Source organism: Pristiophorus japonicus, unplaced genomic scaffold (genome assembly GCF_044704955.1).
Source record: "Pristiophorus japonicus isolate sPriJap1 unplaced genomic scaffold, sPriJap1.hap1 HAP1_SCAFFOLD_94, whole genome shotgun sequence".
NCBI lineage: Eukaryota > Metazoa > Chordata > Chondrichthyes > Pristiophoridae > Pristiophorus > Pristiophorus japonicus.
In genome coordinates, this window is record NW_027254868.1 from 1689239 (window position 1) to 1761327 (window position 72089).

Sequence of the window (72089 nt, forward strand, 5' to 3'; positions counted from 1 at the left end):
AATGGATGTGCTTGCAGTCCTGGATCATTCGGTGTCTGCTTAAACGAAATCGTTGTCAGTTCCGGTTCATAATCTGCCCCTTGAAGATAGATTTTCTCATAAACCCAGATCATCCTGTATAGTTTTAAAAGGAGTGTTATTTCAACTGCGATGACCGAATTGTTAAACTGTTGTCTTCCAAGCTGCATTGTGGTTGCCTGAGCCGCTGCTGAGGTCGCAGCGCATCTGTGAAATTACTCAAGACATGCTCATCTTTTCCTAAATCCAATCATTGAAATAGCAGTTGCCCCGAATTTGCTCCCAATATAAACAAAAATAACTACCCCGTTGGCGCGTGGCCTAATGGATAAGGCGCCTGCCTTCGATTGTAAGATCGATGTTATCAAACGATTGCAGATTCGTGTCCTGCCGCTGTAAATTATCTCACTGCGTGAAATTTTAACTTCTTCGTTGTTAGTCTGCCGTAAAACCAGCCATCTCGTACAGTCACTCATCTGAAATAAAGGGAGGCTGTTTGCTTTAAGAAGCTAATGGCACATTTTCATCATTGACGATCTGGCTGCACGTGGACAACAAGCGATGAAGTAGATTTTTTGCACATTATGTCTGTTTGGATGCAAAAAGTAGAGGACTGTATGGCTGACGTTGCTGTAAATAGGAGACAAGGTGGCAGAGAGGTTCAGGCGATGGACTGTTAACCCATTGTGCTCCCAACCTCGTCGTTATTGTGTTAAACATTTGAACGCTCTGATTGTTTTGTCAATCACATTTAACCTCATGGCCAAATTCACCTTTTACTGACAAGGATGCTGCACTTTGGTCATGTCATGTCTCAAATTAATAATATATTCATCAAAGGGAAAACATTAGCAGGACAATGGATAGGGTGACTAATTACGTAGGTCACTGAGAGACACCACAGACACGATGGTCCGCATAATAAACTAACGTTAGAATCGGAGAGCTTCGCTTCTCGAGGTTCGCGGCGCGTTGCTTGAGGGCTGTGAGTCTTGCTTAGGGATTATCGCAATTTAAATGCGAGAAATCACGTGTTCAAATCCCACACGAGCCTCGACATCTTTTATTCAAAGATCCACTTCTCGCAGCAGGTCGACATGTGAGAAAACAGCAATATTTCAAATTAAGTGTGTTATTTCACGCCGTTGTTCCCACAGCGTCCAAATCCCAGAGTTTCACAGGAGCAAAGTGAAATTACCCAACTGAGTAAAGTTAAAATATTTCAGATGTACTCGCGTCTGTGTCTCATTGGACAACCTAAACCCGTGTTTGGTTCCAGAAAATACTTGATCAGCATATATTCCTTTCTGCCGTATGAGCTCACCTCAATTGGGATAAGCAAACATTCAGCATCAATCTCCGCCTCTGCCCTGAATATGAGTGCGTCCTGTTTCTCGAGAGCCGAAAATATGTGCGAAGCTGGCCTTTGAATTAGTCCCTTCGATGCCGAATTCAAACCGGACAGGAATCAATCCGGGGTGGCCAAGCTGGCTGGTCTGATTAAAAGGCGTTGACACCCTATATTTCGATTAGGCATTTTATAGTCGTCCGGCCTCAACAATACGTTCAACAAATCGGATCATAAGCCTCGCTCCCATTGTCTGGTAATGGTTCTGCTATTCCCACTAACACCTCCTCTGGACCATCCTGTGTTTCTTTATTGCCCGATTGCCACCCACCTTGCCTTTTCCCATTGTGCCATTTATTATTTAATCACTCCTGCACACCACTGTATCACAGGACCTTTTGTCCTTTCTCTTTGCCTATTTTTTCCAGCTGCTAGATTTTTTGAACAAATCTGTAATCTTTAACTTTTTCCTAAAATATCGGAATGATTATCTGACAGAACGTGAAACCGGGTTCTTCACCCACAGAATCTGCATGACCTGCTGAGTTTTGCATAATTATCTGTCTTTTATGCATTCTTTTTCCGTATTCCTTTTACGCGACTGTGCTCTCAGTCCCGGATCATTCTATGCCTGTTTAAAAGGGATGTGCTCTCTGTACCGGATTTCAACTTTGAAATTTCAAAAACTGCCTTTGGAGGAAGCAGGAATTTTAGTTTGGTTGTGTGTTTGCGTAAGCCAGGGTGTGTGCAAACGTGCTGTGCGATCTTACTGTCATGTGAGAAAAATGCATTACATGCAACTTGAAGCCATACTGATTTGATTGAACACTCCTTCGTGGACTCTCTGACGGTGCAAGAATCTGCTGTTGGATTTTGCTATTCCACATCTGAAAGAAGGGAAAATAAGGAAGTTAGAAATAAAGCGATTTTAGCCAGGGCTTGCGTGTGGGCTGAGTACATGATGACATCTTCGACCCTTATTTTCCAATGCAAATCAAATAAAATCAAGACATGATAAGACATGACTGACTGACTGACTTTGTGTATACAGATATATAGATATGTGTGTGTTTATTTATATACAATCCCAACTTTTTAACTTTCAAGATAAATGTGCTTTTTCTGTTTCCTGAACTGAGCTCTTTCACACCAGAAACAGCAGCTGTCAGATGTAGCAGAAAGACACTCGCAAGTTTAAAAGATCGCCTTTATAGCCCACCTCTTCCCGCCTGGCTTGCCTTCCACCAAGGGCTTACGGTGTTTGGATATTTGCTGACAGCATCTGCTCATTTCCAATGGAATTCTTCCAGCCACGCAGCCTTCGATCAATCAAAACATATCTTGATAATGAATCAATTATTTATTTGTTTAAAAGAAACCAAATTCAATTTTTTTCAATACATTTCTTTTTTCTTAAAATGTTAACTGTATATATATTTGTAAATTGGCTTTTTGACTGGCTTGGTTTTACGTCCCTCACCCTTTCCTGACTGTCTCTCACCTGTGGTTTCAATCAGCATCCCAGCCCCGCGAGTTCCTGACCCCCACGCACACTCACTGCACAATTGCATTCAGGGATAATAGAAATATCACTTTATTTTTTTAAAAGGGAACTGCTGTCAGTCAAGGGTCATTCTGCATCTGTGAAAAATGGGTTGTGTTTGCAGTCGCGGATCATTCTGTGTCTGTTTGAATGGGATGGTTGTCAGTTACGGTTCATAATCTGTCCCTTTAAAACGAATTTTCTCATAATCTCAGATCATCCTGTATAGTTTGAGAAGGAGTATGATTTCAACTGCAATGACCGAATTGTTAAACTATTGTGTTCCAAGCTACATTGGGGTTGCCTGCGCCGGTGCGAACCCAGATCTCAGTGCATTTGTTAATTAACTCGAAATATGCTCATCTTTTCCAAAATACATTCCTTCATATCGCAGTTGCCCCGAATTTGGTCCCAATATAAACAACAGCAAATTTTGGACTGATGGGAGAGGTCGTGTAGCCGAACGGATAAGGTGGTTGACTTCCATTACGACCGTGGCGTTATGAGAAAATTGCACGTTCCGTTCGACTCCTGCCGTGGTCAATTAGTACGCTGAATGAAATTTTATATTCTTTGTTGTGATGCTGCCGAAAAACCAACCATCTCTTGCAGTCACTCACCTGAAGTGAAGGAAGGCTGTTTGCTTTAAGAATCTAATGGCACATTTTCATCATTGTCGAACTGTTTGCACAGGCAGAACAAGCTGTGAAGTGGACTTTCTTGCACATTATTTCTCTTTGGATACAAAAAGCAGCAGATTGAATGTGTGACTTCTCAGTAAATAAAAGACGAGGTGGCCGAGTGGTTAATGCGATGAACTGCTAATCCATTGTTCTCTGCACGCATTTGTTCCAATCCCATTCTCGTCGTTATTGTGTGACAGTTTTGATCCCCCCTCGTCGATTGTCAATCACATTCAACCTCATCGCCAAATTCCCCTTTTGCTAACAAGAATGTTGCACTTTGCAAATGTCATGTCTCAAATTAATAATATATTCGTCAAAGGGATAACATTTGTAGGACTATGGAGAGGAGGACTAATTGCGAGGTCTGGAGGGACAGCACACGCACGATGCGCCGAATATCTTTTCTCACTACCGTCAGAATCTGAGAGCTACGCTCTTCACTGTCGGCGGCTCGTTGGTCTAGGGGTAAGATTCTCGCTTAGCAATGAACACATTTGAACTGTAAGAGGTCCCGGGTACAAATCCTGTACGAGCCCAGCCAGTTTTTAATGAACATTCCGCTTCTCACAGCCGGTCGACATGAGATAAAATTAAAATATTACACATTAAAACGTGTGATTTTGCGCCGATGATCCCACAGCGTCCAAATTCCAGAGCAAAGTGAAACTCACCCAACTGAGTAAAGTTAAAGTATCTGAGATATACGCGGCTCTGTGTCGAGTTGGATAACCTAAACCTGTGTTTAGTTCCGGCCAATAATTGATCAGTATATATTCCTGACTGTACGCATAACCGCACCTCAACTGGGATAAGCATACACTCAGTGTCAATCTCCAACTCTGCCCTGAATAGGAGTGCGTCCTGTTTCTCTCGAGCTGAAAAGATGTGAGAAGCTGGCTTTTGAATTAGTCCCTTGGCTGCCCAATTCAAACCGGACAGGAAAACAATCCGGGTTGGCCAAGCTGCCTGGTCTGATTAAAAGGCGTTGAACCATCGATTGCAGGCATGTTTTTGTCTTCTGGCCTCAACATTAGGTACATATGTATTGGATCATAAGCAGCGTTCTCATTGTCTGGTAATGGTTCTGCAGTTCCCACTAACCCCTCCTCTGGTCCATCCTTTGTTACCTTATTGCCCGATTACCACCCACTTTGCCGTTTCCCATTGTGCCATTAATTACTTAATCACTCCTGCGTTACACTGTATCACAGACGTTTCATTTAGACCTTTCTCGCTGCGTATTTTTTCCAGGTTCTATTCTTGTTGAAAAAAATTGTCATCTTTAACATTTCCTAAAATATCGGTATGATTATCCGACAGAACGTGAAACCGGGTTCTTCATCTACAGAATTTGCACGACCTGCTGAGTTTTACACAATTATCTGTTTTTATTCATTCTGTTAGTGTATCCCTTTTAAGGGAATGGGCTGCCTGTCCGGGATCTTTCTCTGTCTGTTTAAAATGGTGTGCTATCAGTCTCGGATCATTCTGTGCCTGTTTAAAAGGGATGTGCTGACTGTCCCGGATTTCACATTTCAAATTTCAAAAACTGCCTTTGGACGGTGCAAGAATTTTAGTTTTTTTGTTTGTTTCTGTAATCCAGAGTGTGTGCAAATGTGCTGTGCGATCTTACTGTGCATTTCATGTCATGTGAGATACTTGCATTACATGCAATTTGAAGCTATACTGATTTGATTGAACACTCCTTCGTGGACTCTCTGACGGTAGAAGAATCTGCTGTGGGATTTTGCTATTCTGCATCGGAAAGAAGGGAATATACACAGGGCTTGCGTGTGGGCTGTGTGATATGATGACATCCTCCACCAGTATTTTGAAATGCAATTCAAATCAAATCAAGACAAGACAAGACATGACGGACTGACTTTGTGTTTACATGTATAATTATATATATGTATAATTATATACAATTCCAACTTTTTAACTTTCACGACAAATGTGCTTTTTCTGTTCTGCCTGCACTGGGCTCGATTACATTTGACCTCTTTCACAGCACAAGCAGCTGCTGTCAGATGCAGCAGAATGACACACGCGACTTTAAAAGATCGCCTTTGTAGCCCACATCTTCCCTCGTGGCTTGCTTTCCACCTTGGGCTTACAGTGTTTTGGTATTTACTGACTGCACCCCGTCATTTCCAATAGAATTCTTCCAGTCACACAGCCTTCGTTCAATCAAAAAATGTCCAGATAATGAATCAATTTAAATAAAATTTAAATATATTTATTTTCGTTAAATGTTAAATATATATATATATTTGTAAATGGCTTTTTGTCTGAGTTGCTTTTACGTCCCTCCCTCCTTCCTGTTTGTTATCACATGTGGCTTCATTCACCATCCCAGCCCCGCATGGTCCTGACCCGCACGCTCACTCACGCACCGCACAATTGCCTTCAGGGATGATCAAAAACTCACTTTATTCTTATCAAAGGGAACAGATGTCAGTCAAGGGTCATTCTGCATCTGTGTACAAGGATTGTGCTTGCAGTCGCGGATCATTCTGTGTCTGTTTAAACAGGATGGTTGTCAGTTCTGGTTCATAATTGTCCCTTTAAAACGGATTTTCTCGTAATCCCGGATCATCCTGCAGAGTTTGAGAAGGAATATGATTTATGCTGCAATGACCGAATTGTTAAACTGTTGTGTTCCAAGTTACATTGGCGTTGCCTGCGCCAGTGCGCACCCAGATCGCAGCGCATTTGTTGATTTACTCCAAGTCTGCTCATCCAAACCAAACCCACTCCTTGATATAGCGTTTGCCCCGAATTTGCACCCTGTCATATATCTCACATTACTGTATATAACTGTATCTTACCATGCTAAACATGACTGTAACTGGATATAACCTGTAACAATAAGCATACCTTACCACCAGGGGTGCACTTGCAGGAGACACTCCATACCTGTCCCACTGAGGTACATAAAGGGAGGTCTCAGGCAAGTGCAGCACAGGAGAGCTGTGAATTAAAGGTGCAGGCACTGAGTGACCTTGACTTCAGCATGTGTCTCGTGTAAGTCAGTACATTAGACGAGGATGGGGTCACAGAATCCACAGAATGGCTACCAACAGCTCAGATGAGAAATACAATGCTGGAGACAATTGGGATGACTTTATAGAAAGGCTCCAGCAAAGCTTTGTGACCAAAGACTGGCTGGGCGACGATAAGGCAGACACGACAAGAGCCCATCTCCTGACCAGCTGCAGACCGAAAACATATGCTTTAATGAATGACCTGCTGGCACCCAAGAAAGCAGCAAGCAACTCGGTTGAGGAGTTGAGCGCACTGGTGAGAGACCACCTGAAGCCAGCGAACAGCCTGCACATGGCCAGACACATGTTCTACAACTACAAACGCTGTGTGGGCCAAAGAATACCCGACTTCGTGGCGGAACTTCGGAGGCTGGCTAGTTCATGTGAGTTCCCCCATGAAATAAGGAGGGAAATATTGAAATACTTTTTTATTGAAGGAATAGGCCACGCAGGCATATCCCGAAAGCTTACAGAGCCTAAGAACTTGAATCTAAAGGCAGCAACACTGGTCGCTCAGAAGTTCTTGGCAGGGGAAGAGGAAACGAGGCTGATCTATACTTCGGGTATGACATACAACTAGGCATCGGAACAAGGGATTCACATTGTGAAACAAACCGCTACCCCCACACACAGACAAAGGCCGGAGAGCAGGCCTTCGACGCCAGATAGTGGCGCCAGAAGCTATCAAAATCAAGGGCCACATGAACGGCCGATCACACCTCATCAACCCACAATGCGAGCAATCAACAACAGATTGAGAGAAGCTCAAGGGAGATTAGCCAGACGCAGCTCATCCTTCGGAAATAATGGAAACGCTCTGCATTGGAGATGTGGGGAAGGCACTCAACCAGGGTGTGTCGATTTCAGCATTCCATTTGCAGAAACTGCAACTACACACAGCACATAGCTCGTATGTGCAGAAAAACAGCAGCTCGGTTGGTATACGAATTGGAAGGGTCAGAAAGCGGACCAGAAGATGGTTGGAACATTGCAGGGGACGCCGGCGTACAGCGTGTTAACACGATCAATGTCCACTGTTCTTACACCAAGACGCCTCCAATTATGATGAGGGTTCTACTCAACGGGATACCCGTCAACATGGAACTGGACACGGGGGCCAGTCAATCCCTCGTGAGCGTTCAACAATTTGAACAGCTGTGGCTGCACAAAAGCAACAGACCAAAACTCACAAAGATCGGCACCGAACTACAGACCTATATGTGATGAGGGGAAAGAGACAAGATGAACTGGATCGGCATCTGCGGGAAGGCATAATTTCTGCCGTGGAATTCAGCGACTGGGCAAGCCTCATCATCGCCGTCCTGAAGCCTGATGGATCCGTACGTATCTGTGGGGATTACAAGTCTACCATAAACAGAGTCTCCCTACAGGACCAATACCCACTGCCCAGAGCAGAGGACCTATTTGCCACGTTGGCTGGAGGAAAACATTTCTGGAAACTTGAACTCACATCTGCCTATATGATGCAAGAACTGACCGAAGAGTCGAAGCTACTCACAACCATCAACACACATCGAGACCTTTTTGGGTACAATCGATGCCCATTCGGCATCAGGTCGGCGGCTGCTATTTTCCAGCGCGACATGGAGAGTCTGCTCAAGTCTATCGCGGGGTCGGTTGTGTTTCAAGATGACATACACATCACGGGCAGGGCCACCGACTCTCATCTCTGTAATCTTGAGGAAATACTCAGTTGATTGGATCGGGTAGGTCGAAGAGTTAAACTAATCCACGTGTCTTTTTCTCGCGCCTGAGATTGCATTTTTGGGCAGAAGGATTGCCGCTGATGGAATCCGCCCAACCGAATCCAAAACCGAAGTGATTCACCTTGCATTCAGGCCCAGGAATGTCTCGTAACTGCGTGCCTTTCTCGGTCGACTCAATTACTTTGGGAACTTTATTCAAAACTTGAGAACGCTGCTGGAGCCTCTCCACATACGACTCAGAAACGGGTGCGTTTGGTTTCGAGGGGATGCCAAAGAACGCGACTTCAATAAGACACGCAACCTCCGATGTTCCAAGAGTGTTTTAGCCTTTCTTGACCCAGGCAAAAAGTTAATCCTTACGTGTGATGCGTCAGCGTATGGGGTCGGTTGCGTTTTACAGCACATCAATGATGCGGGAAAATTGCAGCCCGATGCTTATGCCACCAGATCACTTTCGCGGGCAGAGCGCGGGTACGGTATGGTTGTGAAGGAGGCACTTGCATACGTGTATGGTATCAAAAATATACAGCAATATATTTCCGGGGCCAAGTTTGCGTTAGAAACTGACCACAAATCCCTCACGTCCCTCCAATCCGAGTGCAAGGCAATCAACGGCAAAGCCTCGGCGCGCATTCAGCGGTGGGTACTCATGCTGGCGGCTTACGCCTACATGATGAGGCACAAACCAGGCACAGACAGCTGTGCCGACGCGATTATCTGGCGACCACAGAAGGGTCCAACAAAAGGATTGTGACATGGTCATGGCAATCAATGCCTTTGAATCCACAGGTTCGCCAATGACGGCTCGCCAAATCAGAGCCTGGACGAGCAGCGACCCCACGTTACCTCTCGTTAAAAGATGCCTTTTAACAGGTGACTGGGCAGAGGCTCGCGATGCCTGCCCCAAGGAGGTCAAACCCTTCCATAGGTGCATGCATGAACTCTCACTATAGGCACACTGCCTGATTTGCGGCAGCCAAATAGTTATGCCCTCACCAGGAAGGGAGGCATTTGTCCGGGAGCTCCATTGCGAGCACCCGGGGATTGTCCTTATGAAGGCCATAGCCAGATCTCATATCTGATGGCCTGGCATTGACGCGGACTTGGGGCTCTGCGTCCGTCGGTGCACCATTTGTGCCCAACTCAGTAATGCCCCCAGGGAGGCCCCCCTAAGCCCCTGGCCCTGGCCCACAAAACCGTGGCCGTGGGTGCATGTAGACTATGCGGGCCCATTCATGGGCAAAATGTTCCTCGTAGTCGTTGATGCATTTTCAAAATGGATCGAGTGCACCATTTTAAACTCGAGCACCACCTCCACCACTGTGAAGAGCCTTAGAATGCACGGCATTCCTGAAATAATGGTCAGTGATAATGGTCCGTGCTTCACCAGCGCAGAATTTCACGATTTTATAGTTCGCTATGGTATAAATCTCGTTAAGACGGCACCTTTCAAGCCGGCCTCTAATGGCCAGGCGGAGCGAGCAGTGCAGGTCATTAAACAAGGCATGCTCAGAATCAAGGTCCCACGTTGCAGAGGCACATGTCGTGACTGCTGCTGGCATGCAGATCTCGTCCGCATTCGTTGACTGGGGTTCCCCCTGCGCAGCTATTGATGAAACGAACCTTAAAGACAAGGCTCTCGTTAATCCTCCCAGACATACATGAAATTGTTGAGGCTAAGCTTCGAAAGCTAATTGAATACCATGACCGACATTCGAGGGGGAGGTGGAATGAGATATGGGACAAAGTGTTTGTGCTAAACTTTGGCTGGGGTCCCAAATGACTTGCTGGGACAGTAACAGAGAATGAGGGAAACAGGCTACTGGTTGTACAAATGGACAATGGCCAAACCTACCGGAGGCATGTCGACCAAGTAAAAAGTAGACTCACTGATTACACTGAAGAACCAGAGGCAGACTACAATGTGGAATTCTCACCACACCTGGTGGATAGATAGGTGGAACAACCTGAGGAAAGGGCAGTCTCAACAGACAGCCCAGGCGAGATATCAGCAATCACACCGAACGAAACACAGGCACCAAGAAAACAACGGAACCCCTAGTTATATAGCCTAACATGCGATTAGTTGTTTCGAATATATTTGTAACATGCTACTGCATGTTAGCGGGATGGGCACCTGGACTCCAAACCACTTTGGAATTCCATCCCTCCGAGCTTTCCTCCATTTAATTCGTACTCGGATCTAAACTTTGTGATCTAAAATGGGATGACCACACAATTACCTGTTTGGAAACTATTTGCCACTGAAGCGTCGATTCATATAATCTATCAATATATCTTTATAAGTATACACCTGCCCTATTTAATAAATCACCATTATTTGCATCATCGGCAAACGTAGATATATGGCTGCCTGTTGTGCCTTCTTAATCTTTAAGAAATATAGAATGAAACAATTTTTGTAAAACTGACACTTTAAAACGTGCCATGCTTTGAAGCCCTGGTAGGGTATGTCGGAAGACGAAGGTAGGAGTAAGATTTCAGGTCGATGACCCATCTGATCCTACAAATATACATCATGCAACTGTGCGCTGTTTTCAAACAGTAACAGCACGGGCTTGCATTCCAGTAGCATCTTTCCCGAGCATAGTATGCCCAATTGCCCGCCGTTGCTCAGTTTGAGTTCGGACAGGACTCCGGGTCTCCATACATCATTACAGCGTTGGTCCAAATATGGTAACAGTGATTAATTCTAAAATGAGGTGACAGTGATTGTCCTTTAATTCAAAGCAGCAGTTGACCGAATGTTTCATCAAGGAGGCTTCGAATGTTGAAGTCATTGCGGGGTTAATCTCCACTGCTGGAGACAAACCTAGCCTAAAAGAAGATGTTTATGGTTTTTCGACGCCAATCATCTCAGCACAGGATATCACTGCAGGAGTTCATCATCACCTGCTTCATTCAGGACCTGCCCACCATCATAAGGTCAGAAGGTGGCATGATCGCTGAAGATTGATTTTTCCAACTCGAGTATCAACTCCACAGATAATGAAACAGAAAATATATCGCATTTCAATTATTGTGGCTGGGTGAAAATCTTGGAAATCCTTCCACAACAGCACATTGGTAGTACCATCACCTAAGTGACTGAATCAGAGAACCATAGAAATTTACAGCACAGAAGGAAACCATTTCGCCAATCGCGTCCTTGCTGATGGACAAAGTACTCTCCTGCCAAATCCAATTTCTAGCTCTTGGACCATAGCCATCAAGTGCATATCCAAGTACTGCAGTGGTTCACAAAGTTTGTTCCTCACTACCTTCTCAAACCCAATTAGGGTTGGGCAATGAATGTCAGCCTTGCGAGCTACGCACACATCCACTGAATTCATATTTTATTAAAACGTGCTTTACAGAAAATGAAGTAGTTCTTGAAGTGTAATCACTGGATGTACTGCAGCGCAATACGACAGCCAATTACCACACAGCAAGATCCCATCGATGGTGGGATACAGATATGTGCAGGACACAAAAGAGCATTCCCCACCTCTTAGAATCAAAGAATTGTTGATGTTTGCCGCAGAGAAGGACGGCATCCGTCCGATCCTGTCTCCGCCAATCGAAAGAGCTATCCAGCCTAAACCCACGTCCCAGCTCTTGATCTGTAGCGTTGCAGATTAGGGCCATTAAATCCCTATGCAAGTACTGCTTAATTGTGATGAGGGAAAGTGTCTCCACCAAGATTTCAGTCAGTGAGTTCAAGACTCAAATTCATTCTGGGTGAAAATAGTTCTCCTTGACTCTCGTGTAATCCTTTTATCAATTACTTTAAAACTATGCCCCCTGGTTATTGACCTCTCTGCTCAGGGGTATAGATGTTTCTTATGCACATTACCTCGGCACCGCATAATGTTAAACACCTCAATTATGTCACCCATTATCCTCATCTGTTCCGACGAAAACAACCCCAATCTTTCCCTATAACCAAATCTAACCAGTCCTGAGAACATGTAGAGCACATCAAAGGAAACAGATGTAAGTGGAGGAGAATTGTTTGTTTTTAAGCTGTGAGTTGTTGTGATCTGTAATGCACTGCCTGAAAGGCTGGTGAACCATAGAGTCATCGATTCATAGAATTGTTACAGCACGGAAGAAGAAAATTTGGCCCGTCGAGCCCGTGCTGACTCTCAGCCAGTCTCACACCCTGTCATTTCCCCGTAGCACTGCAGATTCAATTTTTACCCTCAAAATGGAATTTGATAAATGCTTGAAGAGGCACATTTTGCAGGGCGTTATGGAAAAGCTGGGTCTAATTCGATAGCTCGTTCATGAGCAAGATTGACCAAGTACTCTCCATCGGTAATGTATGATTTTATGAAATGTTTTATGTTAGTTTCATATAAATTATGCTGATCATTTGCCCGTTCCACAATCCCACTTTATTTTTTTGTATATGCTTCTGTGCTCAGACAACGGAATTGAAATGAATTGGGATTCGGTAGCAATGCGACGCAAATGACGTTGCTAATCAGGGAGCGTGTGCCAAGTGGTAAGGCGTCGGTCTCGTAAACCGACGATCATGGGTTCGACCCTCCTCGGCGCTTATTGAGATTTTATCACATTAAATGTGATATTTTCAAGCTTTTTCCTTTATAACTATCAACACACTTCATAATTTTGAACTTATATCATAAATCGCCTCTTAACGTTTTCTATTCTAAGGAGAAAAATCCCAGCTTCTCCAGTCTCTTCGTATTAGTGTGGTCCCCAACTCTGGCAGTATTCTCGTAAATCTATTCTGCACCCTCTCCAAGTGCTTGAATTCTTCCCGAAAGCATTTTGCCCCGAACTGAACGCAATATTCCAGCTAAGACCACATCAGTGTTTTATAATTGTTTGGCATAACTTCCTTGTTTTTATACTCTATTCGTCTATTAACAAAGAAAAAGTTCCCACGTCTTCCAGATCCTCCCCCCTCTTTAAAATTGTACGATTTAGAGCTGGTTAATACAAAACAGGGAGGGTAATCTGACCGGTTTCGGGATCATTGATCTCCAGAGGCAGATGCTAAATAGGGGATTTAAATATTCATATATAAATCTGGCCCCGTTAAAATATTATCATTAATTCATATTGCCTCTCCTCATCCTACCAAAATGTATCACTTCACAATTCTTTGCGTTAACTTACATCTGCTTTGTGTCTGTTCATTTCACCAGTCGGTTATTTTGATACTACCTCTTTGTAGCACTTAATACCTGCTTTGTGCCCCTTTGATTTTCTTTGTAGCTTTCCCATTCACCAGGACCTGTGCTATTTTTTGCATTTGTGTACGCTTTTATTTTTAGTTTAATGTGTTCCCTTACCTCTTTAATCGTCCATGCCTGTTTTCTTTGGGACCCTCAGGGGTATACACTGATTCTGTATCACTTTTAATTATTGTTCACACCTCCTGTCGTTTTACCCATTAACAGATTTTCCCAGTTTATTGTGGACAATATCTGTCTCCGCTCTTTGAAGTCGGTCTTACCGAAATCTGGAATGGTAGCCGCTGTTTCGCGGTTCTCCCTGTCAAACGTTACTTTGAAGTCGATCATGTTATGATCGCTATTTCAACTACCCTTGTGCTGTTGAATACATCAGGTTCGTTACCCATTACTAACTGTAAATGGGCATGCCCCTTGTTCGTTCTGGAACATATTGTTGTAGAACTAGCCCCGACACGCTCAGGAAATTCACAATCTTTGTGACAGGTGCTAGTCAGATTATCCCAATACATATGAAAATGTAAATCCCCTATTAAAACCACACTGTCTTGACTACACACTTGTCTAATCTCTACATTTATATATTCTAGAACTTCACAGCTGCGATTAGAGGGCCTATACACAACTCCTACTATTGTCTTAAATCCTTTCCTTTCACTCAATTCTACCCATAAAGTCTCCATGTCTGGCTTACCTGAAGTTAGATCCTCGCTTAGAACTGAATCATAGAATCATAGTTATTTACAGCACGGAAGATGGATATTTCGAACCATCCGTTCAACGTCGGCCAACAAAGAGCTTTCCAGCGGAATCCCGTGTTCCAGCTTTTGGGCTGTAGCCCTGTAGGTTATTGCACTTCAATGCAAATCCAAGCGCGTTTTAAATGTGGTTTGGGTTTCCACCTCTACCACACTTTCAGGCAGTGAGTTCCAGACTCATAACTTGCTCTGGTTGAAGACATTTCCAGTCAAATCCCCTCTAAACTTGCTACCAATGATTTTAAATCTATGTTCCCTCGTTGTTGACCATTCTGCTCAGAAAAATAGGTCCTTCCTATCCACTCTCTCTCGGCCCCTCATAATTTTGAACACATCAATAATGATTCCCCTCAGCTGCCTATGTTCCAATGAAATAAAACCCAGCCTATCGAATCATTACTCATAGCTAAAATTTTCCAGTCCAGGCAATATCCTCGTAAATCTCTTTTGCACCCTCTCTAGCGCAATTCCATCGTTCCTGTAATGATGTGTACGCAGTATTCTAGTTATGGCCCAACTAATATTTTATATAACTCGAGCATAACTTCACTGCTCTTGTACAATATACCTCGGCTAATAAAGGTAAGTATGCCGCATGACTTCTCAACTAGCACTTTTTCTTTGAAACCATAAACAGGGAGACAATGATGTAAGTATCAAAACAATAACAACTTGCATTTATGTAGCACCTTTAAGACGTCACAGGGCGCTCCACGAAAGCTTAAGACAAATCAAATACCGCTGAAAACGAGCCACATAAAAGAGAAATTACGGCAGATGCCCTAAATCTTAGTCAACGAGATCGGTTTTAAGTAGCATCAATCTTGAAACACCCTTAGCCAGGAATATTAATAAGTGTTATTTCCTGTAGGTCTAAAAGTTGTGAGAAGTTGGCTTTTGAATTGGACTCATGGGTGTCGAAGTCAAACGATTACATAGGATATTCAATGCAAAAACGGCTATTCGCTCCAATCTGTCAATATCGACCTTTGTGGTCCACTGGACATCCTCCCTTCTTTCCGCATCCAGCACTATCAGCAGAGCTCTCCATTCAGTTATCCTTCATATGTTTATTCGACCGCTCCTTAGATGCATCTATAACATTTCATTCAACCACTCTGGTGGTAGCGAGTTCTACATTCTTACCACTCTCTGGCGAAAGAAGATACTTCTTAATGCCCAATTTGATTTGTTGCTGATTTTTCTTATATTGATGGTCTCTAGTAATACTCTTCCCCACAAGTGAAAACAAAACACTGTGTAACTAGCCTATCAAAACCTTTCAAGATATTAAAGCGCTCTATTCGGTCACCCCTCAGACTTCTTGTTTCACGACAAAATACATTGAGCCTGTCGATTCTTTCCTGATAGAATATCATCTTCGCCGCACCCTATCCAGTGCCTTGCTTATCTTCTTTCATAATATGGCGGACAGAATTGCACACAGTACGCCTAATGTGCTCTAACTGTAGAGAGTTCTGCGTTGGTCGGTTTTAAAACGGCGTGTTCAGCTGCCTGGTCTAATTAAAAGGGGTCCGCACCTCATCTTTTGAGGAGACATTTCACAACCATCCTGTCGTAGCTGAAGGCCGTTTGCTTATAGAAGCTGATTGTACATTTTCAACATTTTCGATCTGGGCAGGACAGGTCGTGAAGGGGACGTTTTGCAGGGTATTTCTGTATGGATGCAAAAAGCCTGAAATGGAATAGCTGAGTTGTGCTAGATGGCAGCCGAAGGTTAAGGCGATGGACTGCGAATCGATTGTGCTCATTTACTTTGTTGAGCGTTTGTTGCTGATAAACCTTCCAAGCATTTGATTGAATATTACATAAAATAAGCTTTGAATCTAAATCTCCAATTAACTGTCATTTCCTGAAAACATACCTTATCCTTTAAGCTGAGCGCTCACTGACCAAGTCACGGTGATTTCTTATATTTTCTTGATATGCCAACTGAATTTACTGCCTGCAGGAATTGTATTTGCTCCACGTGATCGGCTCGGCTCATCCTTGGGCCGAATTGCGATTGGTGCGAGCAAATTCTGCAGCAAAATCTGAAACTGAATCATTACTGTTCTTTAAAGAAGGGAAAATGCCCCCTGCACTTTTGCTGCAGAATTTGCTCGCACCAATCGCAATTCGGCCCAAGGATGAGCCGAGCCGATCACGTGGAGTAAATACAATTCCTCCAGTCAGTAAATTCATGATGCTTAATCCCCTCTTAGCGGGACTGGAGAACCATTTTCAAGAAGGAGGCTCGTGGTCTGTTCAGCAGAAAGTCAATGTTCTGCATGTTGTTTCTGACAGCTTTCCAATTGGACACAGGCATCCAACTGCCGTGCGAGCATTGCTGATTATTCCAAGTCAACAATATTGGAATGTGTTCACAAAACGAATTTTGAATATGTGACCTGTATTATCAAATAAATTTTGCAGTATTAATAGCTTTATATTGTCGTCTGTCTCGGCATCCTCATAATGTACACTCTACCTTAAGACAACTGTAATCGGTGCTGCTTTATTTCACTGTGAACGCGAAGGAACATATCTGTGAAGATATTTGCCCCGAATTTACACCATTCTGCCATATAGTCCACGTCTTTCTTTACCCATTTCTGCCCTTTTTGCAGTATAGATCAGCCCAGGCCGTCCATTGAAGCCTGAGAACTCAATCAGCGAAAACCAGAGAAATACCAGAGACAGAGATAGGGAGAGATAAAAAGATGCATGCCAAGACAATAACAGAAAAGGTCATTGCATCTTGAGCGGAAATCCTTTTGATCTCTTGAAATGTTGTAAAAGCGTGAAAGATAATTGGGCGACAGTTTAAACGTGCTTCGCTCCCTGGCGATCTCTCAGGCTCTGAGAGAGGGAAATGTAGCCATTAGCGAGAGCTCTTATTTATTCGAGCAATGAATGGAGCTTTAAAGAGTGTAGTGGCGAGCAGGTAAACTTAAGCATATATCAGGCCCAAAACATTAAACCTTCTGGCTATCGCAGACAGTTTCGGTTTGCTGCAAACTTTCACTTTCCAGCCTCGGAAACAGCCAACCCTGTTGCAGGGCTATGGGGAAAGGACGGGGGATTGGGACTAGCTGAGAGCTGGCACGCTCTCGATGGGACGAATGGCCTCCTACTGTGCGGTAACCATTCAATTAATTTACGATTTGACTTTGATAGGACTCGAATCGACAAGTTTGAATGTTTCTATAGAACAGAATCAGTGAGAAGTCCAATGCACGAGCCATTGCAACACTGAGCACAACATTATAAACAAAATCCTTGTTTCTGTTGAATATGGTGCAGGATTTATGTGGAGATAACCAATGCATTTACATATCATCTCTGTGAAATCGAGTGTGTTTCCGGCACATTATTCTTTACATCAGAGTTCTTGATTAAATGTCAAAACGCCTCCACTCCATCCCATAAATAATTACAATTCTCATCCTCCATTGCAATATTGTTAGCATGAGGAAACTAAGTGCTGGAATAAAACAGTGAATATGTCGATAACGTTTGGGGATACAGCAATTGTAGCTTCGATTCCTGTAGAAATGTCATAAGCAAAACCATCAGTTGTTTTAGGTGAGGCTCGAACTCACAACATCGAGTTTTCCGGGGCTGATACGATCATATAAGTACTGCGTGCTATCCGATTCCACCTCTGCATGTGTGCGGATGCCGTGTGTTATTAATGCTTCCATCATACAGCTGCCTATTCCAACTGTCTTATAATTCCTCCCCTAAAAATCTATCGAGACTGAGGGTAATTGACATTTTCAAGTTTCACAGTGATTGATTTTTTTTTTAAGTGGGGTTACATTGGCTACCCTCCACTCGATAGGAACTGATTCAAAGTCAATGGAATGTTGGAAAATGACTGTCAATGCATCCGCTATTTCCAAGGCACCTCCTTAAGTACTCTGGGTTGCAGTACATCAGGCCCTGGGGATTTATCGGCCTTCAATCCCATCAATTTCCCCAACACAATTTCCCGACTAATAAGGATTTCCCTCAATTCCTCCTCCTTATTGGACCCTCTGACCCCTTTTATATCCGGAAGGTTGTTTGTGTCCTCCTTCGTGAATACCGAACCAAAGTACTTGTTCAATTGTTCCGCCATTTCTTTGTTCCCCGTTATGACTTCCCCTGATTCTGACTGTAGGTGACCTCCGTTTGTCTTTACTAACCTTTTTCTCTTTACATATCGATAGAAACTTTTGCAATCCGTCTTAATGTTCCTTGTAATCATCGCAGGCAAATGGAGTTCTGACATAGTTAGTTAAAAGGCGGAGCATGATTGAATGGCTGAATATCCACCTCCTGTTTCTATTTTCCTATGAGTGCAGCAGGTAAGAAATAGAAAGACCTGCAAACGTTGCATTTTATTCATATTTAATAGCAAAAATATCCGTGCCATGCGCAACTATGCTGTGGTCAGAGAAAAGCTCCCTAAGCTTCGGAAACTCCCGTCGCTTTTCTGTGGCTCTCTTTCCTCTCTTCCCTTCCTCCTCCATGCTGCCAGTTTTTAAACCTGGTTTTAAATGTTGCTCTGGGCGGCGGCATTCGACAGTCTTAGAACCCTCTCTACCGTTTCATTGCTGGATTTCTATGTTGATTAATTATGAAACTCCTTGAGCTACAATGGTTGCGAGAATACATTAAAAGGCAGCTTATTGGAAACACGTTCTGATCATAGTTTGGTTTTTTATACAATTGAACCTTTATCACTCAAGATTTACAATCAACTATATGTTGTTATAAATGTTGGCTCATTAATTCCCTCGTGTCATACGAGGAATTGTTTGATCCCCTAATGTATTTCATCTGGGAACAGGCACGGGTATTCATTCAGAAATAACCCACAGATTGACACTGAGATGACCGCAGCAAGAGACACAGACAGCACCAGAGAACATGGAGAAGAGACAAGCGAGATGGATAAATACCAAACGGCCTCAGACTCTGAAAAGTACAAACGTCACATGCAAAGCATCGGCTGCACGAGGTGAGTCTCGAACTCACAACCTCGGCATTTCTCGTGTTTGATACTGTCATATAAGTACAGCGCGCTAACCGATTGCGCCACTAGAGCTGCACGTCTTGTGGTTTCAGTGCCTTGCAACCAAGAAAACAAAGAATCATCGAATCATTCAGCACAGAAGTATGCTATTCATCACATCGTGCCTGTGCCGGCTCTCTGCAAGGAGCCTTCAGTTATTGAGACTCCATAGATTTTCGCCATCGATGTGTTATATTTTTGTATGTAATGTTTTGTTATTTCTAATAAAATTGGATGTCCGTGCGGGAAATTTAAAATATATTTGTGTATCTGTCTGTGACATGTAAATACAATTGTGTGGAACCTTGATTATCAAATTATTTGTGTTCATCTCTGCGTTATTATAAATGTATTTGTTTTTATCTCTGTTTTCTTTCTGAATTTATCTCTAAGTATCTCTGTGCTGCAATTGTCTTTGCGTTTATTTGCGAGGTGTTTACAAATAACATAGATACAAAGATAGACACAGAATATACATATATAACACACACAGGTGCTGCACAATTCAATTATAAATAAAGTTGTTGCATTCAAATACTTAAACACAAACACAAATATACAAAATATATTTATATCCCACAGAACAAATTGCAACTTAACACAGAGACATTAAAATATATTTAGAACTATCGCTGATCAAAGAACATTTTGCTCTCTGCGGTCATCAGGAAATTCTGCTGTGCCTGTTTTGCCTGTGCTTGTGCTCGGTGTAAGGGAAGGTTTCTTCGGGCCGTGGTATATCGTTTCCCACGGATGGGCTGCAATGCCCTGTCTCATGCCACGTTCACTGCGATATTTGCTATATAATAATCATCTGGACTTGGGTATACAGTGCAAAATTACAACATCGACAGCTGTTTCATCCTGATACACAAATCCACTGCCAAATTGGTTCAACCCCTCACCCGACCCACTAGGTAATCTTCCCGCGAGTACTTTGGTCCAAGCTCTGTTGATGTCCAACCCGACCTGCGAAAACAGGTCTGTCCTGCGCCAGATCTGGTCCCAATGTCCCAGGTTTCTGTAGCCCAACCTCGTGCACCGTTTATTCTAAACTCAATATCGCAGGGAATTGGTAATAATCCATGGAATGCCTTTGTGGTCCTGCTCATTAATTTCCTTAATTACACCTGAAACTCTGACTGAAGGAATTCATCCCTTTATCTCCTTATGTCATTGTTTAGCACATAGATCACGGCTTATGCTGCTCCCCTTCACCTCTCAAAATGTTCCTCACCACTCAGTGATGTTCTGTACCTGTCAGCAGGGAGGATGCACACCACACATGTCTCACGTTTGCCGTTGAATAAACGCCCTGACTTTCGAATCCCCAATGACGTCAAATTACATAACTTTTTAGTTTCAAAAGCAAAGTACTGCGAAGCCTGTAAATCTGAAATGACATCAGAAAATGTTAGATATACTCAGCCAGCATCTCTGGAAAGATTTATGACGATGAGTTTGTGATTAAATGTCATTGACGTGAAGCGTCAACAATGCAATCCAGATACTGCCCGATACAATCCCAGTGCGCCAGTTTGCGGGTATTGAAAATAATCCGGATACCACACATCAATCTGGGAGCTAAATTGATGTTGTTGTTCTTGTAAAGTCGCAACAGCAGAGGACTGCAATAAAATATCCAAGTCTTTAAGATAAATCATATGTTTTACAGTTAACAAAACGAGCCAGTTTCAAGGAACATTCAATCTTCAAAACGGTTTAGTTGCGCGGTTTAATGTCCGGCATGTGTGCCAGGGCAAAACACAGGCTTTGGCTGTTTTTTTAATAATTGCAGTTCAATGCTGTTGCGACTAGTTTACTTTGAACATTCTCCCTTTGAAGATTCTCACAGAGGCCGTCTGACTGGCTCATGCGTTCTCAGCCTCAACGTTTACTCACCCCGGTGACCGCCACCTAGTGGTTAGGAAGCAGCGCTCTATTCTCGTCGGCATAGGTTCGATGCCCGTTCAGGGATTTATTAAATTAAAATGAAGCTTATTAAATTAATTACATAACTCTCTGTGAAAGATTAATAATTATTGCAATCGTCATTGACAACTTATCAGCACGCAACCGTCGAGGCCCTTCAAGTGCGCTAATCAGAGCGCGATGTGCATGCGCCGAAAATCAGCACTGGAACAGTCAAAATGGCTTTTGACAGATCCAACGGATCCCCGAGAGAAGGGTCTTTGCGATCGGAGATTTGCGCTATTTTCCCACCTCTTGACGAGAAGATCTCCTTCAAAATCTTACGCCTGGTAAAGGTGACAGAGAGATGGACAGGCAGGGGGAGACAGTTATGTGCATGTCACAGAAAGAGAGAGACAGACAAAGGGTTGTGATGGAGAGGAGACAGTCCGAAGAGACAGAAAGCGAGACAGACAGATTTTGAAAGAGAGAGAGCGACAATACTGAGGGGACGGGGCGGCAAGATAGACCGACAGGGTGAGGGACGGATAGAGACAAACTGCGGGGGGGGGGGGTTGGTGTGGGGTGGGACATATGGTGGGACACAAAGAGAGAGATAGACGTGGAAGGCAGAAGGGTGTGGTCAGATGTGGGAGAATAATGGAAGGGGGCAGTGCATGACAAACAGGGGAGGCAGACAGGAAAATCTGACAGAACGCAGACAGAGAGCGACAGAGAGTGGCAGACGGGGGTCAATGGTGGAAGCGGCAGTAATTGGCAGACAGGGGAGGCAGAAGTGTGTTAGCCAGAAAGATAGCAGATTGGGCTGAGATAGAGATCGAGAGAGACAGACGGCAGGATGACGCAGTGAGTGAGAGAGAGAGGGGGTGAGATAGACATGTCAGGGACAGAAAAATAAAGAATTGGTTGAAACAATCGGGGCAAACAGAGCGAGATGGCGAGAGATACAGATGGGGCAGACAGCAACGGCAGACAGATGAGGAGACAGAGAAAGAGAGAGATGCATACAGGAGAGACAGGACCAGAAAGACATACGAGGAGGCAGAATGAGAGAGACATACGGGGGATCAGAGCGACAGACAGATACGGGTAGGAGCGTGGGGAGTGAGATAGAGGGATGGAGACAGGCGGTGGAAAAAGACAGAGGCAAGACACAGAGAGGCAGGTGGGGGAAAAGGGAGGAGGAGACAGACCGGGAATACACCGAGAGAGAGAACGAGAGAAACCGTACGGTAGCAGAGTGGGAATGTTACTGAACTAATCCAGTGGTCTGGACGAAAGATCCCGAGATGTAAGTTCAAATCCTGCCACCACAGCTGAGGAATTTAGGTTCAGTTAATTACATCAATCTGGATTTAAAAAGCTATTATCAAAAATGACCATGATACTACTGGATCGTGGTAACAATCCATCTGGCTCACTAATGTCCGTAAGAAGATGAAATATGCCGTCCTTTACTGGTCTAGGGTATACGTGACTCCAAATGCATAGCAATGTGGTTGATACTTTAATGCCCTCTACAATGGCCCAGCGAGACACTCAGTTGAATCAAACCGCTGCTACAATGTCAGCATTGTGGGAGTACCTTCACCACACGGACTGCAGCGGTTACAAATAGTCGGCTCACCACCACTCTATCCAGGGCAGTTTCAGAAGGGCAACAAAGGAAGGAAGGCCTTACTAGCGACGCCCAAATTTCTGAATTAATTAAAAAAAACGTTGGAGACAGGGAAAGAGAGAGATATATAGATAGAGGCAGACGGTGGGGTAATGGATGGGTCAAACAGAGTGAGAAATATAGGGAGACAGACGTGGGGAGAAAGAGGGAGAGAACGAGAAGGCGGAGGCACAGAGAGAGACAGACAGACAGATCGGCGGAGCAAAGAGAGATAAACATTTGGGGGTGACAGAGAGAGTGCGAGATGGGGAGACCGCTGTGGATAGACAGGACAGATGGGTTTGATGAAGAAGTGAGTACACGTGAGGCGGGTTAGAATGGGACAGACGTGGGAGAGAAATTGGCAGAAATGAGACCAGGAGAGACAGGGAGAAAACGACCTGATAGACAAAGAAAAAGAGATGGGGGAGCGAGAGACAGAGAGAGAGCAACACATTGGGTGTGTTGGGATATAGATTGACTGGAAGAATGACGGATTGCGGCAGGCTGCGGTACAAAGATGATATGTTACAAAGCCAAAGGCAGAGACGGTGCTAGACGGGACCAGGCAAACTGGTGAGTCAGATGGGGCAACAGAGAGAGTGAGAGAAAAACGGGCGATAGATAGGAAATAGTTCGAAAGGGAGGGACAGAGAGAGCGACACACACAGGAGGTGATCGAGAGAGAGCGACAGACCGTATGGTGGAAATAGTCCAACTGGAAATGTAAAAGAAGGAGACAGAGTGGGTGAGACTGATGGTGGTAGACAGACGGGAGGATGAGAAGGGGAGAGAGATAGAGCAGAGGGAAACGGGGAAGACAGAAATAGAGCGGAGGGATCAGGCAGACACAGGAAAGCATGGAAGTTAGGGAGAGGGAGAGCCAGAATGGGGAGACAGAGAGGGTGCAAACGAGGAAGTTAAACAGGTGGGAGACAGGGAGGTAACGACAGAGACAGACAGTGAGAGAAATAGGTGGACAGACTGCGGGCCAGACGGACGGAGAACTGCAAGGGACAGACTCGAGAGACAGACGGGAGAGGGATGGAGGGGCAGAGACTTATGGGCACAGACGGGGAGATGGAAATAGAGATAACAGCAGAGGAAAGAAAAAGACAGTGGGAGTCAGACGGAGAGACAGGCGGGAGGAGCACAGAGAAAGACAGACGGGGCTTACAGAAGTGGCGAGAAAGACGGTGGAGTGATAGGTTGAGCGAGAGAGTGTTGGAAATAGATGGGGAGACAGAAAGAAAGACAGACGTGAGAAGACAGAGAAAGAAAAACAAACGGGGAGACTCTTTCCAGTCCCGCTCTCTCATCCAATTTTAGTGAATAACAATGTAACTGGCACTGCAAATAGTGTCGTGGAACATAAAGTTGCAAAGAGTCGTTTATTAAGAGTTTGCGAAAATAACTGTGTAGATATACGTCCCTGTGGCGAAGTGAAAATTCTTCCACATTGAACCGAAGAAAGATGGATCAGAGTACATTATATTTAGAAACTGTACCTGACAATGATACTTGGGGGTGCAAGAACTGAAATCTCTCTTAATCGCCCTGTTTTTGGTGGTCATCATTCACCTGTCTTTTGTACACCAAATGCCCCTCTTTGTGAAATTCTGAAAATCCCTGTAGCCGGGGCTCTTAATTCCCGATTTTCAGGAGCTCCTTATCGCTCTGTTTGTGGAGCTCCTTATCCCTCTGTTTCCGAAGCTTCAAATTCCCCTGTTTCAGGCCCTCCTTGTCCCTCTATTTCTGGAGCTCCTTATCCCTCTCTTTCAGGAGCTCTCTATCCCTCTGTTCTGGAGCGCCTTAGACCTCTGCTTCTGGAGCTCCATATCACTCTTTTTCAGGTGCTCCCTATTCCTCTGTTTCTGGAGTTCCTTACACCTCTGTTTCTGGAGCTCCTAATTCCTCTGTTTCAGGAGCTCCTTATCACTCTGTTTCAGGAGCTCCTTACCCACTGTTGAAGGAGCTCCTACTTCCTCTGTTTCAGGAGCTCCTTATCCCTCTGTTTCTGGAGCTTATTATATTTCTGTTTCCGGAGCTCCTTATCCATCTGTTGCAGGAGTTCCTTACCGCCCTGTTTCTGGAACTCCTTATCCCTGTGTTTCAGGAGTTCCTCATCCCTCTGTTTCAGGAGCTCCTAATTCCTCTGTTGCACTAGCTCCTTATCCCTCTGTTTCTGGAGCTCCTTATCCCACTGTTTCAGGAGCTCCTTATCCCTCTGTTGCAGGAGCTCCTAATTCATCTCTTTCAGGAGCTCCTTATCCACCTGTTTCAGGAGCTCCTTTTCCCACTGTTTTTGGATCTCTTTATCATTCTGTTTCAGGAGCTCCTTATTGCTCTGTTTCCAGAGCTCCTAATTTCCCTGTTTATGCTGCCCTATTCCAATTCCTTCTTTTTGTGAATATCCTAACTCTGGCAGCTCTTCCTTCTTTTATACCTGGTGCACTTAATTCCTCGTGTTTTCAGCCACTCACCTGACGTAATGGAAAGCCGATTGCTTTAAGAAGCTGATGGCACATTTTAAACATTGTCGATCTGGTTGCATAGGCAGGACAAGTGGTGAAGTGGACATTCTTGCAGAATATTTCTGTTTGGATACAAAAAGCAGGAAATTGAATGCCGAACGTTGCTGCAAACGGGAGAGGAGGTGGTGCAGAGTTTAAAGCGAATAACTGCTAAATCATTGTGATCTGCATGCGTGGGTCCGAATCCCATACTCGTCCTTATTGTGTTAAACGTAGGAATCCTCTTGTTGTTTTGTAAATCACATTAAACCTCATGGCGAAATTTACATTTTACTGTCAAGGATGCTGCACTTTGGTTATGTCATGTCTCAAATTAATATAGGTCCTGTAATTCCGGCCTCACTGGGTCTGTACGGAATAGGTACACAACCGGCAATGACCCACAATAGCCTTTCTTTGGCATACGGGATGCATGCACTGAAAAGCATCTTTTCCAATGTCAAATTCTTGCTTGACTGATCCAACGCTTCTTCAGGAGAAGGACATTCGCATGGGGGAGTATGCACTATTTGCCCATCTGTTGCCCAACGAATGTCCTTAAATTTCTTGCGCCTGGGAAAAGCAGGTGCATCGAGTGCTTTTATAAGTGTAAGAGTTTTAAAACATATAAAAAATTTAAAAATATATACAAATGAAATGTAATAACATATTTATGTGAAAAACGCTGTCCACTATGGTAGGTTTATTTTAAACTATAAATAACAAACTTTTTTAAAAATCCGAAAAATATATTGTTTTCGAACACATGTATAAACATTAATTTAAATTAATACGCGAAATGTTGTTTTTTTAATTTTTATGTGTGTTTGGGTGATGAAGCGTTCTCATTCGTAATATTGAGAACCCGTACTTCCGGAGATGCTATTATTATGAATGATAATACTGTACCTTCATTGGCTGTCCAGAGCCAGGTGAATCCAGCTTCTCCCTCCGAAGCTCCAAGACCTGAATAAGCTGCGAAGGGCGGGACGAGAAGGCCTCAGAAGCGGACTGCTGGAGGGCACAGGAGCAAAAGGTAGGTGTGGAACCTTATTCCTGTTTTCAGCCGATCGCCTGGGGGAAGCGTAGCACAGTGACTTCAGGCCCAATATATACATCAAAGGGAAAATCTATGTTTTTATGTTCTTATTTGCAGGACTATGGAGAGGGGGACTAATTTGATTGCTCACTCAGAGACTCAGCACAGCCACGGTGGGCCGAATAGCTTTCTTCAATACCGTCAGATTATGCCGTTTTAATATAGAATGGGTCACGCACTTTACTGTCGGCGGCTCGTTGGTCGAGGTGCATGGTTCTCTCTTTGGGATTTTCACAGTGGAAATGCGAGAGGTCCCGGATCATTCTATGCCGGTCTAAACCGATTTGCTGTCAGTCCAGTATCAATCTGTGTCTGTTTCCAAAGGAATTTACTCTCAGTCCCGGGTCATTCTGGGCCTGTTTAAAATTAAAGAACTCTCAGTCCAAGATATTTCTATATATGTATCAGAGGGATTTGCATTCAGTCCCGGAAATGTCTGTGTCTGTTGAAAAGTGATGTACTGTCTGTGCCAGATTTCAAATTTCAAATTTCAAAAACTGCCTTTGCAGTGTATAGGAATTTAAGTTCGTTGCTGAGTTTGTGTAAGAGAGGGAGAGAGTGCAACCGTGTTGTGCGATCTTGCTGGACAATTAATAAATTAATATCATGTGTGAAAAAAAATATTACGTGGAATTGAAGCCATGCCGATTTGATTGAATACACCTTCGAGGAATATCTAACAGAAGAACAATCTGCTGTGGGATCTTGCCATTCCACATCTGAAAAATTTCAAAAATCCCAAGTTAGAAAAATACGGATTTCAACCAGGGCTCGCGTGTGGCTTTGAAACATGATGACCTTAACCACCTTATTTTCAAATTCAAATCACAACAGGACAAGACAAGACAGGACTCACTGTCTGACTTTGTTTATATATATGTGTGTGTGTGTGTGTGTGTGAGTGTATACCTATATACAATGTATACATCCCCGCTTTTAAATTTCAAAATAAATGTGTTTTTTCTGATCTGCCTGCACTGGAATCTATTGCTTTTGTCCACTTTCACAGCAAAAGCAGCTGCTGTCGGATCCTGACATTGCACACCTGAAAAACAGCAGACAGACACAAGTCACTTTAAAAGATCACCATTGCATCCCACATCTTCCCTCGTAGCTTGTCTTCCACCATGGGCTGCCTGTGTCTGTTGGTATTTACTGCGTGCACACCCTTATTTACAATGCTAGCCATCCAGACACACAGCCTTCGTTCAATCAAAAAATAAATAAATTATTAATTAATTATATATTTATTTAAATCAAATCAAATTCAATTTTTGATGAATAAAATTCAGAAATATTCATTTTTTTTTAAATTATGTATATACATTTTATTAAATTGGCTTTTTGTCTGGATTAGTATTACGTCCCTCCCTCCTTCCTGCCTTTCTGTCACCTGTGGCTTTAATCACCATCCCAGCCCCGCGTGCTCCGGAGCCCCACGCCCACTCACGCACTGCACAATTGCCTTCAGCGATGATAGAAATCTCACTTTATTCTTTTAAAAGGGAACTGCTGTCAGTCAAGGGTCAGTCTGCATCTGGGTAAAAGGGACGTGCTTGCAGTCGCGGATCATTCTGTGTCTGTTTAAACGGGATGCTTGTCCGTTCCGGTTCATAATCTGTCCCTTTGAGACAGATTTTATGATAATCCCGGATCATGTTGTATAGTTTAGAAAGAGTGTGATTTCAGCTGCAATGACCGAATTGTTAAACTGTTGTGTTCCAAATGGGGTTGCCTGCGCCGGTGCGCACCCAGATCACAGTGCATCTGTTCAGTTACTCGAAATATGCTCATCTTTTTCGAAATCCACTCCTTAATATAGCAGTTGGCCCGAATTTGCTCCCAATGTACACAACAACACATTTGACGCAAATGGCAGAGACCGCGTGGCTTAATCGTGAAGTTATCAGAAGATTGCAGGTTTGAGTCCTGCTGCGGTCAATTTGACTGCTCTGTGAAATTTATATTCTTTGCTGGGATTCTGCCGAAAAACTAACCATCTCGGACAGTCACTCACCAGAAGTAAAGGAAGGCTGTTTGCTTTAAGAATCTAATCGCACCTTTTCATCATTGTCCATCTGGTTTCACGGGCAGAGCAAGATTTGAAGTGGATTTTCCTGCACTTTATTTCTGTTTGCATACAAAAAGCGGGAAATTGAATGGCTGACGCTTCGGTAAGTAAAAGACGAGGTTGCCGAGAGGTTAAGGCGATCGACTGCAATCCGTTGTGTTCTGCACGCATGGGTTCATAATCCCATCCTCGTCGTTATTGTGTTACAAATTTGACCCCCTGGTTTTTGTCAATCACATTTAACCTCATCGCCAAATTCCCCTTTCGCTAACAAGAATGCTGCACTTTGCTAATATCATGTCTCAAATTTATACTATATTCGTCAAAGGGATGACATTTGTAGGACTATGGAGAGGGGGCTAATTAGATAGGTCTGGAGGGACAGCACACGCACGATCCGCCGAATATCATTTCTCACTACCGTCAGAATCTGAGAGCTACGCTCTTCACTCTCAGCGGCTCGTTGGTCTAGGGTACGATTCTCGCTTAGCGATGATTACATTTGAAATGCGAGAGGTGCAGGGTCCAAATCCTGGACCAGCCCCGCCAGTTGTTAGTCAAAGTTGCGCTCCTCACAGCCGGTCGACATGTGAGAAAACAGAAATATTTCATGTTAAAACATGTGATTTTGTGCCAATGATCCCACAGCGTCCAGATCCCAGAGCAAAGTGAAACTCACCCAACTGAGTAAAGTTAAAGTATCTCAGAGGGACTCGGCTCTGTGTCTCATTGGATACCCTAAACCCGTGTTTGGTTCCGGCCCATACTTGATCACTATGTCTTCCTGTCTGTACGCATTACCTCACCTCAACTGGGATAAGCATACATTCAGCGTCAATCTCCAAATCTGCCCTGAATATGAGTGCGTCCTGTTTCTCTAGAGCTGAAAAGATGTGATAAGCTGGGTTTTGAATTAGTCCCTTGGCTGCCGAATTCAAATCGGGCAGGAAATCAATCCGGACTGGCCAAGCTGCCTGGTCTGATTAAAAGGCGTTGAAGCCTATATTTCAGGATGTTATCGTCTTCTGGCCTCAACATGAGGTTCAACGTATCGGATCAAAAGCACCGTTCCCATTGTCTGGTAATGGTTCTGCTGTTCCCACTAACACCTCCTCTGGTCCATCCTTTGTTACTTTATTGCCCGATTACCACACACTTTGCCGTTCCCCATTGTGCCATTTATTGTTTAATCACTCCTGCGCTACACTGTATCACGGACGTTTCTTTTGACCTTTCTCGCTGCGTATTTTTTCCAGGCGCTATTTTTGTTGAAAAAATCTGTAATCTTTAAATTTTCCTAAAATAACGGAATGATTATCCGACAGAACGTGAATCCTGGTTCTTCATCTATACAGATTCTGCACGACCTGCTGAGTTTTACACAATTATCTGTTTTTATTCATTCTGTATCCGTATCCCTTTTAAGGGGATGTGCTGTCCGTCTGGGATCATTCTCTGTCTGTTTAAAATGGTGTGCTATCAGTCCCGGATCATTCTGTGCCGGTTTAAAAGGGATGTGCTGTACATCCCGGATTTCAAATTTCAAATTTTACAGAATGCCTTTGGAGAGTGCAGGAATTTTAATGTGTTTGTGTGTTTGTGTAAACGAGAGAGTGCGTGCAAACGTGCTGTGCGATCTTACTGTGCATTTCATGTCATGTGAGAAAATGCATTAAATGCAACTTGAAGCCATACTGATTTGATTGAACACTCCTTCGTGGACGCTGTGACGGTAGAAGAATCTGCTGTGGGATTTTGCTATTCCACATCTGAAAGATGGGAAAATACACAATTGAAATATAGCGGTTTTAGCCAGGGCTTGCGTGTGGGCTGTGTGACATGATGATATCCTCTACCCGTATTTTGAAATTCAAATCAAATCAAATCAAGACAAGACAAGGCGTGATTCACTGGCTGACGTTGTGTATACATGTATAAATAGATATATCTTTAAGTATACATGAATTCAATCTGAACTTTTTAACTTTCACAATAAATGAGCTTTTTCTGTTCTGCCTGCACTGGGCTCTATTACATTTGACCTCTTTCACAGCACAAGCAGCTGCTGTCAGATCCAGCAGAAACACACACACGACTTTAAAAGATCGCCTTTGTAGCCCACATTTTCCCTCGAGGCTTGTCTTCCCCCATGGGCTTACAGTGTTTTGGTATTTACTGACTGCACCCCGTCATTTCCAACGGAATTCTTCCAGTCACACAGCTTTCGTTCAACCAAAAAATACCAAGAAAATAAATTAATTATTTATTTATTTAAAACAAATCAAATTCATTTATTTTAAAATAAAATTTAAATATATTTATTTTCTTAAAATGTTAAATATATATATATTGGTAAATTGGCTTTTTGTCTGAGTTGCTTTTACGTCCCTCCCTCCTTCCTGCCTGTCTATCACATGTGGCTTCAATCACCATCCCAGCCCCGCGTGGTCCTGACCCCCACGCTCACTCACGCACCGATCAATTGTCTTCAGGAATGATAGAAATCTCACTTTATTCTTTTGAAAGGGAACTGCTATCAGTCAAAGGTCAGTCTGCATCTGGGTAAAAGCGACGTGCTTGCAGTCGCGGATCATTCTGTGTCTGTTTAAACGGGATGGTTGTCCGTTCCGGTTAATAATCTGTCCCTTTATGACAGATTTTCTCATAATCCCGGATCATGTTGTATAGTTTAGAAGGAGTGTGATTTCAGCTGCAATGACCGAATTGTTAAACTGTTGTGTTCCAATTGGGGTTGCCTGCGCCGGTGCGCACCCAGATCACAGTGCATCTGTTCAGTTACTCGAAATATGCTCATCTTTTTCGAAATCAACTCCTTAATATAGCAGTTGGTCCGAATTTGCTCCCAATGCACACACCAACACATTTGACGCAAATGGCAGAGACCGCGTGGTTTAATCGTGAAGTTATCAGAAGATTGCAAGTTTGAGTTCTGCTGCGGTCAATTTGACTGCTCTGTGAAATTTGATATTCTTTGCTGGGATTCTGCCGAAAAACTAACCATCTCGGACAGTCACTCACCAGAAGTAAAGGAAGGCTGTTTGCTTTAAGAATCTAATCGCACCTTTTCATCATTGTCCATCTGGTTTCACGGGCAGAGCAAGATTTGAAGTGGATTTTCCTGCACTTTATTTCTGTTTGCATACAAAAAGCGGGAAATTGAATGGCTGACGCTTCGGTAAGTAAAAGGCGAGGTTGCCGAGAGGTTAAGGCGATCGACTGCAAATCCGTTGTGTTCTGCACGCATGGGTTCATAATCCCATCCTCGTCGTTATTGTGTTACAAATTTGACCCCCTGGTTTTTGTCAATCACATTTAACCTCATCGCCAAATTCCCCTTTCGCTAACAAGAATGCTGCACTTTGCTAATATCATGTCTCAAATTTATACTATATTCGTCAAAGGGATGACATTTGTAGGACTATGGAGAGGGGGCTAATCAGATAGGTCTGGAGGGACAGCACACGCACGATGCGCCGAATATCATTTCTCACTACTGTCAGAATCTGAGAGCTACGCTCTTCACTCTCAGCGGCTCGTTGGTCTAGGGTACGATTCTCGCTTAGCGATTATCACATTTGAAATGCGAGAGGTGCAGGGTCCAAATCCTGGACCAGCCCCGCCAGTTGTTAGTCAAAGTTCCGCTCCTCACAGCCGGTCGACATGTGAGAAAACAGAAATATTTCATGTTAAAACATGTGATTTTGTGCCGATGATCCCACAGCGTCCAGATCCCAGAGCAAAGTGAAACTCACCCAACTGAGTAAAGTTAAAGTATCTCAGAGGGACTCGGCTCTGTGTCTCATTGGATACCCTAAACCCGTGTTTGGTTCCGGCCCATACTTGATCACTATGTCTTCCTGTCTGTACGCATAACCTCACCTCAACTGGGATAAGCATACATTCAGCGTCAATCTCCAAATCTGCCCTGAATATGAGTGCGTCCTGTTTCTCTAGAGCTGAAAAGATGTGATAAGCTGGCTTTTGAATTAGTCCCTTGGCTGCCGAATTCAAATCGGGCAGGAAATCAATCCGGACTGGCCAAGCTGCCTGGTCTGATTAAAAGGCGTTGAAGCCTATATTTCAGGATGTTATGTCTTCTGGCCTCAACATGAGGTTCAACGTATCGGATCATAAGCACCGTTCCCATTGTCTGGTAATGGTTCTGCTGTTCCCACTAACACCTCCTCTGGTCCATCCTTTGTTACTTTATTGCCCGATTACCACCCACTTTGCCGTTCCCCATTGTGCCATTTATTGTTTAATCACTCCTGCGCTACACTGTATCACGGACGTTTCTTTTGACCTTTCTCGCTGCGTATTTTTTCCAGGCGCTATTTTTGTTGAAAAAATCTGTAATCTTTAAATTTTCCTAAAATATCGGAATGATTATCCGACAGAACGTGATTCCTGGTTCTTCATCTCAAGATTCTGCACGACCTGCTGAGTTTTACACAATTATCTTTTTATTCATTCTGTATCCGTATCCCTTTAAAGGGGATGTGCTGTCCGTCTGGGATCATTCTCTGTCTGTTTAAAATGGTGTGCTATCAGTCCCGGATCATTCTGTGCCGGTTTAAAAGGGATGTGCTGTATATCCCGGATTTCAAATTTTAAATTTTACAGAATGCCTTTGGAGAGTGAAGGAATTTTAATTTGTTTGTGTGTTTGTGTAAACGAGAGAGTGCGTGCAAACGTGCTGTGCGATCTTACTGTGCATTTCATGTCATGTGAGAAAATGCATTAAATGCAACTTGAAGCCATACTGATTTGATTGAACACTCCATCGTGGGGGCTGTGACGGTAGAAGAATCTGCTGTGAGATTTTGCTATTCCACATCTGAAAGATGGGAAAATACACAATTGAAATATAGAGTTTTAGCCAGGGCTTGCGTGTGGGCTGTGTGACATGATGATAACCTCCACCCGTATTTTGAAATTCAAATCAAATCAAATCAAGACAAGACAAGTCGTGACTCACTGACTGACGTTGTGTATACATGTATAAATAGATATATCTTTAAGTATAAATGAATTCAATCTGAACTTTTTAACTTTCACAATAAATGAGCTTTTTCTGCTCTGCCTGCACTGGGCTCTATTACATTTGACCTCTTTCACAGCACAAGCAGCTGCTGTCAGATCGAGCAGAAACACACACGCGACTTTAAAAGATCGCCTTTTAGCCCACATCTTCCCTCGAGGCTTGTCTTCCCCCATGGGCTTACAGTGTTTTGGTATTTACTGACTGCACCCCGTCATTTCCAACGGAATTCTTCCAGTCACACAGCTTTCGTTCAACCAAAAAATACCAAGAAAATAAATTAATTATTTATTTATTTAAAACAAATCAAATTCATTTATTTTAAAATAAAATTTAAATATATTTATTTTCTTAAAATGTTAAATATATATATATATTGTTAAATTGGCTTTTTGTCTGAGTTGCTTTTACGTCCCTCCCTCCTTCCTGCCTGTCTATCACATGTGGCTTCAATCACCATCCCAGCCCCGCGTGGTCCTGACCCCCACGCTCACTCACGCACCGATCAATTGTCTTCAGGAATGATAGAAATCTCACTTTATTCTTTTGAAAGGGAACTGCTTTCAGTCAAGGGTCATTCTGCATCTGTGTAAAAGGGATTTGCTTGCAGTCGCGGATCATTCTGTGTCTGTTTAAACGGGATGGTTGTCAGTTCCGGTTCATAACTGTCCCTTGAAAACGGAATTTATCGTAATCCCGGATCATTCTGCAGAGTTTGAGAAGGAGTATGATTTAAGCTGCAATGAGCGAATTGTTAAACTGTTGTGTTCCAAGTTACATTGGGGCAGCCTGCGCCGGGTGCGCACCCAGATCGCAGCGCATTTGTTAATTAACTCGAAATATGCTCATCTTTTCCGAAGCCCACTCCTAGATATAACAGTGGCACCGAATTTGCTCCCAAAGTAATAAACAACAAATTTTTCGTTGATGGCAAAGACCGCGTGGCCAAATGAATAAGACGTCTGACTTCGATTGAAACCATGCCATTATCAGAAGATTGCAGGTTTGAGTCTTGCCTTGGTCAATTAGTTTGTTGCGTGAAATCTTATATTCTTTGATGTGATTCTGCCGAAAAATCAACCATCTATTCCAGTCACTCAGCTGAAGTAAAGGAAGGCTGTTTGCTTTAAGAATCTAATGGCACGTTCTCATCATTGTCCATCTGGTTGCACGGGCAGAGCAAGCTGTGCCGTGGACTTGCTTGCACATTATTTCTGTTTGCACACAAAAAGCAGGAGATTGCATGACTGACAAATGAATTAGGAACAGGAGCAGGCCATCTTGTCCCTCGAGCCTGCTCCGCCACTCAACAATATCATGGCTGATTTGGCCGTGGACTCAGCTCCACTTACCCGCCTTCTACCCATAACCTTCAATTCCCTTATTGGTTAAAAATCTATCTACATTTAAATTGAATATATTATATGCGCAAGCCTCACCTGCTTCCCTGGGCAGAGAATTTCACAGATTCACAACCCTCTGGGAAAAAAATACCTTCACAACTCGGTTTTAAATTGGCTCCCCCGTATTTTGAGGCAGTGCCCCCTAGTTCTAGTCTCCCCGAACATTCAAAACAACCTCTTTGCCTCTATCTTGTCTATCCATTTCATTATTTTAAATGTTTCTATAAGATCACCCCTCATCCTTCTGAACTCCAACGAGTAAAGACCCAGTCTACTCAATCTATCATCATAAGGTAACCGCATCTCCGGAATCAGCCTAGTGAATCGTCTCTGTACCCCCTCCAAAGCTAGTGTATCCTTCCTTAAGTAAGGTGATCAAAACTCCACGCAGTACCCCAGGTGCTGCCTCAACAATACCCTCTACAGTTGCAGAAGGACCTCCCTGCTTTTGTACTCCATACCTCTCGCAATGAAGGCCAACATTCCATTCGCCTTCCTGATTACCTGCTGCACCTGCAAACTAACCTTATGAGTTTCATGCACAAGGACCAATGGTAGAGCTTTGGAGGCGTGGCCTATTCAGTTGGAGCCTGGAGCAGTGAGGGAAGGAGCTACCTGCTTTTGCTCCTGTTTGGAAGTCCTTTGAGAGCCCTGTGACCAGCCCAGGAAGAGGAGGAAGGGGCTGGCTTACTACCCATTCAACGTCCAGAGGGAGAGGTGGAGAGCTGATCATTTATTATTTAATATAACTACAGAGAGTTGGAGAGAGGGGAAAAAAAAAACAACCTGAGGAAACACCATCCAGTGTGGAAGGAGGGAGAGCCATTTCCACATCTTCGACAGGTCGGTGTGTTTTGGTGCATTCCCCAATAGACTTTGTTGTATCGGTGGGGGGAGCAAAGAAGATAACTTGAGGGCCGGAACATCGCGGGGGGTGTGTGTGTGTGGAAGTGTGAGTGGGGGTCTTTCTTACAGCTAGACCCCACACACCACTGAAGCACCCCTGCCTCATTGCCTAGCCTGGGATAGCTGGAGCTACCTGGCTGAAGAAGTACTAATTACCTCATTAAACACCGTTTGGAGTGTGTGCCTGGGTGGCTCCAGCTACCACAGGTGAAGACATCTTCTCCCCCCATCCAAAGACCACTCTACAAAGAATGTGTTTTTTGCCATCTGGGGAGTGCACCCCAAGAAACACCCACCCACCGCTGTGACGGGAGACCTGCCCTCGCAGCTTCCATCCTTCCCAACCCCTCTCTCTATCTCTCTCTCTCTGTCTCTGCCCTCTCTCTCTGAGAGCCCTTCCTCCCAAGTGAAAATTAAAAAAAAACAATTAAGACAACTGAGCAGAGGGAGCAAGGCCCCTCCCCAATTGCCAATTAGGGTAGAGGAGTGCCTCTTTCAGAGCTCCCGCTGTCAAATACTTAAACGAGGCCACTTAAGACCATTAAGGCCTATGACATTGGGATGGGTATGGCCTTTAAAGGGACCCCGTGATGGCGACCCCATCTACGCCGGTGGCAGGGCCAGCTCGGACATATGCGCAGGCAACGTCCACATCCACGGCGTCTTCTGCGCCTCCTGCTGCCCTGCCACCTTTCAGACTAATTAGAAAAAAACACGGGGTCAAGAGCTACACTCACCGCACAATGAGCATTGAGGAGTTCGTGCGGGCGATGACTGGGGTAGTCGGCCCCTCGGCCATTGTCGCAGCCTCCAAGATGTCTGGGAAGGCCGTGTTCTTCCTGGGGTCGGAGCGGGCGGTGTCCCTGGGCCTCGAAAAGGGGCTCACGGTGGGCGGGACGTTCCTGGCGGTGGATCCTCTCGAGGCCACCTCGCAGAGGGTCATCATTTCAAATGTCCCGCCCTTTGTTCCCGCTGAGATCCTCCTCCCTCACCTACACCAACTGGGGAGGGTAAGATCGGGGATCAAACCCATTCCGCTCGGCCTCAGGGAGAACATACCTGCGCCACGTGTTCTCCTTCCAACGCCAGCTCTTTGTCCGGCTGGCGCAGAAGGAGACGACGGAGGGATATTTTAATGTGGTGCACGAGGGGACTGCCTACCGCGTCTTCTGGACGTCGGACAGCGTGTGTTGCCATGCCTGCAGGGAGGTGCAGCACGTTCGCAGGAACTGCCCCGCCTCCAAAGCCGCCAAACCACCGAAGGCGGCCAAGGCTGGCACCGCCGCCACCCTCTTCCTAGTAGCGTCCGCGTGCCGGGAGCTGTGGGTGCGCAGGCATCGTCGGGGGCCTTTGTTTTCACGGCATCAGGCGGGGGGGAGGGAGAGCGTCCGATCGGAAGGAAGGCGCGTAAGAAGGCGAAACATCTGGAGGCGCGTCCCCTCGGTGCGCCAGACAATCTGTTTATCGCGCTCAGCACAACCCCGTCACCGGCGAGCGCGGGGTGCCCTGAGCCCGTGCCCGAGCCCTCGATCAATACCGCAGAGGGATTCGGGCGCGGGCATGATAAGGAAAAGTGGGGAGTGGAGCGGGAGACCTCGGCAGACATGGGGGTCTCCCTGCATCCGCTCCATCCCAGGAACAAAAGGAGGCACCGCTCCAATGATGCGAAGGGGGAACAACGTCCCTCCGTGGAGGAGTCGGTGCCCGCCACGTGTCCCGCGTTCCCTACCAGCGCACCCAAGCTGCGCTGTAGGCGAGTGGAGTCTGTCCCCGGGGAGGGTGAGACAGTCGAGGCTGCCCTGCCACTGCCTCCCGGGGATGGCGTGAAAGATCTGCCTGTCGTGCGGGGCGTGGGACCAGCGGAGGAATGCATTGCCGCCGGGCGGAGCGTCCCGGGGACTGAGGCGGGCGGGGTCGAAAAGGCCGAACCTGAGCCCGCCCAGCTATTAACCAACTTCCCCCGGGTGTCGCTCGGCCCGGAAGAAATGGAAATTTTGAATTTTAATGATTCTGTACACGGTGGGCCGGGGATTGGCGGCGGGGAGAGGGAAGAACAACAACCCTCGCCCCATACTTTGGAGCTGGGGGACTTGGTGGTCCTGGAACATTACGTTGACCAGGTCGTTCCGTGTTCCCCGGTTCCTGGGGCGGAGGAGGATCCCCTTCCGCTGTCGCTTCCCGACCCAGCACCAATTTTAAAAGAGCCCAGTGGGGACTCCTCTGCCGACGATCCTGGGGGTGGGATCGGGGCAGAGCCAGTGCCAGATGGAGCGGCCGGGCCGTTTGCCGTACCTCGTGCCGTCGACGGGCCGGCTGCTCGCGGCGACCTCCCAGAGGAGGACGGGGACTCGGTGGAGGACGCGGGTGAAGATCTCGAGTCCATCGCCAGTGAGGCGGTGGATCTCCTCGTGCCCGCCGCTGAGTCCCCCCTCATTCCCGTAGAGGATCTCCGGGACGTTTTGGTCCAGAGCCAGGGTCGCCGCAATCGAACCCATCTGGCCCGGGAAAGATGGTCCGAGCAGGGGCTGCTCATCGCTTCCGTCTGCGCCACCGCTAAAACCATGGCCGCGGGCGGGCCCTTATCAAAGGCGCAAGGCCATGACCTGCGCCGGCTCAAAACGTTCCTCGCTGGGCTGCTGAAGGAGTAGAGGTCAACAAACGACTCCACTCCCCCCCCACAATAGGGTAGGTAGATGTTGCACTATGCTCTAGTCATGAAGATAACCATAGCCAGCCTCAACATCAACGGCGGCAGAGAGGCACGCCGTAGATTTAACAATTTTTCGTTCCTGTGGGAGGGGAAATATGCGGCGTGCTTCTTGCAAGAAATCCACACCGTTCCGGGAGACGAAGCCACGTGACTCATGGAATGGCAAGGAGAGGTCCGCATGAGCCACCTCACCGCCACTTCTAGTGGGGTGGTCATCTTGCTGGCCCTGCATTTTCAGCCGGAGATCTTGGGGGTCGAGGAGCCCGTGCCAGGCCGCTTGTTGCACGTAACGGTTTGCCTGGGGGACGTGCCGCTCCATCTCGTGAACGTGTACGCCCCTCAGCCCGGCCCGCAGCAAAAGCGCTTCTTCGAAGAGGTGTCCGCTCTTCTTGGCTCCGTCGACGTCGGCGACTGCATTGTCCTCGGGGGGGATTTTAACTGCACCCTCGAGGCGAGGGACCGCTCCGGTGCCCCGCAGAGCATGACGGCAATGGAGAAGTTGAGGGACCTGGTCGGGTCCTTCGACTTGGTGGACGTCTGGCGAAATCTCCATCCCGACTCCAGCGCCTTTACTTGGGTGAGGCCTGGAGTAGGATGGTCCAGAGTCGACCGTCTTTACGTGTCTCGGGCGTACGTTTCCTGTGTGCCGGCGGCCTCCATGCGGCCGGTGCCGTGTTCGGACCACCACCTGGTGTGGGCGGAGCTCGCTTCGCTCCGCGCGAGGACGGGGTCAGCGTACTGACATTTTAGCAACCGGCTGCTGGAGGACTTGCGGTTCCAGGACTCGTTCCGTCGTTTCTGGGCCGACTGGAGAAGGAAGCAGGGGGGATTCCCCTCCTTGAGGCTACGGTGGGACGTGGGCAAGGCTCACGTCCGTGTCTTCTGTCAAGAGTACGCGAGTGGGTCGACCAAGAGGCAGGCGGCCAAGGTCGGGCGCCTAGAAAAAGAGGTGCATGACCTGGAGTCCCGTCTCTGTCAAGTCGTCGGGGAACCGGGCCTGCGGATGATGTATGAAGCGAAGAAGGCCGCGCTGAAGGACCTGCAGCTCGTCGGGTCCCGAGGCGCGTTCGTGAGGTTGCGGCTCCAGTTCCTGCGGGATCTGGACCGCGGCTCCCTCTTCTTCTACTCGCTGGATAAAAGACAGGGTGTCCGTAAGCAGCTCTTGACGCTGCTGGCCGACGACGGCTCTCTCGTCTCGGATCCTGAGGGCGTCAGCAAGAGGGCCCGTGAATATTACGGGGCCCTGTTCTCTCCGGAGCAATCCAGCGAGGAAGCGCGTAGAGATTTGTGGGAGGACCTGCCGAAGGTCAGCCCGGAGGGCGCCGAAAATCTGGAAGCTCCGCAAAGCCTGGCAGAGCTGACTGGCGCCCTCGTCCGGCTCTCGAGGGGAAAAGCCCCGGGGCTGGACGGGCTGACCGTGGAGATCCACAGGGCGTTCTGGGACATCCTGGGGGGCGACTACGCGCGGGTCCTGGGGGAAAGTCTGGCGACCGGGGAGATGCCCCTCTCTTGGCGCAGGGCAGTCATCGTCCTGCTGCCTGAGAAGGGCGATCTCCTCCTCCTTAAGAACTGGCGCCCGGTCTCCCTCCTCAGCACGGACTACAATATCTTCGCCAGGGCTATGTATGCTCGCCTTGGCACCGTGCTGGACCACATGATCCACCCCGACCAGTCCTACACGGTCCCGGGCCGGACAATCCACGATAACATCCATCGGGTCCGGGACCTCATCCATTATTCCCAGGAGGCTGGTCTGTCGGTCGCCTTCCTATCCCTCGACAAAGAGAAGGCGGTCGACAGGGTGGATCACGACTATCTGCTCGGAACTCTGCGCGCTTTCGGGTTCGGGACGCATTTCGTCGCCCGGATCCGACTATTGTACGCCGCCGCAAAGTTTCTGATTAAGGTTAACGGGTCTGTGACGGCGCCCCTTCGCTTTGGGAAAGGTGTGCGCCAGGGATGCACCATATCCGGCCAGTTATATGCCGTCTGCGTGGAGCCTTTCCTGCGCCTCCTGCGGACGAGGTTGACGGGACTGGCTCTGCAAGGGCCGGACGTGGAGATCGTCCTCTCGGCTTATGCCGATGACCTGCTCCAGATTAGTGGGAAAGCGGGTTGTGTAGAAGAAACAGAGAGGCTGCAGTCCAGTTTATCTCAGAGTGTTGTCGGACTTCACGAACAGATCTCCGATTAACATTCGCTCCCTTCTGTATTGTCCTGTCATTGTAATGCTGTCTATTCGAGTGACTTGAGCCTTTCTAAAATGGAAAATTGTTTTTATAATCCATTTGACTTGCTTGTTAAATTGGGAAAAATTTCAGAATTGTGCAGTGTGACGAAGGTTTTGTTGAAAGGTGGAGTAAAATGTGTTTCAAAATATTCTTTCCAACCCTCCATCAACCCCCCATTTTCGAACAATCTGCAATACTGACTGGGAAGTTCCCCATTCGGTCCTTGGTCTGGGCTGTTAGTTGATCTCAGCCAAGGCAGCAGTTCAGGGGTTATAATTGTCCTCAGTACCACTGGGCTAAGTATGAGTAAAAATTAGCCACTACCCTTGCTCTTGATACTGATCCAGTGACATCAATTTGGAGGTTTGTGGATGTCATTTGGAGGTAGGATTGGATTCGGCTTTGATGCCTACCACGGTGGAAATCCTGCTGACACTCTCTGAGTCGACTGATGGTGAAGCACCAGAGCTTAACAAATTTCTGTGGAATTGCACCCAGCCAGATTTAGCACTTCCTGGAGAAAGTAACTCGCAGTTGATTTTAGACCGTAAGGATGGAGGGAGACTCTCTAAAATAAGGCTATTGCATCTTGGAGGGACAGAGGCGACAGAATGTCCTATAAAATCTAGATTTGTCTATTCTGAATTTATATCCTGTACTTAAAGTAACAACTTTTGTAACCTACATTTGCAGGGTATTAGAATGGGAGGATCTGCAGCTTGGTAACTCAAACCAAACATCACATCAAGATTTGAGAGATTCACCAGATTTTCAGGATCACCTTATCATCAGCCTTTGGAAAAACACCAATCACAGCGGTGAGAAACAGGACACATGTTCTGTGTGTGAATAGAACTTCAACCATTCGTCAACCTCTGAGGCTCGTGTACCCAGCTGACTAAACACTGTAAATGTGGGGACTGTGGGAATGGATGCAGATGTGCGTTCGGTGGAAACACATCAGGGAGAGGCCATTTACCAGCTGAGTGTGGAAAGTGATTCGGTCTCTCATCTCACCAACTGACATTCGAGGACGTCGATAATAGACTTTCTCCTGTGAATATCGAGCTGTGTTATTGTGCCGTGATGTTTTTACTTGTTCATCTTGTTGACTGTAAACCTTTGCCAATTAGTTGATGTGTTCAGTTTACTTGCAGATATTTTAAAAAATACATTTCCTGAGTGGATTCAAATTTCAATTGAAACCAGCTTTGCAGGGTGATACCCTACTCACACAATGAAGGTGAGAGAGATGCTGTGGACACACGAAAATTCCAGTATCGGTAAGAGATTAACAGACTGGATTTTGTGTTTAGTGATCCAGGGCGTGTTAGCTATCCCTACCCTAGACATCAATGCACTCTGGACGGTATGGGGAACTGGGACTTGACCTGAGAGTAACCAAAGGTCTGAGAACTGAAACAATCTAAAGTTAGAAAGGAGTAAAGGCACAAAATGAAGCAGTCAATAACAGGACATCAATTTGTTTCCTCTTATCATGGAGACATCAAGTATCGACACACTGTGTTATTTGAAATATCAAAATAGTCAACTCCAGCCCAGTTTTAGGGGTGATTAACATCAGCAGAAACAAATGCCAACTCATAGAATGAACACGATTCAGTTAGGATGTGATTAACAGCAGTAATGACAGGAGAACCCAACCCCTGCAGTGACTTGCGAACTCGCAATACAAATGACTGTGTAAATCCCTTCCCACACTTCCCCACTGCGAACTCGCTGGAGTTTCAGCAGACCAGATCACTGAGTGAAACTTTGGCCATACACAGAGCAGGTGAATGGTCTCTCCCCAGTGTGACTGCGATGATGGATTTCTAGATCAGACGGGAAACTGAATCCCTCACTACAGTCTCCACATTTCCATGATTTCTCCATGGAGCAGGTGTCCTTGTATCTCTCCAGGTTGGACGATCAGTTGAAGTTTCGACCACACACAGAACACATGTAGTTTCTCCCCGCTGTGAATGGTGCGATGCTTTTCAGGCTGTGTAACTGGTTGAAGCTCTTTCCACAGTCAGTGCGCTGGAATATTCTCAGGCGGAAAGATTATGTGTGTCTCACTGATGTTTGAAATAATTTTCCACAGACAAAACTGAAAAATGTTTCTCCTTCCACATTCAAAGGCAGATGGTATTTATCATTTCCAGTTTACATGGTTGGGTAAGTACGCAAAGTGAGAATAAAATAAATGAGCTGCTGATTTTCTCTGCTGATCACTGGGCATTTTGTGCTGGCCCAATAGGGTGACCCGGGCTTGCCCAATAGGATGCGCCCGTGTACACCAATAGGGTGAGCACGGTCTGGTCCAATAGTGTGAGCCCGGGCTGACCCAAGGAGATGAGACTGTTTTGGCCCATTAGGGTGAGCCTGGGCTGGCCCAATAGGGTTAGCTTGGGCTGGTCTGACACAATAGGGTGAGGCGTGCTTGTCCAGGTTCACCAGACAACTATCAGAACAACAAGGCTCCCTTTCAGGGGCCACTGAGCTGGACATAAACATGTGACCAATCAAACTGACAGACATCCTGAAGCCCCGCCCACCCTTTGTCCCTGCACAAAGGATCGTGCATGCGCCATGCGACAGCCCTGACCAATATCGCGGGGCTGAGCACGCTCCCAGCACCTGGGGAAACAATTTTACTCGTTGGTGTTCGATGGATGAGGGGTGATCTTATAGAAACATTTAAAATAAGGAAAGGGATGGACAAGATAGAGGCAGAGAGGTTGTTTCCACTGGTCGGGTAGACTAGCACTAGGGGGCACAGCCTCAAAATACGGGGGAGCCAATTTAAAATCGAGTTGAGAACGTGTTTCTTCTCCCAAAGGGTTGTGAATCTGTGTAATTCTCTGCCCAAGGAAGCAGTTGAGGCTAGCTGATTGAATGGATTCAAGTCACAGTTAGATAGATTTTTAACCAATAAGGAAATTAAGGGTTACGGGGAGCGGGCGGGTAAGTGGAGCTGAATCCATGGCCAGATCAGCCATGATCGTGTTGAATGGCGGAGCAGGCTCGAGGGGCTAGATGGCCTACTCTTGTTCCTAATTCTTATGTTCTTATGTTCTTATTAGTTACTGCCAAGAAAGGCACCAAGAAAACGGTCACTAAAGCACCACCGAAGAGCGGGAAGAAGCGCAGAAAGTCGAGGAACGAGAGTTACCCCATTTACATCTACAAAGTAATGAAGCAGGTTCACCCCGACACTGGCATATCCTCCAAGGCCATGGGCATCATGAATTCGGTTGTGAACGATATTTTGGAGCCTATCGCTGGTGAGGCTTCCTGACTGGCCCATTACAACAAGCGCCGCACCATCAGCTCCTAGGAGATCCAGACCGCCGTGCGCCTGCTGCTGCCCGGGGAACTGGCCAATCACGCCGTGTCGGAAGGGACAAAAGCGGTGCGCAAGTTCATCAGCTCCAAGTCAAACTGCACGCTGTCCTGAGAGATCAAACCCAATCACAACGGCTCTTTTAAGAGCCACCCACAACCTCTCTGAAAGAGCTGCACAAACGCATCTCCCTTTAAACTTAACTCACTAATTATTTCCTGAACAATTGTGTGAGAACCTTTGAAGTTCCAGCTGTAGATTTAGTTTTGAATTCTCAGATAAGCAGCTTCACTCTCAGACCTGTTCATTTACACCGCCTGCCGAATTAAAAGCATGTTTAGTGGCTGAGACTCAGATTTCAATCACACATTCACTCCCGCAAGTACTTGTCAAATTTATTTTTCAATTACTGTTGTGTCAGTCCTTTTATTAACCCGACACTCCCCGCAGTATAACAATCCAGAAAGGGAGTTCTTATATCGATTATAACTGGGGCAGTTTGAACACTCTGTCTAATATGTCCTTACTGTACAGTATAAATGCACACGAGGCCCATACTGGAGAGAAGGTCACTCTGTGGTCAGTAACATTTATTAGCCAGCACTGAAGTGATGATAATGGGTGGAGCTTCCCCTTTTATACCTGAAAGTCCAGGTTAGGAGTGTCTCCCACAAGTGCACCCCCTTATGATCAATGTTCTCACGGTGTACAACTTAGGTCAGTTTATACATGGGTTACAATGACAGCTGAATATATGATATCACCTCTCCCAAAGTCTCATTGGGATCATTGGTTAAGTCTCTCTGGTGGTTTACACTCCATTGCAGAGCGCCTGAGTTGGGGCTCCAGTTATTGGGCGTTGGCCTGTGTGTCTGCTGCTTGTGGTGCCTCAGGCCTGTCCGGACTGCCCACAGTGACTGGGCTCTCCTCCGCTTGATTCCGATATTCAATCACCTGTGGAGGAATGAACTCGATATCGTGTTCTTCCTCTGCTTCTTCTATGGGGTTGTTGAACCCTATTTTTGTTTAATCCACGTGTTTGCGGCAGATTTGTCCATTGGTAAGTTTAACTATCAGAATCCTATTACCCTCTTTGGCAATCAAAGTGCCTGATAGTTGTTTAAGCCCTGCAGCGTAGTTGAGGACAAAGACAGAGTCATTGACATCAATACATCGCGCCCTCGCATTCCCGTCATGGTAGTCACATTGTGACTGGCGCCTGCTCTCAACAATTTCTTTCATGGTGGGGTGTGTAATGGATAACCTGGTTTTGAGTGTCCTTTTCATTGGCAGCTCTGCGTGTGGAACCCCTTTGAGCGAGTGGGGTCGGGATCTATTGGCCAACAGGAGGCGTGATAAGCGGTTTTGTAGTGAACCCCTTGGATTCTGAGCATCCCCTGTTTGATTATCTGCTCTGCTCGTTCCACCTGACCATTTGAGGCCGGCTTGAATGGTGCCGTTCTGACATGGTTGATACCATTTCCTGCCATGAAGTCCTGGAATTCAATGCTTGTAAAGCACGGGCCATTGTCGCTGACCAAGGCGTCCGGACGACCATGGGCAGAGAACATTGCACGTTGACTTTCTACCTTGGCGGAGGATGTGCTTGAATTGAGAATGTCACACTTGATCCATTTGAAGTATGCGTCTACTGCAACCAAAAAAATTTTTTCTCATGAAAGGACCTGCGTAGTCCACATGGATACATGCCTATGGTTTGGCGGGCCAGGGCAAGGGGCTAAGGGGAAACTTCCCTGAGCGCATTGCCCAGCTAGGCACACGTGTTGCATCAGTGAACACAACATTCCTGGTCTGCATCTATCCCTGGCCAAAAAACGTGTGACCTGGCAATTGCCTTCATCATGACAATGCCCGGGTGCTCATTGTGGAGTTCTCTGTTGAACATCGCGCTGCCCATCTGGGGCATGACTACACGGTTTCCTCATAGTAGGCAATCGGCCTGAATCGAGGGTTCCTCCTTGCGTCTGTGAAATGTTGTGAATTCCTCAGGGAATGCCCCGTACGTGGCTGCCCAGTCCCCATTCGGACACATTTCTTCTCTAAGGCAGTAGTGGGTCTCTATATGTCCAGATTTTGACCTGACGGGCTGTCACAGGTGAGCCTTCGGTTTTGAAAACATCAACAGCCATGACCATCTGAGCTGCATGCTCGGTTGGCCGCTCGGTGGTGGCTAGTGGGAGCCTGCTGAGTGCATCGGTGCAGTTTTCAGTGCCCGGTCTGTGCTGAATTGTATAATCATAGGCGGCTAACGTGAGTGCCCCGTCTGTATGGGGGCCAATGCATTTGCATTTATGGCCTTGTTGTCGGCCAAAAGGGACGGTTGGGGTTTGTGATCTGTCTCCAGCTCGCACTTCCTGCCAAACAGGTACTGGTGCACTTTTTTTTTACAGCATATATCCATGCAAGCGCTTACTTTTCTACCATCCCATAGCCCCGTTCTGCCTGGGACAGACATCTGGAGGCATAAGCTACCGGGTGAAACTAACCATTGGCATTCACATGCTGCAACACACACCTGACCCCATAGGACGACGCATCGCATGTTAAATTATGTTTCTTACATGGGTCATATAGCGTTAACATATTGTTGGAGCATAACAAATGTTGCGTTCGATCAGAAGCCCTTTCCTGGCTGTCCCCCCCAGACCCATTCACACCTTTGTGCAGGAGCACATGTCGCGGCTCTAACAGCGCGCTCAATTTGGGAAGAAAGTGACCAAAATAATTCAGGAGCCCCAGGAATGAATGCAACTCCGTCGTGTTACGGGGTCTGTGTGCTCTCTGGATTGCTTCCGTTTTGGACATCGTAGGTCTGATCCCGTCTGCTGCTACCCTCATCGGCAGGAATTCTACCTCTGGAGCTATGAAGATGCACCTCACTTTTTTCAGTCACATACCTACCCGGCCATCGCAATCGGGGTAAGTTTACCGCCTCGCAGGCCAGAAATGATTTATGGTACATTACAGCAGGCTTTTATAACAGCAAACCTGTTGCACAGTTTGTCGGCAGTGACAAGATTATAACCGACAATGTCTGAGGGTCATTTCTGATTAGGAAACTAACAGCTTAATTGCAGAGATTCAATGCTAATTTAGATCTGGGACAATTGTGATCGATAGAGCATTAACCTGCCCTTACATTGATACTGTGGTTGTCTCGGAAAAGAGCCTTTGGTTTATTAGATTAAATCCTGTCCGCTTTACTTGCTCTTGGACACACTGGTGGTTTTCTTGGGCAGCAACACAGCCTGGATATTAGGCAGCATCCCGCCCTGAGCGATGGTCACCTTTCCCAACAGCTTGTTGAGCTCCTGGTCGTTGCGGATGGCCAACTGCAGATGTCTTGGGATGGTGCGGGTCTGCTTGTTGTCGCGGGCCGCGTGGCCGACCAGCTCCAGGATTTCAGCCGGTCAGATACTCGAGCACAGCAGCCATATATACCGGGGCTCCGGCACCCACACGCTCAGCGTAGTTCCCCTTCCAGAGGAGCCTGTTAACACGGCCCACAGGGAACTGCAGTCCGGCCCGGGAGGAGCGAGACTTGGCTTTGGCCCGAGCTTTACCGCCGGTTTTTCATCTTCTGGACATTTCCACAATCGGCACGTTCATGGAAAGATTGAGAAACTCCTCCCACATCTGACTTATACCTTCTGGAGGAATGCAGGGAGAGAACTTGTGATTGGTCACTCTGTCGTGAATTTCATTGGTCCTTTCCGATGACCAATCGCAGCCTGTTTAGCCCACCAAAGAAACCTGGGCGGAAATGACTGTTCTCAACATTCAGTGTTCGAAGGATTTAGAAAATCAAAAATCCCGCCAATAATTGTTAAAATTGCGGATTATGTTAGTAACTTCCCCATTAGCCACATATTTCCAAATATTTTTTGTTTCCCTTTGTCTTAATCCACATTTCACTTGCAAATTCCAGGCTTTTACAATCAGGATTAAATTTGGGTTCAGTTTCAAACTATATGTAATGGGAGGGAATCACTTCCCACTGATTCTGTAACGGGACACAATCCACTCAATCTTTGTAAAAGTTGGATTACATAGATTATCGATCGATCCCCCGCACAGGCAGCAGTGAGACCAGAACTGGGAGTCCTTCTGTGAAAAGGGAAGAGGGACAGAGTGTTCAAACTGCCCCGGTTCTAGTCTATGTAAGAACTCCCATTCTGGGTTGTTGCACTCGGACTCGAAGGTTAATAAACGGTTTGAATCCTAAGTAGAATTTTATTTTAAATTGAAAAGGGCGTGAGAGAGAACGAGGTGGCTAAAGTCTGAGTCTCATCCTAAAACAAGTTTCTAATTCTTCGGCAGCCGCTGTAAATAAATGGGTCTGAGAGCAAATGGAAAGGGCGACCAGGGACCGAGTTTGTCATTTAGGGCGGGAAAAGGAAGAACCGGACAGTAAAATCAGTTATCTGAGAATTTAAAATTAAATCTACAGTTTGAACTGCAAAGGTCCCCACACACTTGTTCAGAAAATAATTAAAGTAAATTGAGTCTAAAGGGAGATGGGTTTGTGCAGCTCTTTCAGAGAGGTTGTGGGTGGCTCTTAAAAGCGCCGTTGTGTTTGGGTTTGATCTCTCAGGACAGCGTGCAGTTTTACTTGGAGCTGGTATAATTGGTCACCACCTTTGTCCCTTCCGACACGGCGCGCTTGGCCAGCTCCCCGGGCAGCAGCAGGCGCACGGTGGTCTGGATCTCCCGGGAGCTGATGGTGCGGCGCTTGTTGTAATGGGCCAGGCGGGAAGCCTCACTCGCGCTGCTCTCCAAAATATCGTTCACAACCGAGTTCATGATGCCCATGGCCTTGGAGGAGATGCCGGTGTCGGGGTGAACTTTGTAGATGTAGATGGAGTAACTCTCCTTCCTCCACCTTCTGCTCTCGTTGCCGCCCTTCGATGATGTTTTCTTGATTACTTTCTTGGTGGTAACTGTTTTCTGGGCGGGGAATGGGCTCAGCGGCCGCCATCTTAGTCAGGGCGGGTCTCACGGCGCATGTGCGGTCCTTTGTGCAGGACAACGTGTGGGCGGGGCTTCAGGGTGTATGTCAGTTTGATTGATCACATGTTTGTGCCCAGGTCAGTGGCCCCAGAAGGAGAGCCTTGCTGTCTGATTGTTGTCTGGTGACCCTGGGCCTGGGCTCATCCTATTGATCCAACCCTGGCTCACCTTATTGGGCCATCCCATGCTCACCCTATTGGGCCAGCACAGGCTCACCCTATTGGGTCATCCAAAGCTCACCCTATTCATCATCATCGTAGGCAGTCGCTCGAAATCGAGGATGTCTTGATCCAACTCTAAAAGTGAGTTCTCAGGTGACTGAACAGTCCAATACGGCAATTACAGTCTCTGTCCCAGTTGGGATAGACGGAGGTTGAAGGAAAGGGTGTGTGGGACTGGTTTGCTGCAAGCTCCTTCCACTGCCTGTGCTAGATTTCGGTATGCTCTCTGCGATGAGACTCGAGGTGCTCAATGAGCTCCCAGATGCACTTCCTCCACTTAGGGTGGTCTTTTGCCAGGAACTCCCAGATGCCAGTGGGGATGTTGCACTTTATCAGACAAGCTTTGAGGGTGTCGTTGAAACGCTTCCTCTGCCCACCTTAGGATCGCATGCCATGTCGGAGTTCTGACGAGAGCATTTGCTTTGGAAGTCTTGTGTCAGCCTCGTGAACAATGCGGCCCGCCCAGCGCAGCTGGTCGAGTGTGGTCAGTGCTTCAATGCTGGGGATGTTGGCCTGGTCAAGGACGCTAACGTTGGTGCAGGTAAGGGGATTTGCAGGATCTTGTGATAACATCGTTGATGGTATTTCTCCAGCAATTTGAGTTCGAAGCTTTCAGCAAGCACATGGTCTGCAGGGCTGTGTAATTCGCCCCCTCTGTATGGCTCAGAGGTGTGGACGCTATACAGCAGACATCGCACCCTATTGGGCCAACACTGATACACCCTATTGGGGCAACCGGGCCTCACCCTCTCGGGCCAGCCCAGGCTCACCCCATTGAGCCAGCACAGGCTCACCCTATTGGGCTAGCCCAGCCTCACCCTATCGAGCCAATCCAGGTTCGCACGATCGGGCCAGCACAGATTCACACTATCGGGTCATCACAATCTCACACTATCGGGCCAGCACAGGCTCACACTATCGGGCGAGCACAGGCTCACACTATCGGGCCAGCACAGGCTCACACTATCGGGCCAGCACTGTCTCACACTATCGGGCGAGCACAGGCTCACACTATCGGGCGAGCACAGGCTCATACTATCGGGCGAGCACAGGCTCACACTATCGGGCGAGCACAGGCTCACACTATCGGGCGAGCACAGGCTCACACTATCCGGCCAGCACAGGCTCACACTATCGGGCAGCACAGGCTCACACTATCCGGCCAGCACAGGCTCACACTATCGGGCGAGCACAGGCTCACACTATCCGGCTAGCACAGGCTCACACTATCGGGCAGCACAGGCTCACACTATCGGGCAGCACAGTCTCACACTATCGGGCAGCACAGGCTCACACTATCGGGCAGCACAGGCTCACACTATCGGGCGAGCACAGGCTCACACTATCGGGCAGCACAGGCTCACACTATCGGGCAGCACAGTCTCACACTATCGGGCAGCACAGTCTCACCCTATCGGGCGAGCACAGGCTCACACTATCGGGCCAGCACAGGCTCATACTATCGGGCAGCACAGGCTCACACTATCGGGCGAGCACAGGCTCACCCTATCGGGCAGCACAGGCTCACACTATCGGGCAGCACAGGCTCACACTATTGGCCCAGCCCAGGCTCACCCTATTGGGCCAGCACAGTCTCACCCTCGCGGGCAGCACAGGCTCACACTATTGGGCCAGCACAACCTCACCATATTGGGCCAGCACAGTCTCACCCTTTCGGGCCACACAGGCTCATCCTATTGGGCCAGCCCAGGCTCAGTCTATCAGGCAATATAGTCTCACCCTATTGGGCCAGCACAAAAGACCCAGTGGCCAGCAGAGAAAATCAGCCTCTCATTGATTTTATTCTCACTTTGCACACAGCTGGTGCAGGTCTGAACCCAACCATGTAAGGTGGAAATGGTCAACATCCTCGGCATTTGAATGTTGAAGCAGGAATGTTTGTCTGTTCTCTCTGTGGGAAAATATTTCCAACATCTGGGAAAGCATCACGACACACAAACATCTGCGTGAGATTGTTCCAGTGCACTAGAAAGAGCTTCAAGCAGTTACACAGCCTGAAAAAACTTCGTACCATTCACAGCAGAGAGAAGCTACACGTGTTGTGTGTGAGGCCGAATCTTCAACTGATCGTCCAACCTGGAGAGACACAAGGACACCCACACCATGGAGAAACCGTGGGAATGTGGAGACTGTGGGGCGGGATTCAGCTCCCCGTCTGATCCAGAAATTCATTGTCACAGTCACACCAGGAAGAGGCCGTTCACCTGCTCCGTGTGTGGGTAGGGGTTCACTCCATCATCTGTTGAAACTCCAGCGAGTTCACACTGGGGAAGTGTGGGAAGAGATTCATTCAGTCATCTGAATTGCGAGTTCACAAGTGACTTCAGGGGTTGGGTTCTACTGTTATTACTGCTGTTAATCACATTCTGACTAAATCATGTTTGTCCTGTCAGTTGGGATTTGTTTCTGCTGATGTTAATCATTCTGAAAACTGGGCTGGAGTTTAATATTTTGAGATTTCAAATTACACAATGTGTCAACATTTGATATCTCTATGACAAGAGGCGACTATTGATGTCCTGTTACCGACTGCTCCATTTTGGGCCTTTTCTCCTTTCTAACTCTCGATTGTTTCCGTTCTCGTGACTTTGGTTACTCTCAGAGACAAGTCCCAGTTCCCCACACCTTCCAGAATGCCTCTCTTTGCCTTGATGTCCAGGTTAGGGATAGCTAATACGCCCGGGATCACTAACACAAAATCCAGTCTGTTATTCACTTTCAGTGACAGGACTGAGCATGTGCCTACAGCAGTTGTTGAGATAAGCGACTGCATCTCTTTCCACACTCAGCAGGTAAACGGCCTCTCCCTGATGTGTTTTCACCTGACGTACATCTGCATCCATTCCCACTGTCCCCACATTCACAGTGTTGAATCAGCTGGGAACACGAGTCTCACAGGCTAGAAAATTGGTTGAAGGTGCTTCCATACACAAAACATATGTCCTGTTTCTCCTCGCTGTGATTGGTTTTTTCCCAAAGGCTGATGATAAGGTGATCCTGATGAAACTGATGATTCCCTCAAATCATGACGTGATGGTTGGTTTTAGTTTCCAAGCTGCAGATCCTCCCCTTCTAATACCCTGCAAATGGAGGTTACAAAAGTTGTTACTTTAAGTACAGGATAGACATTTCCACTGTGATAGGCATCAGAGCCGAGTTCAATCCTGCCCTCAAGTGACATCCACACACTTCCAAGTTGATGTCACTGGATCGGTATCAATAGCAAGGGCAATGAATAATTCTTACTTATATTTAGCCCAGTGGTAGTGAGGACAATTAGAACCCCTGAACTGCTGCCTTGACTGAGAACAACTAACAGCCCAGATCAAGGACCGAACTTGGGCCGGTCCCAGTCAGTATTGCAGAGCGTTCTAAAATTTGTGGAGTTGGGGGATGGTTAGAAAGAATATTTTCAAAGAAAATTAAATTCTCCTTTAAACAAAACCTTCTTCACAATGCACAATTCTGAAATCCTTTCAAATTAGAAAAGCAAATCAAATGGATCATCAAAAACAACTGAGACAATATAGAAAGGCTCAAGTCACAGAAAATAAACAGCTCTACAATCACTGCACAATACCGACTGTTAATGGGAGCTCGGCTTGTGAAGTCCTCCGACACTCCGAGATAAACTGGACTGTTCTTTTAAGTATAACTAGGCAGAGAAAAGGGAGTCCCTGCCCCTTTAAATATCTGCCATTTCCCCAGGCAGCAGGAGGAGCAATTGAGTGCGGTATCTTTATATCCTGACACAGCAAGACCTAATAAAACATATTGCATCAGCTTAAGTACAACAACTGAAAAGTGTGCACACAATGTCTTTGCTACATATATATGTGTAAGTGTGTGTGTGTGTAAACTAAACACATAATTTTTATTGTTTGCTCGTGAATTCAACAGAGATAAGCTATTATCTTCGCCAGTTATTTTTCAGCATTTATTTCCTATTATTTACAATGTAATTGCAGAGTGTTTAATCCCTTTACCCTTTATTGATGACCCATTGCCTTGTGTGCCCTTGTTTAGAAAGTGATGTCACAATGACCATTCCGTTACCGAGGTGACCATCTGTGCGCAGTATTCAGTGGGAAAGCGGATTAAATTACACCGAGGGTAATGAGCAGCCACCCACCAGTCTCTGCACTTTATTGTCCAGTGATCACCTCACCATCACACAGACGCTCCTCAGATTTACCTCCAGTGTGGATGACTTGTTTCAGTGATGTTGAAAATGAAATTGTAGGGGTGAAATAGGAGTTGGGGGACGGGTTTCGAGAGAAGGGTGAAAGAGAAGTTTGGGTGAGGGTTTGAAAGAAATGGGGTGAGAGAGGAGTTGGGGTGAGGGGTTTGGAGAGTAGTGGCGAAAGAGTAGTTGGTGAGGCGGAGTTGGAGAGTAGAGGTGAATGAGGTGTATCAGTGAGGAGTATTTATTGCCCATTAATTGCCTTTGTTGAACTATGATCGGGTTTATTTTTCCTTTAAAATGTTTTGTATTGTGTGTTCCACCGAAGTTAGACATGGGGCTGCAGTTCCTTGCAGGCACTGGGCTGTTTCTGGTGAATTAATGTGGGTAGTGTTAATTGGGAATAGATTTTCGTGGGATCATTCTGTGCTGAATGCGTTGCTGGGCTGCGGGGTTGTCCATCGTCCCAATGACGAGGTGCGGTTGACAACAAATCCAGGATTCCCTTACATCGTGACACCAAATCAAGGGACCACTTACATTGTGACACCAAATCTGACATGTCCTTACTCTACCGTATAAATGCACACGAGGCCCATACGTGAGAGAAGGTCACTCTGTGACCAGTTACCTTTATTACCAAGACCTCAAGTGATGAAGGTGGGTGGTGCTTCCCCTTTTTTACTTGAAAGTTCAGGTTAGGAGTGTCTCCCACAAGTTCACCCCCTTGTCTTCAATGTTCTCACGGTGTCCAACTTCGGTCAGCTTATACATGGATTACAATGATAGTTGAATACATGACATCACCTCCCCGCAAAGTCTTATTGAGATCACAGGTTAAGTCTCTCTGGTGGTTTACACTCACTTGTAGAGCGCCTGAGTTGGGGCTCCGGTTGTTGGGCGCTGGCCTGAGTGTCTGCTGTTTGCGGTGCCTCAGGACTGTCTGGACTGTCCACAGTGACTGGGCTCTCCTCCACTTGGTTCCGGTGTTCAGTCACCTGTGGTGGAGTAAACTCTACGTCGTGTTCTTCCTCTGCTTTTTCTATGGGGTTGCTGAACCTCTTTTTAGTTTGATCCACATGTTTGCGGCAGATTTGTCCATTGGTAAGTTTAACTACCAAAACCCTAATTCCCCTCTTTGGCAATCAGAGTGCCTGGATGCCATTTGGGCCTTGCAGCGTAATTAAGGACAAAAACAGTGTATTGACATCAATAATGGCGCCCTCGCATTCCTCTCATGATAGTCACATTGTGACTGGCGCCTGCTCTCAATAATTTATTTTCATAGCAGGGTGTATAAGGAATAACCTGGGGTTTTGACCGTCCTTTTCATTAGCAGCTCTCCGGGTGGAATCCCTGTGAGCGAGTGTGGTCGGGATCTATTGGCCTACAGGAGGCGTGATGAAGCAGCTTTAAAGGGAACCCCCTTGGATTCTGAGCATCCCCTGCACTGCACTGCTCGTTATGCCTGGCCATTTGAGGCCGGCTTGAACAGTGCCGTTCTGACATGGTTGATTCCATTGCCTGCCATGAAGTCTTGGAAATCAATGCTTGTGAAGCACGGGCCATTGCAGCTGACCATGACATCCGGTAGACCATGGGCGGCGAACATTGCCCGTAGACTTTCGACCACAGAGGATGTGCTTGAATTTAAAATGGCACACTCAATCCATTTTCAGTAGGCATCTACTACAACCAAAAACAGTTTTCCCATGAAAGAACCCGCGTAGTCCACATGGATGCGTCACCATGGCTTGGCGGGCCAGGACCAGGGGCTTAGGGCGGCTTCCCTGGGTGCGTTGACCAGCTGAGCACAGGTGTTGCACCTGCGAACACAAAGTTCCAGGTCTGCATCTATCCCTGTCCAACAAATGTGTGACCTGGCAATTGCCTTCATCATGACAAAGCCCAGGTGCTCATTGTGAAATTCTCTGATAAACACCTGTCTGCCCCTCTGGGACATGACGACTCGATTTCCCCATAGTAGGCAATCGGCCTGAATGGAGAGTTCAACCTTGCGCCTATGAAACGGTTTAATTTTCTCAGGGCATGCCCTGTACGTGGCTTTCCAGTCCCCATTCAAGACACATTTCTTAACTAAAGACAGTAGCGGGTCTTTATTTGTCCAGACTTTAAGCTGACGGGCTGTCAGGGGTGAACCTTCGCTTTCGAAAGCTTCAACAGCCATGACCATCTCAGCATCGTGCTCAGTTGCCCCCTCAGTGGTGGCTAGTGGGAGCCTGCTGAGTGCATCGGCAGAGTGTTCAGTGCCCGATCTGTGCTGAATTGTGTAGTCATAGGCGGCTAACGTAAGTGCCCACCTCTGTATGCGGGCCGACGCATTCGCATTTGTGGCCTTGTTGTTCGGGATTTGTGATCTGTCTCCAGCTCAAATTTCCTGCCAATCTAGGGCCTTACAAGAGCAATTCTTGTACCTCAGCCTGAGCCAGAAGCAGTGTGGGAGGTGTCTGCTCTTTACAAAGGAGGTGCTCACAGATCTCTGCCACCTCTTGTAACCAAACCTGCAGCCTCACTCTATGACAAGGACAGCGCTGCTACTTGCTGTGAAGGTGACCGTGATTCTGAATTTCCTCACTCTGGGATCCTTCCAGGCAGTCTTCTCTCTTTCCAGAGAGATGCAGGTAGAGCATGGGTCATATAATGTTAACAGTTTGTTGGAGCATAACAAGTTGCGTGCTCTATCAAAAGCCCTTTCCTGGTTGTTCCCCCAGACCCAATCGCGACCTTTGCGTGGGAGCACGTGTAGCGGCTCTAACAGCATGCTCAATTTCGGAAGAAAGTTACCAAAAAAGTTTAAGAATGAATGCAGCTCCGTCGTGTTACGGGGTCTGGGTGCTCTCCGGATCGCTTCCGTTTTGGACAAAGTAGGTCTGATCCCATCTGCTGCTACCATCCTCCCCAGGAATTCTACCTCTGGAGCTAAGAAGATGCACTTTGCCTTTTTCAGTCGCAGCCCTACCCGGTCCAGTCTGCGTAGCATCTCATCCACGTCGTCGAGATGTTCTTCAGCATCGCGACCTGTGATGAGGATGTTGTCCTGAAAAACCACCGTCCTTGGAATCGACTTGAGGAGGCTTTCCATATTTTGCTGAAAGATCACTGCGGCTGAACGAATCCCAAACAGATATCTGTTATACTCAAACAACCCCTTGTGTGTCATGATGGTGGTCAGCCTTTTTGAATCACTCGCCAGCTCCTGGGTCATGGGAGCTGAGGTCAGGTCCAATTTTGAAAAAGGTTTGCCAGCGGATAGTGTCGCAAAGAGGTCCTCCACTCTCGGTAGCGGGTATTGGTCTTGGAGTGAGACCCGGTTGATGGTGGCCTTGTAAGCGCCTCATACCCTGACTGACCAATCCGCCTTGTGCACCGGCACGATCGGGCTCGCCCAGTCACTGAATTCAACTGGCAAGATGATGCCTTCCCTCTGCAGGCGGTCGAATTCGCATTCTATTTTTTCCCGCATCACGTACGGCACCGCTCTGGCCTTGTGGTGTACTGGCCTGGCGTCCGGGTTTATGTGAATCACTACCTTACCCCCATGAAAGTGCCGATGCCGGGTTGAAATAATGAGTCAAATTTGTTTAGGACCTGTGAGCATGATACTCGCTCCACAAAAGAAATTCATTGACATCGCCCCATTTTCAGATCATGACAGCAAGCAAACTCCTCCCCAGGAGTGTGGGATCGTCCGCCGGGACAATCCAGAGTGGCAACCTGTTCTCCGAATATAGCACCGGAATAATCTCCTTTGTATATGTCCGTAGCTGTGCATCAATCGGCAATAATTTTGGTCTCCTGGCCTTGGACACCCACAACCTTTCAAACTGGTTGATACTCATCAAGGACTGGCTGGCCCCCGTGTCTAGCTCCATTAATACTGGGATGCCATTGAGGAGCACTTTCATCATTATTGGTGGCGTCCTGGCATATGAACTGTATATGTGCTCCACATGAACTCGCTGAACTTCAGCTTCCTGTGATTTTCCACGGTATTAATTTGGCCTCGTTGGGCTTACATCGGGCTTGTCCTCCTCGTACTTCAACCTGGCTGCAGGCTTCCATCATATACGCGCCAAATGACCGCTGACGTTGCAGTTTCTGCAGGTATATTGCTGATCGCTGCAGGCTCTGTCTGGATGTTTGGCTTCAGACCTCCAGCATGAGCTGGAGGACCCGTTGTTGCAAACAAAAGGTCCATTACCAGTCGATCGTCTCTGACTGTCTCTGTAACTGTCCTTAAATGCACCATTAACAGGTGTTGATGGCCCCATTACTGGCCGCATTGTCCATTACAATGGCATGATTCACCGTTCAGCTATCCATTGTCTCTGTTGAATTCCCCTTTTGGGTTCGACTGCATGGTGGGACATGTCCGATTGCCCTTGTCTGCCTCGAGAACTGTGTGCCGCGTTAACAATGTTGACTCCCTGGTCATTTGCCGCATTTGAGCCAAGATTTTTGTCATACATCATTCTGGTCTCTTCCTCCCCTGAGTTAAAGTCTGGGCTGTCAGAGCCGTTTCCAAGGTCAAGTCTTTGGTCTCAATCAGTTTCCTGAAAACCCCAGCATGCCCGATGCCCTCAATAAAAAAGTCTCGCATCATTTCTGCTCTGCCGGCATCTGTGAACTTACATAGGCTCGCCAGTCGCTGGAGATATGCCACGATGTCAGGAACGCTTTGCCCTTCTCACCGTCAGTTCATGTAAAACTGATGTCTCGCTTTGTGCATGCTGCTCGCAGGTTTAATGTGTTCCCCGATCAATTTACTGAACTCTTTGAATGTCTTGTCCCCGGCTTCTCTGGTGCGAAAAGGGCCTTCATCAGGAAGTACATTCTGGATCCACAAACCGTCGCGATGAGCCCTGCGTTTGTCGGCCGAATCCTGTCGCAAACTTTCCTTAGTGACAAAACTTTGCTGTAGTCTCTCAATAAAGTCGTCCCAATCACCACCAACACAGTACCTCTCTTCTCTGCTGCTAGTGGCCATGCTCGCCTGGTTTAAATCCCAGTTTCTCATCGCCAATGATATGTCCTTACTATACAGTATAAATGGACACGAGGCCCATACTTGAGAGAAGGTCACTCTATGACAAGTTGCCTTTATTACCAAGATCTCAAGCGATGAAGTGGGTGGAGCGTCCCCTTTTATACCTGAAAGTCCAGGTTTGGAGTGTCTGCCACAAGTTCACCCCCTTGTGGTCAATGTTCTCAAGGTGTACAACTTAGGTCAGCTTATACATGGGTTACAATGATAGTTGAATACATGACAAAATCCAGGGACCTCCAACATTAAGACACCAAATCCAGGAACCACTTTCATGGTAACTCCAAATCCAGGGACCACTTGCACTGGGACATCAAATCCAGGGGCCAGTTGCACTGGGGCATCAAATCCAGGGACAACTTACACTGAGGCACAAAATCCAGGGACACCTTACACTGAGGCATCAAATCCAGGGACCACTTACACTGAGGCATCAAATCCATGGACTCCTTACACTGAGGCATCAAATCCAGGGACCACTTACACTGAGGCACCATATCCAGGGACCCCTTATACTGAGGCATCAAATCCAGGGACCCCTTACACTGAGACATCAAATCCAGGGACCCCTTACACTGAGACATTAAATCCGGGGACCCCTTACACTGAGGCACCAAATCCAGGGACCCCTTACACTGAGGCACCAAATCCAGGGACCCCTTACACTGAGGCATCAAAACCAGGGACCCCTTACACTGAGACACCAAATCCAGGGACCCCTTACACTGAGGCACCAAATCCAGGGACCCCTTACACTGAGGAATCAAATCCAGGGACCCCTTACACTGAGACACCAAATCCAGGAACCCCTTACACTGAGTCATCAAATCCAGGGACCCCTTACACTGAGGCATCAAATCCAGGGACCCGTTACACTGAGGCACCAAATCCATGGACCCCTTACACTGAGGCACCAAATCCAGGGACCCCTTACACTGAGGCACAAAATCCATGGACCCCTTACACTGAGGCACCAAATCCAGGGACCCCTTACACTGAGGCACCAAATCCAGGCACCCCTTACACTGAGGCACCAAATCCAGGGACCAGTTACAATGAATCATCAAATCCAGGGACCACTTACAATGAGACTACAAAATTACAGAATTACACAGAAATGAGCCACTCGGACTAACCAGTCTGTGCCGGTGATTATGCTCTGCTTGATAATGAGATAGCCTCAGTATAGAGAATGGTCATGCCGGTGAAAACAGCTCCAGTTTGGGGGAATGGTGGATAATGAATGAAGAGACGATGGAGGAATCAGACGGTGACTGGTGGGGCCTGGTGACAGATTATTTCCAGAAGTCCTTTTCAGGCAGGTTGATGATTAGATGTAACCAGTGCAACAACTGTATCCATCTGTTATTGTTCCAAAATACCCAAATCTAATGTCACTGATTTATTTTTCCATGAGAAATGTTGAGATTACGATGTGTTGTTGACAGAAAGAAATGAGGCTTGTGCAGGAAAGCTGGTTCCTTGAATGAACACATTGTGAGGCTGTTTTGTGACTCGGCTCTGTGAGGTTAAAAACATGAAATGGAAAAGGGCATGTCCAGTAACACTTATATTGCCAATAGTGCTTTCTAAGTTAATCATTATATCCTAAGCCGAATATCCTATTGACTATCCCAATCACTAATTCCAATCCTAAACAAATAACCACAAACCACAACCACTAAACCTACATCTAAACCCAGCCCCTAACCAACGCTAACAACATAAGAAATAGGGGCAGTAGCAGCCATCAGGCCCCTTCAGCCCACCCTGCCATTCAATAAGTTCTTGGCTGATCTGATCTTGGCCTCAATTCCGCTTCCCTGCCCTCTCCCCATAAACCTTGACTCCATTCTCTTTCAAAAATCACTCTATCTGCAACTTAAATATTTTCAATGACCCAGACTCCACTGTTCTTTGGGGTAGAGAATTTCAGAGATTCACAACCTTCTGAGAGAAGAAATTCCTCTTCATTTCCATTTTAATTGGGGCCCCCCTTATGCTCAGACTTTGCCACCGAGTTCTCGATTCTCCGACAAGAAGAAACATAGATCAGTGGGGAAGCTAAAAACCTGATAAAGAAAGTATTTAAACAATTATTTTGATGCAAGAAATACTGCAAGGTATGTTAGTAACAAGTAATTGCAATCAACTAAGCCATCAAAATAAGCAAAGGCAATTACAAAGGTCAGAACATTTCAAAGTTGATCACATGCAGTATGTGGAGATCTATTAACCACATTCAACAATCGTTAAATACAGAAAATAACAGATTTACAGTCTTACGAAAGATAGCTCTTTAAAGGGTTGGTTGAAAGGAACGTCAAATGAGTGTAAAGTGAGACACGCCGGTTCAGTCTGAGACATCCACAAGCCGGATACTCAAACGAAACAAGTTTAGGATTTGATGTGGGAAAAGTTGAATTACGTGAGAAGTGAAACAATCTAGAGTAAGAAAAGTCCCAGAATGGAAGGGACGGGAACATTAATGAGTCTATATTTATGGAGAAATCCAATATTGGACACAGGGTGTTTGAAACAATCCTGAGACAGAACATTACTCTCCAGCTCAGGGACAGGGTTATACAGAGCAGCAGGAACAATGACTGAGGGCCAGAATGAACATGTTCAGTGCCCAATGGGGGCCCAGGAAATCCTGTCCCAGTCATGACGTTGCATTCCTATTTACCCAGCATTCCCCGCGACGGAGGACGTGCCGAGCCCAGACTACAGGGGCCCAGTGCGCAGGTGCGAGACCGAGCTGGGTTTGGAGCATGCGCGGTGCGTGTAATGGCGGAATGGACATGGTGAACATTTGTTCCGCAAAACAGTCCCTTCTCCGCGGGGCGGAGGTGAGTAATGGAGCAGCGGGGAGCCGGGGAGGCTTCATAAACAACCGGTGCCCGCCGGAAGCCCGGAATAACAACCCGAATATCGGCGGCTGCAGCCTCGAGGCTTTCTCCCGGTCACAGGCCCAGGGTAACGGCGGCCATCTTTGTACAGGAAGGCAGGGTCAGTCCTCCGCCACCTTGGTTCAGTGAGCAGCAAAGCGCATGCGCGGCCATCTTGGTAAAGTAACAGCTGAGTTCCTTTGCTCAGATTCTGATCAAAGTAAATTGATTTTTACAGATTGAATTAATACAGAGAGCTGCACATGCGCGGTTCAGCCCACCCCCTGTGTCATTCCCAGTGAGCAGAATAGCACATGCACCCTCCCCTGCCCCAGCCCTGCCTGGGATCACCATTCACTCAGTGAGCGGAAGAAGATGGTTTAAAACAGCCGGAAATGGAGACACCACGACCCCGGGGTAAGGCTCAGAGATCAGCATTGAGTCCGGGGGGAGTTCAGGGGGAGTCGGGGGCTGTGTGTAAGGGGCAGAGTGGACCAAGAACCAGTCTCAGTGCGTGGTGTGAGTGGGGGAAGGGGGAGGCCATTCTCGGGCTGTGTGTGGACAGTGTGTGTCCAGGGTAAGGGAGACAGAATGGGCAGAATCCGCTATTTACAATCTGCTGCTTTCTCTCTCCAAACCAGGAGTGAACGTTCTGGTTTAGTTCCCTCGGGGGTGTGTGTAAGGGGCAGAGTGGACCAAGAACCATTCTCAGTGCATAGTGTGAGTGGGGGAAGGGAGAGGCCGTTCTCGGGCTGTGTGTGGACAGTGTGTGTCCAGGGTAAGGGAGACAGAATGGTCAGAATCCACTATTTACAATCTGCTGCTTTCTCTCTCCAAACCAGTCATGAACGTTCCTGGTTTAGTTCCCTCGGGGGCTGTGTGTAAGAGGCAGAGTGGAGCAGGAACTAGTTCCGGAACATGGTGTGAGTGGGGGAAGGGAGAGGCCATTCTCGGGCTGTGTGTGGACAGTGTAAGGTAACAGAGAAAGTAAACCACTCGCTCTTTCAAATCATTGCTGCTTTCTTTCCCCAAATCAGTAGTGAGTGTTCCTGATTCAGTTCCAATCTCACTGTGTCTGTTGTTCTTGGGCAGTGAACAGTGGAAACACAGTCTGACAGTGAGGATGTGAGGAATTTCACAAAGTGCATCTATTGCAGGTACCAGGAGAGAAGTGTGGGAGAAGATATTTTAAAGACGCGTTATATTTCGGTGAACTGAGTTCCCCAGAACCGTGTTGCTGATGATCGAGAGCTACATTGTCACTCCCTCAGATACATCATATTCTCCCCGCATCCATATCTTAGAACTAATAATGTTCTCGTATTATTATTCTCACAGCAAAATTCTTCAACCAGCCAGAACAAATGTGATCTTTCCTCCAGCCAGAATACAAGGAACAGTGCAGGCAGCTCCTTCTCACACACAGTAAGTAGATTATCACTCACAGAGCGCAGAGACACAGAACTGGCCTCAATCCTATTTTCACAGACAGCAGAAGCTGTCAGTCCCACAGTGATCCGAAGTGACAGAGTTATATTGTGAATCTTACAGCCACATGGAACAGTAGAATCAGATGCTGTTTCGCCATTGAAACAGATCACACTGACAGGTACATTAAACACACACACTCACTTGCCAGAAACTGGCAGGTAGAGAATAAAAGACAATCATCTATCAGAAAAAATGTCAAACAGAAAGTATAAACCACACTCGCATATCAGAAGCTGACGGGTACAGAGCAAAAGCCATATTCATGTTTCAGAATCTGACGGATTCAGTATTTAACCCCCCGAACATACCAGAAGATGACAGGTGCAGAATAAAACCCACATTCCCGTACCACAGACTGACAGATACAGTATACAACACACACCCACATATACGAAAGTGACAGTAACAGAATAAAATCCCCACTTACATACCAGAGAGTGACAGGTGAAGTGTAAATCCCATGGGCACATATCGGAAAACTGAAAGGCAGTCAGTAAAATTGTTACTTGCATCGCAGAAACTGATCGGGGCAGAGTAAAACCCACACACACATCTGAACAATGACATGGAGAACGCAAAATCTTCACTCACATATCAGAGAAATACAGGTAAAAATTAAAATTGATTCTCACGTTCACATACCAGAGACTGGAAAATACAGATTAAACTCAGACTACCGCAGCAGAAACTGAGAGGCACAGATTAAACCTCAACACACACCAAAACCTGACAATTACAGAAAAATACACACACTTGCATATCAGAGACTGAGTGATATAGTATAAAACCCATACTCACATATCAGAGACTGAGAGATACAGTATAAAACCCATACTCACATATCAGAGACTGAGTGATACAGTATAAAACCCATACTCACATATCAGAGACTGAGAGATACAGTATAAAACCCACACTCACATATCAGAGGCTGACATCTTAAAATCCATATTCCCTTAACATAAATTGACATACAGTGACATGCCCAGACTCACGAACCAGTAATTGACAGGTACAGGGTAAAGATCTCTCTTTCATTCCAGAAACTAACAGGTACAATGAAAGTCCACTAACAATTAAACAGAAACTGGCAGGTATAGAGTAAGGCCCACAATCACATGTCAGAACTTGACAGGTACAGAATAAAACCCAGGCTCCCATAACAGAAATGGAGAGATACAGATAAAGGCCCACACTCACATACCAGAGACAGATAGATACAGAGTAAAACTCAGACTCATTTACCAGAGACCGACAGATTCAGCAGAAAACTCACCTCCATAACACAAATTGACAGTTGGAAAGTAAAACCAATACTCTCTCAGGAATTGGTGGTACACAGTAAAACAATACTAACATACTGGAGAATGACGGGTATGGAGTAGAGCTAACGTTCACATAACAGAAATGGACAGATACAGCGCAGAACACACTCACACACCAAGAATGGAAAGAAACATAGAAAATAGGTGCAGGAGCAGGCCATTCGGCCCTTCGAGCCTGCACCACCATTCAATCTGATCATGCAACTTCAGTACCTCACTCCCGCTTTCTCTCTATACCCCCTGATCCCCTTAGCCGTAAGGGCCACATCTAACTCCCTCTTGAATATATCCAACGAACTGGACTCCACAACTTTCTGTGGTAGAGAATTGCACAGGTTTACCACTCTCTGGGTGAAAAAGTTTCTCCTCATTTCAGTCCGATATGGCTTATCCCTTATCCTGAGACTGTGACCCTGATTCTGGACTTCCCCAACATGAGGAACATTCTTCCTGCCTCTAACCTGTCCAGTCCCGTCATTATTTTATATGTTTCTATGAGATCCCCTCTCATTCTTCTAAATTCCAGTGAGTGTAAGCCTAGCTGATCCAGTCTTTCTTCATATGTCAGTCCTGCCATCCCGGGAATTAGTCTGGTGAACCTTCGCTGCACTCCCTCAATAGCAAGCAAGTCCTTGCTCAGAATAATAGACCAAGACTGCACACAATACTCAAGGTGTGGCCTCACCAAGGCCCTGTACAACTGCAGTAACACCTCCCTGCTCCTTTACTCAAACCCCCTCGCTATGAAGGCCAGCATGCCAGTTGCTTTCTTTACTGCCTGCTGGACCTGCATGCCTACCTTCAGTGACTTGATGTACCATGACACCCAGGTCTATTTGCACCTCCCATTTTACTAATCTCTCACCATTCAGATAATCTGCCTTCCTGTTTTTGCCACCAAAGTGGATAACCTCACAATAATCCACATTATACTGCATCTGCCATGCAATTGCCCATTCACCTAACCTGTCCAAGTCACTCTGCAGCCTCTTAGCATCCTACTCACAGCTCACACTGCCACCCAGCTTAGTGTCATCTGCAAACTTGGAGATATTACCTTCAATTCCATCGTCTAAATCATTAATATATATTGTAAATAGTTGGGATCAATGCACTGAACCTTGCAGCACCCCACTAGTCACTGCCTGCCATTCTGAAAAAGACCCGTTTATTCCTACTCTTTGCTTCCTGTCTGCCAACCGGTTCTCTATCCACGTCAATACATTACCCCCAATACCATGTGCTTTAATTTTGCACACTAATCTCTTGTGTGGGACCTTGTCAAAAGTCTTTTGAAATTCCAAATACACCACATCCACTGGTTCTCCCTTATCCACTCTACGAGTTACATCCTCAAAACACTCTCGAAGATTTGTGAAGCATGAATTCCCTTTCAGAAATCCATGCTGACTTGGACCGATCCTGTCACTGCTTTCCAAATGATCTGCTATTACATCTTTAATAATTGATTCCAGCATTTTCCCCACCACTGATGTCAGGCAAACCGGTCTATAATTCCCTGTTTTCTCCCCCCCTCCTTTTTTTAAAAAGAGGGGTTACATTAGCTACCCTCCAATCCATAGGTACTGATCCATAGTCCATGAAATTCAGGAAAATGACCACCAATGCATCTTCTATTTCTAGGGCCATTTCTTTAACTACTCTGGGATGCAGACTATCGGGTCCTGGGGATTTATCGGCCTTCAGTTCCATCAGTTTCCCGACAACCATTTCCTGACTAATAAGGACTTCCCTGAGTTCCTCCTTCCGGTTAGACCCTCGGTCCCCTAGTAATTTTGGGAGGTTATTCGTGTCTTCCTTCGTGAAGACAGAACCAAAGTATTTGTTCAATTGGTCTGTCATTTCCTTGTTACCTATTATGAATTCACCTGATTCTGACTGCAAGGGACCATGTTTGTCTTCATCAATCTTTTTCTCTTCACATATCTATAGAAGCTTTTGCAGTCAGTTTTTATGTTCCCTGCAAGCTTATTCTCATACTCTATTTTCCCCCTCCTAATTAGACCCTTTGTCCTCCTCTGCTGAATTCTAAATTTCTCCCAGTCCTCAGGTTTGCTGCTTTTTCTGGCCAATTTATATGCCTCTTCCTTGGATTTAACACTGTCCCTAATTTCTCTTGTTAGCCACGGTTGAGCCACCTTTTCGGTTTTATTTTTATGCCAGACAGGGATGTACAATAGTTGTAATTCATCCATGTGATCTTTAAATGTCTGCCATTGCCTATCCACCATCAACCCTTTAAGTATCATTCGCCAGTTTATCCCAGCCAAATCACGTCTCATACCATTGAAGTTTCCTTTAAGTTCAGGACCCTAGTCTCTGAGTTAACTGTGTCACTCTCCAGCTTAATGAAGAATTCTACCATATTATGGTCACTCTTCCCCAAGGGGCCACGCATGACCAGGTTGCTAATTAATCCTCTCTTGTTACACAAGACCCAGTCTAGGATGGCCTGCTCTCCAGTTGGTTCCTCAACATATTGGTCTAGAAAATCATCCCTGAGGCACTCCAGAAAAACCTCCTCCACAGTATTGCTAAGTTTGGTTAGCCCAATCAATATCGAGGTTAAGGTTACCCATGATAACTGCTGTACCCTTATTGCACGCGTCCCTAATTTCCTGTTTGATGCCATCCCCAACCTCCCTACTACTGTTTAGTGGTCTGTACATAACCCCAACTAACGTTTTCTGCACTTTGGTGTTTCGCAGCTCTACCCATATAGATTCCACATTATCCCAGCTAATGTCCTACCTTACTATTGCATTAACCTCCTCTTTAACCATTAACACTACCCCACCTCCTTTTCCTTTCTGGCTATCCTTCCTGAATATTGAATACCCTGGATGTTATGTTCCCAGCCTTGGTTACCCTGGAGCCATGTCTCAGTAATCCCAATTACATCATATCCGTTAACAGCGATCTGTGCAGTTAATTCGTCCACCTTATTACGAATGCTTCTTGCTTTGAGACTCAGAGCTATCAGGCTTGTTTTTTTTAAACACTCTTATTGTTGTATTGTGGCCCTTTTTGTTACAGAATGAAACCCACAGACAATTACCAGAAATTGACAGGTACTGGATAAAACCCACGCTCTCGTATCAGAAACTAACATACAGAGTAAAACCCTCATCCACATACCAGAGATGGACAGATACAGAATCAAATCCACACTCCCATACCAGACACCCACTATATAAGAAAATAAGAACATAAGAAATAGGAGCAGGAGTAGGCATACGGCCCCTCAAGCCTGCTCCACCATTTAATACGATCATGGCTGATCCGATTATGGACTCAGGACCACTTCCCTGCCCGCTCCCCATAACCCCTTATTCCCTTATCAGTTAAGACAATGTCTATCTCTGTCTTAAATATATTCAATGTCCCAGCTTCCACAAGTCTCTGAGGCAGCGAATTCCACAGGTTTATAACCCTCTGAGAGAAGAAATTCCTCCTCATCTCAGTTTTAAATGGGGGCTCCTTTTTCTAAGATTATGCCCCCTAGTTGTCGTCTTCCCGATCAGTGAAAACATCCTCTCTGCTACCACCTTATCAAGCCCCCTCATTATCTTATACGTTTTGATAAATCACCTCTCATTCATTCTTCTGAATTCAATGAGTAGAGGCCCAACCTCCTCAATCTTTTCTCATAAGTCAACCCCCTCATCTCCGGAATCAACCTAGTGAACCTTCTCTCAACTTCCTCCAAAGCAAGTATATCCTTTTATAAATATGGAAACCAAAACTGCACGCAGTATTCAAGGTGTGGTCTCACCAATAACTTGTATAACTGTAGCAAGACTTCCCTGTTTTTATACTCCAACCCCTTTGCAATAAAGGCCAAGATTCAGTTGGCCTTCCTGATCACCTGCTGTACCTGCATACTATCCTTTTGTGTTTCATGCACAAGTACCCCCAGGTCCCGCTGTACTGCAGCACTTTGCAATCTTTCTCCATTTAAATAATAACTTGCTCTTTGATTTTTTTTCTGCCATAATGCATGACCTCACACTTTCCAACATTATATTCCATCTGCCAAATTTTTGCCCACTCACTTAGCCTGTCTGTGTCCTTTTGCAGATTATTTGTGTCCTCCTCACACATTGCTTTTCCTCCCATCTTTATATCGTCAGCAAACTTGGCTACGTTACAGTCGGTCCCTTCTTCCAAGTCGTTAATATCGATTGTAAATAGTTGGGGTCCCAGCACTGATCCCTGCGGCACCCCACTAGTTACTGATTGCCAACCCAAGAATGAACAATTCACCCAACCTCTCTGTTGTCTGTTAGTTAGCCAAACCTCGATCCATGCTAATATATTACCCCCAGCCCGTGAACTTTTATCTTGTGCAGTAATCTTTTATATGGCACCTTGTCAAATGCCTTCTGGGAGTCCAAATACACCACACCCACTTTATCCACCCTGTTCATTACATGCTCAAAGAATTCCAGCAAATTTGTCAAACTTAACTTCCCCTTCATAAATCCATGCTGACTGCCTGACCGAATTATGCTTTTCCAAATGGTGTGCTAATGCTTCTTTAAGAATGAACTCTTCAACATTTTCCTAACCACAGATGTTAGGCGAACTGGTCTATAGTTTCCTGCTTTTTGTCTGCCTCCTTTTTAACCGAGTGCTGTTCTCAGTCCCCGGGCAACACCGAGTGTGGCTCTCAGTCCCCGGGCAAGACCGAGTGTGGCTCTCAGTCCCCGGGCAACACAGAGTGTGGCTCTCAGTCCCCGGGCAACACCGAGTGTGGCTCTCAGTCCCCGGGCAACACCGAGTGTGGCTCTCAGTCCCCGGGCAACACCGAGTGTGGCTCTCGGGGCCCCCGGGCAACACCGAGTGTGGCTCTCAGTCCCCGGGCAACACCGAGTGTGGCTCTCGGGGCCCCGGGCAACACCGAGTGCGGCTCTCGGGGCTCCGGGCAACACCGAGTGCGGCTCTCAGTCCCCGGGCAAGACCGAGTGTGGCTCTCAGTCCCCGGGCAACACCGAGTGTGGCTCTCGGTCCCCGGGCAAGACCAAGTGTGGCTCTCGGTCCCCGGGCAACACCGAGTGTGGCTCTCAGTCCCCGGGCAAGACCGAGTGTGGCTCTCGGGGCCCCCGGGCAACACCGAGTGTGGCTCTCAGACCCCGGGCAACACCGAGTGTGGCTCTCAGTCCCCGGGCAACACCGAGTGTGGCTCTCAGTCCCCGGGCAAGACCGAGTGTGGCTCTCGGGGCCCCCGGGCAACACCGAGTGTGGCTCTCAGACCCCGGGCAACACAGAGTGTGGCTCTCGGTCCCCGGGCAAGACCGAGTGTGGCTCTCGGGGCCCCCGGGCAAGACCGAGTGTGGCTCTTGGGGCCCCCGGGCAAGACCGAGTGCGGCTCTCGGGGCCCCCGGGCAAGACCGAGTGCGGCTCTCGGGGCCCCGGGCAACACCGAGTGTGGCTCTCGGTCCCCGGGCAACACCGAGTGTGGCTCTCGGTCCCCGGGCAACACCGAGTGTGGCTCTCGGGGCCCCGGGCAACACCGAGTGCGGCTCTCGGGGCTCCGGGCAACACCGAGTGCGGCTCTCAGTCCCCGGGCAAGACCGAGTGTGGCTCTCAGTCCCCGGGCAAGACCGAGTGTGGCTCTCAGTCCACGGGCAAGACCGAGTGTGGCTCTCGGGGCCCCCGGGCAACACCGAGTGTGGCTCTCGGTCCCCGGGCAAGACCGAGTGCGGCTCTCGGTCCCCGGGCAACACCGAGTGTGGCTCTCGGAGCCCCCGGGCAACACCGAGTGTGGCTCTCGGTCCCCGGGCAACACCGAGTGTGGCTCTCGGGGCCCCGGGCAACACCGAGTGCGGCTCTCGGGGCTCCGGGCAACACCGAGTGCGGCTCTCAGTCCCCGGGCAAGACCGAGTGTGGCTCTCAGTCCCCGGGCAACACCGAGTGTGGCTCTCGGTCCCCGGGCAAGACCGAGTGTGGCTCTCGGTCCCCGGGCAACACCGAGTGTGGCTCTCAGTCCCCGGGCAAGACCGAGTGTGGCTCTCGGGGCCCCCGGGCAACAGCGAGTGTGGCTCTCAGACTCCGGGCAACACCGAGTGTGGCTCTCAGTCCACGGGCAACACCGAGTGTGGCTCTCAGTCCCCGGGCAAGACCGAGTGTGGCTCTCGGGGCCCCCGGGCAACACCGAGTGTGGCTCTCAGACCCCGGGCAACACCGAGTGTGGCTCTCGGTCCCCGGGCAAGACCGAGTGTGGCTCTCGGGGCCCCCGGGCAAGACCGAGTGTGGCTCTCGGGGCCCCCGGGCAAGACCGAGTGCGGCTCTCGGGGCCCCGGGCAGCACCGAGTGTGGCTCTCGGTCCCCGGGCAAGACCGAGTGTGGCTCTCGGTCCCCGGGCAACACCGAGTGCGGCTCTCGGTCCCCGGGCTACACCGAGTGTGGCTCTCGGTCCCCGGGCAAGACCGATTGCGGCTCTCAGTCCAGGGGCAACACCGAGTGTGGCTCTCAGTCCCCGGGCAACACCGAGTGTGGCTCTCGGTCCCCGGGCAACACCGAGTGTGGCTCTCAGTCCCCGGGCAACACCAAGTGTGGCTCTCGGTCCCCGGGCAAGACCGATTGCGGCTCTCGGTCCCCGGGCAACATCAAGTGCGGCTCTCGGTCCCCGGGTTCCCTTCCCTGAAGGACAGTACTGACCCAGATGTGTTTTTATGACAATCCGGCAGCTTTCATGGTCACTTTTTTCTCGTGCCGGCCCCACAAATGACCAGATTCATTAAGCTCCATTTCACAACCTGCCTTTGTGTTTTTGTGGGTTCTCTCTCACTCCCTTTTTCCTGTTTTGAATTCACTTTACAGGGTGTTAAAAGGGGAGGATTTGTAGACTGGAAGCTCAAACCAAACATCACCTCAAGATCTTGCAGTCACTCGGTACATTGGGACTGGAATATCATCAGCTTTTGACCATGGAAGCAGAAGGCACCGTTCACAGTGGGGAGAAACGGTACACGTGCTCTGTGTGTGGACAAGGCTTCAGTCGATCGTCCAAACTGGAGAGACACAAGTGCAGTCACACTGGGGAGAAACCGTGTAAATGTGGGGATTGTGGGAACGTTTCAACTACCCGTCCCAGCTGGAAACACATCGGCGAGTTCACACTGGGGAGAGGCCGTTCACCTGCTCCGACTGTGGGAAGGGATTCACTACATCATCCCAACTGCTGAAACACCAGCGAGTTCACACTGGGGAGAGGCCGTTCACCTGCTCCGACTGTGGGAAGGGATTCACTCGGTCATCCAACCTGCTGATACACCAGCGAGTTCACACTGGGGAGAGGCCGTTCACCTGCTCCGACTGTGGGAAGGGATTCACTACATCATCCAACCTGCTGACACACCAGCGAGTTCACAAGTGAATGCAGGGGTTGGATTCTGCTGTTAATCGCATTCTGGACTGCATTGACTTCATTTTGATAGTTGGGGTTTATAACTCCTGTAACGCTGATGTTAATAAATCCTGTA

At 47.0% G+C, this 72089-nt stretch overlaps 1 pseudogene; it reads left to right on the forward strand.

Annotated features, from left to right (window-relative positions):
* The first annotated feature begins 11217 nt into the window (after positions 1–11217).
* LOC139257947 (histone H2B 1.2-like) lies at positions 11218–44467 on the forward strand (annotated as a pseudogene).
* Positions 44468–72089: the final 27622 nt, after the last annotated feature.